This window comes from Chlorocebus sabaeus, chromosome 9 (genome assembly GCF_047675955.1).
Source record: "Chlorocebus sabaeus isolate Y175 chromosome 9, mChlSab1.0.hap1, whole genome shotgun sequence".
In the NCBI taxonomy this organism is placed as follows: domain Eukaryota; kingdom Metazoa; phylum Chordata; class Mammalia; order Primates; family Cercopithecidae; genus Chlorocebus; species Chlorocebus sabaeus.
Window position 1 is genome coordinate 89,719,359 of NC_132912.1, and position 72,089 is coordinate 89,791,447.

At 36.8% G+C, this 72,089-nt stretch overlaps 1 protein-coding gene across 2 annotated transcripts; it reads left to right on the forward strand.

Annotated features, from left to right (window-relative positions):
• The first annotated feature begins 5,609 nt into the window (after positions 1–5,609).
• Positions 5,610–57,756, forward strand: A1CF (APOBEC1 complementation factor). 2 transcript variants are annotated; one of them, XM_007963450.3, is made up of 11 exons: positions 5,610–5,708; positions 22,061–22,195; positions 24,188–24,318; positions 29,458–29,696; positions 37,509–37,673; positions 43,486–43,583; positions 47,839–48,112; positions 50,078–50,283; positions 53,085–53,221; positions 54,213–54,355; positions 57,355–57,756. In XM_007963450.3, the coding sequence occupies exons 1-11, from the start codon at positions 5,610–5,612 to the stop codon at positions 57,504–57,506; spliced, it is 1,779 nt and encodes a 592-aa protein (XP_007961641.1). In that variant the 3' UTR covers positions 57,507–57,756. The 2 variants fall into 2 exon arrangements, with proteins under 2 accessions (XP_007961641.1, XP_037865144.1); XM_038009216.2 differs by having other exon boundaries at positions 50,102–50,283.
• The last annotated feature ends 14,333 nt before the right edge of the window (positions 57,757–72,089 follow it).

Below are 72,089 nucleotides of genomic sequence, written 5' to 3' on the forward strand. Positions count from 1 at the left end.
CTGAGCCTTCTGGGCAAACAAAGATGAAGTACAAGATAGTCCCTGTGCTCAGAAAGCTCACAGTTTAGTGAGAAAGTTAGATGTAAGCCAATAAATGCAGTCATGTGTGAAACAATACAAGGACGTACAGGTTGTTTTGAGTGCACTGAGGAGCTGACACTTAAAGGTTACCTACAGAGGTTGTCAAAGAAAGAAAGCATCACAGAGCAAAGAAGATGTTAATCAAGTCCAGAAGAATCAGTAAGGCCAATGTGGTGAAGTTAGGAGGCATGGGAAGGAAAAGGCATTCCAAGCAGGGAAACTGGAGGTGTAAGAAAGCATGGGAAGACCAAGTGGCAGGGCATGTGAATGACATCAAAAGGGAAGTCTAGGATCTAGTCCTGAAGGGACAACGTGTCATGCTAAGAACCTGGGACTTTATCCTTCTCACAGTTGGTTTTGAAATTCTGCCTATTGGATTTAGAGATTGATAATTATAATAATTAAAATTATATAATAGCTACTTTTTATTGGGTATTTATTAAATGCCAGAAACCATTTTAAGTATTTTAAATGTATATTCATTATTTAGCTCCCAATATTGACTCCTCAAAGAACATTATGATGGATGTATTATTATCCTAATTGTATTAATTTAGTATTAGTAGTAGTATTTTGAGACAGGGTCTCATTCTGTCACCCAGGCTGAAGTGCAGTGCAGCTTATTGTAGGCTCAACCTCCCAGGCTCAAGTGATTCACAGCCCAGGTAGCATGACTATAGGTGCATGCCACTACACCTGGCTAATTTTCTGTATTTTTTGTAGAGGTGAGCTTTTGCCAGGTTACCCAGGCTGGTCTGGAACTCCTGGACCTCCCAAAATGCTGGGATTACAGGCATGAGCCACCACATCCGGCCCCCTCCTAATTTTATGTGTAAAGAAACAGGCTCAGATAGCTTCCTCTAGGACGAAAGTGGAAGAAGAAAAGAAAAGATGGGACCTGCCAGGAAGATTGGCCAGGCGCAGTGGCTCACGTCTATAATCCCAGCACTTTCGGAGGCTGAGGCGGGCAGATCACCTGAGGTCAGGAGTTCGAGACCAGCCTGACCAACATGGAGAAACCCCATTTCTACTAAAAATACAACATTAGCCAGGCGTGGTGGCGCATGCCTGTCATCCCAGCTTCTCAGGAAGCTGGGGGCAGGAGAATTGCTTGAACCCGGGAGGCGGAGGTTGTGGTGAGCCAAGATCATGCCATTGCACTTCAATCTGGACAACAAGAGCAAAACTCCATCTCCAAAAAAAAAAAAAAAAAAAAAGAAAGAAAGAAATAAAGAAAGAAAAGAGGGGACCATTTTTTTTTACATAGCAGGTTTGGTGGTGAGGATACATTTGAACCAAGTGTTCCATTGCTAATAAAAACATACTCTCTGAGAGGACAAGGAGACACTGATCGCCAGTTAATGGAAGCTGTAAGAACTAGAGGAAGCCCTGGCTTTCAATACTTTGTGTCCTTTCCTTATCCCATTGTTAGAAGGGATATAAAGAAGAAGGGAAAGGGGAGGAAATTATACAAGCAGGAGTTGACATTTCATCAGGCCCTTTCTGGAGTCCTTTTGCTGTTCCTCTACTCTGCTTCTCTCCTCCAACATGAGCTATTAGCAAACCTAGGGCAATTCTTCACAGGTGTTTTCTCATTTCATCTTCGCAACAGTATGATGCACAGTCTGCTCATCACTCAGTTCACAAATGAAGAAATTGATGCTTAGAGACAGTATGTGAATACATGATTCTTTCCTGTAATATTGACTGTAGCCTTCCCCTCCATCCAATCTCCATCTTTTTTGACCCTTTCTGCTCTCAGCCATCCTCAACTAGATAACAGTGCTGTGCCAAAAACCTGTGGATTTTCTCCACAGAAATTATATAAGTACACTATATTTTACTTAGTCTGTATTGATATATATTAGTTGTACATATTTTGAGGGTACATGTGATATTATGATACCTCTATACAATGTATAATGATCAAATCAAGGTAATTAGAATATCACATCAAACATTTATTTTCTCTTTATGTTTGCGACATTATGAATTTTCTCTAGTTATTTTAAAATATATAATGAATTATTGTTAACTATAATTTCCCTACTATACTATCAAATATTAGAACTTCTGTCTTGCTGTACCTTGTACCCCTTAACCAACTTCTATTCATCTCCTTCTCCCCATTACCTTTCTCAGCCTCTGGTAACCACCTTTATACTTTTAACCTCCATGAGATCCACTTTTTGTATTCTAGTTATTGATCTTATTTATTATCTCTCTCACCCCCTATAAAACTCCATGACATTTTGGGGGATGAGATGTTTGGCTTTTTTTCTCATCTCCATCCCTATGTCTTGAAAATTCTTAGAAGACAGTAGATACTCAATAAATAATTTCAGAATTAATAGGTAATAAATACTCATGAATGCTTTTCTCTATCTTTCCAAAGTCCTAATGCCTGCCCTGTTTGTTTTAAATTCTATTGCTTCAATAAGACAGTTTGAGAACTATCCTTTCATAAGGATAGTTCTGATCTGAAGAACTGAAGAACTTATAAGGTGCTAAATTAGAAGATGTATTGCAAAGCCTTTATTTCAAATTGGCCAATATGTTTAATGAAAGTTTGACTTGCTTAAAAGAAATATTTATCTGGGATTCAAGTTCACTCCTTAGAATAGGTCAACACTTTGAGAGGGGGTTGTTTTTGCAAAATAAAAATTAAAGATTAAATGTTTCTTGTGGCAAATTTTGAATTTTATTTCCATGCCCTGATTCCCAATGACGTGACACTATAGTTGAGATATTATACCGATTTTCTCAATAACTTCAGAATGAATTTATATGTGATCAAAAGACCTTTCTGATTTCAAGATACCTTTAACAACCTTTACTAATTATTAACCAAAACTAAAGGCAGATTTTGCAAATACAAACTTGTCATTTCACCATGACTGTTATCTTTTTGATGGAAAAGATGAAGTTCAGCAAAGAACAAATCTACAACTTGGCCAGAAGACGGTAGACTTTGCCTTCAAAGAGCTGTAAAACACGTACATAAATAATCTCATCAGACCCCATCCTTGCTGTTGCAGGTTAATTAAGCACAGTGGGAGGGTTTGAGAGTATCCTCATGAAAAGACAATTTTAGTAACATTTGGGAAAAGAGCAAGGGTTAAATTTTATCTGAAAGACAAGTTTCCTTTGTAAGTCTTCAAAATGTTTTGCCTTTTGCAAAGTACAGATGCTGAAGCTGGCATGTTAACTTACTAAGTTAGCAGATTCCCCCTAAAACACGATGCCCTAAAGCCAGGCAGAGGGTAGAATTGGCAAACAGAGAGCATTAACTGTATGCTTCTTGAAACAATCAGTGAATGCGAACTGAATTGCCCTGGGTCAGCAGCAAGCAAGAACAATCAGAAAGGTGAAGGCAAGAATGTCCATGTTTATATAAAGAGGATGACATTATTCTGCCCTAAAAAGAGCTAACTCTGTATAATCTCATGTTTTCCTTTGATATTCTAAATTATACTGAAAATATACTTCCTTTTTTTTTGAGACAGAGTCTCACTCTGTTGCCCAGGCTGCAGTGCAATGGCATGATCTCAGCTTACTGCAACCTTCACCTCCCAGGTTCAAGCAACTCTCATGCTTCAGCTTCCCAAGTACCTGGGATTACAGGCATGCACCACCACTCCTGGCTAATTTTTACATTTTTGATAGAGATGGGGTTTCACCATGTTGGCCAGGCTGATCTGAGACTCCTGACCTCAGGTAATCTACCTGCCTTGGCCTCCCAAAGTGCTGGGATTACAGGGATGAGCCACCGCGCCTGGCAAAAATATTACTTTCTAAATGATACTTACCTGTTAGCTTGGGGACATTTATTTAATTATACTACTTCAGTAGTAGAATACCTATTTCTATTACTAATAGTAGTACTATAGTAATACTAATCATAATGATAGTAGTAATAGTAATAACTAGTAATTATAATACTCTAATGATAGTAGCAATAGTAATATTAATAGTATTAGTAATGCTACTATTAGTATTGCTATTGCTACTAATATTACTATCGCTACTACTATTACTATATTGGTATTGGTATTATTACTGCTATTAGTAATACTAGCACTGTCATTACTAATAGTGCTACAATTAGCAATACTAGTGCTACTAGTAATATTGGTACTAATATTAGTGTTATTAGTAATAGTTGTACTATTAATACTAATATTAGTAGGTAGTCCTAATAATATTGTTATTGTTACTAATAGTAGTATTCTATTACTATTCTGTCATTCAAGTAATAGCAATTTTAGTAATAGAATACCTTAAAGCTGCATTTTTCAGAAATGATCACTTCAGCTTCACTTTTTTCTTTCACCCAATTTTTCACCCAGTTTCTTATATTATAACTGACGTCTTCATTCTGAGTCTTTAAAGGACAATGTGAAGCAGTACATGCATATGACAGAAAATTTTCAAAAGTACCTATATTCAAATACATTCAAGTTGCATTTGATTCAGATCATTGTAAAACATATTTCCTCTGTCCTGGTTGGCAGAGCACATTCAGCAGGGTGAAAACCCAGCATAGAACCGTCCCTGAGCCACTGATAACCGCAACCCAGTGTGGCAGCCTTCACCTCTGTGTATGTGGGAAACTCCAGGGCCTCACACTCCCACAGCTTAGAACCTTCAAAATGGATATTATCTTGTTCTGGGAACCTGTGGATATGAGCAACCATCACATTTGGAATGTGATTCAAATCTTGTTCCCAAAATAGAAAATATAGACAATGAAATGCTGAAATTATATATTTATATCTGTATACACAAACATGAACATATGTAAACTTTCATCACTTTTTAGAATTTACAGAAGTTTCATTGTACTCTACCGAACACGTCTGTGGTATGTGATCTGGATGTTAGCAAACCCTTCCACGTCAACTCAAAAGCATCCATTGTTCTTGCTTTGTTAAAATTAATGTCACATTTTTATTACATAAAGTACTTTGCATGATGACTTCTGTGTATATGATACTGGCACATTTTGTTCTAAACGTTTGTCTTTGGAGAATAAGTAGATAACTATATTGGTGGACACATAGACTAAAGATCAATCTCTGAGAATTCTGATGCCTTATCTTAGTCATTAGAATTAGCGACAGTGCCCTCTTCCTGCATCTGTAAGGAACGTCCTTCATATTATTTTAATAGATGTGAGCTGATCTGTTTTTGAGTATTTGGTGACATACTGAGATAAGTGGATTCAGAATTACTAATCTGCATTATAATTGGAGAATGGGTATTGTTCTTTTTTTTGTTTCTAACTTTCAACTAATATTGTGCATTTTTAAAAGTTTTTTTTTAGAGTACATTTACACAGCCTTGTTTGTAAGCTACTCTTAGTTGCTCTAACTTTAATGACTCATTTACAGAGAATATTTCCTAAAGATGTCCTTCATAAAAAGGAGAAGTTTGGACTTGACAACAGTAATTTACTTAATTTATCTTAAATTTGGTTTCAGTGAGCAACCCTAATTAACCTGATTTTTTGCTGATAATCACTCTCAATGGAATCAAATCACAAATCCGGGGATGGATTGAGCGGCACCCAGAAGGAAGCAGCCCTCCGCGCACTGGTCCAGCGCACAGGATATAGCTTGGTCCAGGTAGGAACTTCTTGTGAAATCTCCTGAGACTCACTACTGAATTTGCACAGTGGTGGGAATATTAGTGGTCCTAAGATGCAAAATGGGAATGGTCAGTTACATTCTAAAAGAGAAGGAAATTGCAACATTTCTGTTTTGTAGATGACCCTGAATGTAACCTTCTTTCTACTCTAAGTTATCAGTTCAACCTTAACTTGTCACAGAATCAGTGTCCACAGTTATAGAGACTATCACAAAAAGGCAGCTAGAATTTGCCACCCAACGCTGTGAAGTAGCACCACATTGGTGTTTCAGGAATCAGCAGAAAATAAACTACAGCAGGAACCAGGCTTAGCTTCCAGAGAGATCACTGCACACATAAGACTTCTACATGTGGGATCCAAGGAATGAACGCTTTGTGTCTAGCTGCTGAAGTTTATTTTCTCAGAACACTTGCTCATCCAATCTAGGATATGTAATACTAACTTCTCTCCACGTTCAGCATTTTGTAAAAGGAAAAAAGAAAACACCACAATCTTAAAACTGTCTATTTATAGACACTGTCTTTTAGAAATTATCTGTATATTATTATCTTTATGATATCTTCTTTTAGAGAACTAAAATGCATTTAAAAATGTAGTGTTAGATACATATATTATCTTATTTAAAGAGAAAAATGGTGCTTTTCTACAGTAGGACAAAATATTTTAATTTCTCAGCTATTTTCTTTCACTCACATATTTTCCCAACTTAACCAAATCTAGATACTACTATGAATTCAAATGTCTTGTGTGATTAGCAATAAAATATACAATAGTGTCTTTTCATTAGATGCTCCTTTGTCAGTTGCAAATTTTACATTTATTTTATTTATTTATTTATTTTTGAGATGGAGTCTCGCTCTGTCACCCAGGTTGGAGTGCAGTGGCACAATCTTGGCTCACTGCAAGCTCTGCCTCCCGGGTTCACACCATTCTCCTGCCTCAGCCTCTGGAGTAACTGGGACTACAGGCGCCCACCACCACGTCTGGCTAATTAGTATATAATGTATATACACACACACACACACATATATATGTATATATACACAAAACAACACACACACATATATATGTGTATATATACACATATATATGTGTGTGTGTGTATATGTATATATATATTTCTTTTAGTAGAGACGGGGTTTCACTGTGTTAGCCAGGATGGTCTCGATCTCCTGACCTCGTGATCCATCCACCTTGGCCTCCCAAAGTGCTGGGATTATAGGCATGAGCCACCGCTCCCGGCCAAAATGTACATTTATTTTTAATTAATTTTTATAAATCATAGCATGCTTTGTTAGACATAATATAATAATAAAGTTATTTTCTTCATCCTAATTAAGAGTGTTAGTCTTCTTTAAGATTTCAAAAAGTTTCTATTATTTCATAGGTGACTTTTTGAAGTTTCATTTAAGTCAATGGAGATACTGACATATTAGTTTTTTTAATACTTAAAAGTCAAATTATTTTAGGCTCATTAATAAACTTTTGAAAAGAGCGTTTTCTTTCTTTTTGCAATCAACACTTTCATAAATGTTATAAAAACAAGAATGTTTTTGAATCTTTTTAAAATTTTGAACTTCTTGATATTAGAAACATTTGTGCAAAGACAGTGGAAATAGAAAACATTTCAACCCTTTCAAACAGCAATCTGTTAATAGTTATATATAAGAGTGTTCCCTTTCTGGAACTGTATTTCTAATGACCCATAATATAAGATAGAAATATGTATAAATCTGTCTAGGGTGAGATTAGCTGTAATGCATATCACAAACTTAAATGTATAAATATAAGAAAATTATTAAGTGAACTATGAAGGTATAATTATTATACTCAACAAGCAGAATTTATGAAAAATAATCCTAAAACAATATAAATTGTCAATTACATTAAATTCAATTCTGGGTACTGGTTCTTCCTTTTCCCCCAGATGAAATTCAGGTTAAGTCTCATAACTTTTCTGGTAACGTCCAGGTAATAAAAGATCCTTCATTAAAAAAATTGATATTTTTTCATATTGATGTTATTCCAAACTAGATCGTTTGGGATAATAGTAAAGACATAAAATCATTCAAAGTTACAGTTATTTCCCTTTCCCAAGTATGTCAGAGTGGAGGATAATTTCTTTTCTGTTTTTCTGCACTGTGTTTTCCTCTTTCAACACCAGTTTGGTAACTACAATTTCTGACTCCTGATGGAAGCAGACGGGAGAAATAAAAGCAAAGGAAATGATGAAGGGAAGCTTTTACTGAGCTACCTTCATTGGGTTCTTGGGCCTAACAGGTACCGAAGCTTGTGAGATTCTTTGTAGGATCCTCAGACACCTAGCCTTCTGCTGGGTTCTCTTTGATATTTGAAGCAGCCCTCATGGAGAGGATGGAAGATAATAATTAATTCCTACATGTGGCCATACTCTGGTCCCCTGGAAACACGCATTCCCTGGAATGTGGAAATACCTAGCAAAATCTGGAAACACCCCTGGAAACACCCAGCAAAATCTGGAAGTTGAGGTGACACAAAGCAACCACTTCTCCTTGCCAACAACAAAGCTGCAGGCCAACCCATTGTTCACAGTGAGAGATTTCAGAACTGAGTTAGACCCACCAGCTTAGTGTGTTCCCCAAACACAAAGGCAGGGAATACACATCAAGCTGTCTAAGTGGTTTCTCCTGCTTTAGGCAAAATGATAGGTGCCTCCCAATCCCTTCCACTTAGGGGGAACTAAGACTCACAACACAACAGCAGTTGTCTCCAAATATCTTTCTGTAAATTCTAAAACTCCTCTCAAACTCTCCAATCTTTTTTCTAAGCTTAGGGTGTAAGGTGACAGTTAACAATAGAAAAATAGTTTCCTGCTACCTTCTCATCCTGCTTGGCACTCTAGTCACTTGGTTTCATACCTAAACCAGAGGCCAGAGTTAATGATAATTTATTACATATTTCAAAATAGCTAGAAGAGAAGATTTGAAATGTTCCTAACACAAATAAATGTTTGAGGTGAAGGATATCCTATACCCTGATTTGATCCTTACCTGATTTGATCATTACATATTGTATGCATGTATTAAAATATCACACATGGACTCCTTAAATGTGTACAATCATTATGCATCCATTTTAAAAGTCTAATTCCATCTTAAAATCTTGTTACAGATGAAATAGTATTCAGTTACTAACAGTAATCATATAAAAAATTCTGAAGGGCAATTGTAACACATTACTGTTAAAGCTATGAAGAAAGCTTGCAAATAATTTTTTTGAGAAGAGACCCAAATAACAATGGAGATAATCTTACTCCATTAAAAAATTTTACTCCATTGTAAGGTCAAATGTTATGATTTAAGGACATTTATCTGATACAGAAAATAATGATATGTATAATTTAAAATATTTACATATAAAATACTCCTAAAATATATGGCCAATCTTTATTTTACATTGATCTTACCTATTCAATAATATTCAGAAAATCTTTATAATAACGACCTAGACCACAAGTTAATTGTAATAATAATAATAATAACAAAAAATATTCTAACTGCTTTGTGTATACTAACTCATCTAGTCCTTACTATACACTGTGTGGTAGCTACTGTGTTTATCCCCAATTTCCTGATGAAGAAAACAAGGCACAAACAATTTAGGTAACTTGTGAGATGAAGATTCTGTTGTTATTGGCCAAAATTTTTGGTTAGACTCAGAAAACTAAGAGTTGTTATAATGTTGTTGCAATGTGACTTTTAAGATTGCAATTTTAGAGATCAGCATGCTAGAGCATATGAAAAACTTTTTTTGGAACCTAAACTTTGTAACATGATTCACTTTAAGTAATATTCATTAGCAGCGTGACTGTTGAATCAGAAGTGCTTCAATAATGTAGAAGCCTAATGTTCCAAAAGCTAGTTATCTATACCTAAGTCCTCTAATAAAAAATGTAAATACCTATATAATTCAATCATTTTGAATGAATTGAAGAATGCCTCCTGATTTTGGCTACAGAGTGTGGAAAATTATCCAAGACTTTAAATCAGAAGGCCTATAATCTAATCTAGTGCCTACCGCATATGAGTTGTACGATCTTGAATAAGTCCCTTAACATCTCCAGGCCATAATCTCCTGGAAGATCAGCTAGGCAATACCCAACTATTTGTCCATGATTTTTGTGATTCTAGTATCTTCTGAATCTAGTCACTGGTTAGCACACTGGACTATTCGGTCGAAAGGGTAGCCTAAATATGTAGAAACACAACTTCAAACTCTTTGTAACTTAAGGAAAATCCTTTAGTCTTACTAATACTTCAGCCTTCCTACTCTGGATTATACAAAAGATTAATACGATTATCCAAAAAGAAAGAAAGAAAGGCAACATTAAGAACATCAAGTTTACTTCTTTAAAAAAGTTTTGTACAAAAATTAAGATAAAGAAACATCTTAATACAGTCCAAGAAGCATACCCATAAAATGATAGTTTAGAATTTTATAAATTAGGGTTTGAAGGATTTACTTTTGCTGTATCTTTGCGGTCTCTGATATTGAATGTTGAATATTTGCAGAACAAGAATTCAAAAAACAGAGGGTGATGAATTTGTGCTCTCTTATCACTAGCAGGACAAATACAGCTATCAAAAATAGAATTTTGTGAGTTACTTAATAACGTGACCCAGGCTTTTATGTAGCAACTGATGCAATAATGCTGGCTTCTAAGGGTTTGGAAATATGCTTTGTGATCTCTTTTTAAAATAATTAAATATCTTTGGATAGTGATGGCTGAAGTTTTTATCAAAGTACTTTAGAGAATAAAAGAGATGTAATGCAGTACCCCGCATATAGTAAGTATTCAATACATACTTTTGATGAAAACTGTGTAATGTTACTAAGTTAAACTTTAAGCTTCATAATTGTATTATGCCTTGTAAAAATATTTTTAAAGAAAGTATGCTACAGTATTAACATGTGAATAGTCTTTGTCTCTGGGTAATGGAATTATGTATGGGAATTCTTTTCTCTACTTTTTTATTCTTAACTGTACTTACAAATTTCAAAAGCTAGTATATACTTCTCTGATAGCTAAAGACAAAAAAAATTCACAATATGATGAGCCTTTCCTCAAGAATGCGTTAATGATGTGGGTCATAAACTATGATATGTGATGCTCCTCCCACATGAAATTTTCTCCTTAGAACTAGAAAAATACATTCTCACAGGTGAGCATATTCAGAAACATATACACTTCCACCCAATGTGGTGTCTGTTGACATCAAGTTTAATTCTACTGCAACTAAACCTAAATGTATATTTAATAAAAATCACCCTCAAGTAGTCTGAATATTTTTAAAAATAGACTCATTATATCTAATATATATAAAATTTAAAATGTGGTGTGTATTAGCTTTGTTTACCCAGTTATCCTATTGGTAATCTATTTTCTAAAAATCATTACAGCACAATTTTTATGAGGTATGATAGTCCCCTTGCTTTCGTAAACCAGTGATCATCCTACATAAACATCAAGATTTTTTGTTTTGTTTTGTCCTTCTCTTTTGCTTCTTTAGTCCCTATTATTGAGAAAAATGTATTAGTGCTGGGTCTTGGGATTATAGAATATAAAAATGCAGTACCTGACCTAAAGTTCATATAAAGTGGGTGAAATGAAAAAGAATGCATCCAAAATTTACAACAACAACATAAGGCAGCCTCAAATGAGCAATACAGCTGTGAGTACCAAAAAGATCAGCATTTTCTGTATAGAGCCTTAAAAGTGACAATGCTCTTTGACCTGAGGAATGAGGACAAACACTTAGGCATAACGATGTTCATCATGCTGAAATTTATAATTTTTTAGAAATTTAAACTTAAACATATCCTAAATATCCAATATAATATTAATGGTCAAATAAACTATGATCATTCTTATATTTTCAAATTATATAGTAATATAAAATTATGATTTCAAATAATTTTCAAAGACATGGAGAAGTATTCAAATTTTAACATTTAGTTAAAAATCTGAAGGCTACATATAAATTTGTGAAGAATATTTTAAGAAATTATTCACATATAATAAAGAATATTGTAAAATAACAAAGTATAATCTCTTAGTTTTTCTTGCCTGATGCTCTTCTTCATTTTCTAAATTTTCTATAATAAATGCAGATCATTTTTATTACAAGGAAAAAATCTCATAAGCCAGAAAAGATTTCTAAGGGTCATTCGGTCAGGAGTAAAAAAAAAAAAAAGAAAAAAATCATGGAAAAAAACTTCATGATTAAATTTGGGTGATAAGTCCCTAGGTTCACTAGACTATTCTTTCTAATTCTACATATACATGAAATTTTTTTAATATTGATATAGTCCAATCCTTTTGTTTTGCAGTTAGAAAATAAGCCCCAGAGGTACACAATTATAAATCAGGGGTCAACAAACTATGCCCCATGAACCAAATGTGGCTACAGCTTGTTTATGTAGTAATTGCAGGCTATGAATTTTGTTTTTTTACATTTTAAGGATTTTTTTTTTAAAAAGCCTAAAATATCAAGTATTTGGCCTTTTACCAAAAAAAAAAAAAAACATTGCTGACTCCAACCTGATTCCTTAACCTAGCGCTCTATATTAGAAGCGAGTCTAGGTTTTAAAGAAAATTATTTAATTTAGTATTTAATCTTCTGTAAAAGAAGTAGGTGCATCCCTTCTTGTGCTGCCTATTCACACCAACTCAAGCGCTGGGCCCTCACTCATTCATTTATTAATTCATTTGTTGATTCCATCACAAAGAGAGACACGTTTCTACCTTTATGAAGATTAGTCTCATAGAAAAGATAGAAAATAAACAGATAAAGAAACAAGCAAAATAATTACAGATCATGGTAAGTGCCAAGAATGTGATAAACCAGGTTGTATAAAACAGAAAGCCAGGTGACCTTCTTTAGGAAAAATGACAGTGGAAGCTAAGACTTATAAGATGAGAGCAAATGTACTTTGCAAGGAGCCAAGTATCCCTGGAAGATGGAACACACAAGCAGTACTCCTTAAAGAAAATATTTATAAAATACAGAACACTTTTGGGTAGTGAAGACATTAATGTGTCTTAATCTCAAAGATCTAGTGAGATTACAGCAGATAAGTAGGTGGCTTTCATCTTTCCCTTCCTCTATTAATCAGCCATGGACCTGGTGTCCTGGGAACAATCTCCTCAACCTAGGAACAAAGTACAGTTTTCAATTCCCACCCCTCACACTTTCCTTTCTATGTATACTCTCTTGTATGGAATTTCAATGAAATCACTTGTTTTGATTCTAATTTGTTCAATTCTTCAGCAAATACAAGCCATCAGGTACAAAGGATGGTGCTAGATCAAGTCTAACTGAATACCGTTCCTCTTCTAAGAGTACCCCAAATTAAGTTAACTCTCCATCTTTCCAGTTTGAGATAATGTATTTAGGTAATTTTAATTGAATGTTTCTCAAATGGCATTTTTTTCCTATAAATAATACAATAAAAATAACCTGAGGGCCTCAGGTTTACTAATTGGCTTCATCTAGACTGGCTCTAAGAGGAGCAGATGGAAAAACACTGTGGCATTGACTTTCTTTTTCAACCACTGCACAAAAAATCCTAGGGACAGAAATAGGAATTTGACTTCATGGCAAAATATAGCTCCTGGGTCCTACTTTTTCCTCTATTGCCTGTTCTCGCCACCTGCTCACATCCCTGCTATCCAAGGACTTAGGTCATTCACCAAGTGCATGGATACCAACTCTTTAAATAGGTAGCAATAAGCATCAGAACAGGATGGGACCAGTAGATCATCACAGGGTCATGCTTCCCTAAGCTTATCACCCCAGCCACCCAGAGGCCAACTTTATTTTAAAGCTCAGTAGCAATCTTTCTTCTACTAGCCAGTGATGCCATAGCATGGTGCAAAAGACTCCAAATGAAGGAGCAGTTCTGCCGAATCCCTTTGTGGAGGGGGTGTGTGCCCAACATTTGTGGGAACTTCATTACCCCAAGGAACACAGATATGTTCCAGAAGCTATTATTTCCAAATAGCAATGAATTTCTCCTCAAATAGCCTCATAGGGTGTTGGCTATATATGAAGTCTTTGATATAAGATTCAAAATCTTCATAAACTACACAAGGTAGTGTTTTCCCTTAAGCTAGAAGCACAGCGTTTTTTCTATTTTATCAGCTTAAAAATTGGTGTGAACCTCATGACCCAAACATGCAGAAGCATGACCAGGTCTTGTGAACTTTGGACTGTGTGTGCTGACAAATTCACAGTTTTTTAAAAGTGCTATTCATTTGTTAGTACTGATTGGCAAATAAAATTAAGTGACTCTTCAACGTCAGAACCTGAAAGCTTACCATTATGAGATGCAAAGACAGCTTTCAAATAAGCTAGGCAAAGAAGAAATTATTGAGATCACAGTTCCTTGCAGTCATGAATTTGTATAGGATTTCAGCAGCTGTGATCCTTTATAACATTGTTAAAGAGGTGCTGAGCAGGGAACCAAGATGGCATTAAATGGTACATTGTCCACATCATTAAATAACATCCAATCCCATATAGAGAGAATTATTCCACTTTCAGTTCTCCTTCAGGCTTTTAGGTGAGGAAAGCTAGTTGTTGGAGGTATGATTTAAACACCTCTCCAGGCCCTGCTAACCTTTTTAAGTCCCGAGAGCAGGACTAGAGTGCAGAGCTTTTAGTAGATGACAGTGTCTAGGTAGAAGTTGATCATGATTTCCCTTGTTTGCAATTGTTTTTATAATTACCGTCCATTTGTGGGAAATGACACTGATATTCCACTTACAAGAACAATATATATTTTCTTTTTGGTATAAGTTTATTTAAGTAACAAAGTGAATCCACGCATAAAGTCATTAGGTAATTAACAGAATAGGTGTCAATTGGACATGGAATTGGAGATACACTGATTTTTAAAATTACAACAACATCCTCTTAAGGCTCCAATTGACTAACTCACAAAACATCCTATGAACATTTTCCTCCATTAAACATGATATCAAATTCAGCCTTCCTTTCACAAGCACCCTCACACTCCCACAGGACTACTGCAATCACCTAGTCAACCCTCCTACTCCTTCATAAATGAAATAAAGTCAGAAAAGATTTAGTGCCTTGCCGAGTCCCTCAGCTTGTCAGAAATTAAAATTCACAAGGGTGTTGTAAGGAGAAGAATGATTGTATAAAATTCCTTACATGCCTCAAACCCGGTGCATTAGATGGGATTATGTTTGGCATATGTTGAACCAGGAAAAGACAGAAGAGCAATTAACCAAACCAAATGTTCTTTATTATGTCTTTATCTGCACATGGGAAGTTTTGCATAACTTAATCAGATCTAGAGGCAATAATAATAATTAATTCTGAAAGGCAGATTGTATCTGAAAGTAAACAAAATGTTATTGGGCCTATTGAATAAATTACACATTCTGTAAGGATAAAAGCCCCAAACGGATTAAGGAATGACTAAAGTTGTCATCTAATTACTTCTTGGAAGGAATTTAGAGGTTCCTATAGATGGAAGCAGTGTGTCTGGGCACGTGCCCAGAGCCAGAAGTAAGAAGTAAGCAGGAATTCTACAGCAATTCCTGACCTCAAAAAAAGGAAATAATGCTTTGCAGTTCATCGTTATGCAAACTTTGCTGGAAAAGGTAAGCAGAGGGTTGTAGAAGTGACTTGGCATTTTACAAATTCTCTTTTATAGAAAAACACACACACAAATGCTTTTTGTTTTCTAATTTTGAAAAACACTCAAAAATATTTTCTGTTTTGTAATTTTGAAAGAAAAAATGTTTTGTTTTCTAATTTTGTCTATTTTCAAATTCAATATTCTCATGAATGACCAAAATCTTACATTATAAGAAGTTTTGCAAAAACACAACATTTTAAAAAGCCTATTTGCTTTTGAATGCTTCAAATGTTGATACTGAATAATCCTTAAAGGGAAATTATTAAAATATGTTATTAAATGCATCAATTTGATAACATAAATTGCTTCTGCTTCCATAAGATAGTTAACAACTTCAAGTGAAATTAGGATTAATTTCCTTGGAAATAGACTTTTAATAGTCAACCTTCCAAAGTGAAACAGGAAGGTGACTCATAATTTACTAATAGTTGTTCCTCAGAAGAACCATATCATATATTTTTTAAAGATAAAATGTCAGGGCTTTGTAAAAAGTGAAACCAATAAATGAATTTTCAAGAGCCAAGAGCCATTTGCATCTTTCTTCATGATTTTTGCCATAGATACATGCCACCAATACTATTTATTTGGAATTCATTCAATCAACTCACTATTTTTAGTCATTTATTTTAAAAGTAAACTTTTTCTCACTTATGTAAGAAACCCACAGGTTTTGTGTGCTAATTATGCTTTTTCCAATGTACATTAAAATAAATGCATAATTATTAAAATAAGAAATATTGACCTATAAACTACCTAATATCATCCTCATATATTTTGAGAAACACTAGGCTGCATGATGATAAAGCTAAATTAATATTTGAATATTATGTTCATATCCTAGCTTTTCCTGTCATTGTTTCTAATTCTACATCTCTACAAAATTTCCACAACTCATTTAGTCTTTATATCACAATTTTTATTACTCTTCGTACTTTAGGAACATTATATCTGGCATTCATGTTGCATACACCTTGTAAAAATTGTAGAAAATAACTAATAGAAATAATGCCAACTTCTACAGTATATTAAGCCAAATAAATTTTGCTTTCTAAATTCCAGTCTAAAAACAGATTTTACCAACATGAAATCACTGATTTTAACAAGATGTGAAGGTGAACAAACTATACAAAATAGTTAATTTTATATACAAGTTAAAAATGAATATTCCTTACAGCACTGTTTGTTGTCCTCAGGCAACAAAAACCTTGGAAGAGACCAAAGGCAAAATCACGTTGAAGAGGGTCCTGTTGGTACATTTTACGGCCCCATAGACTTTCCTTAAACTATCTATCACATAATGAAGGATCTAGTGTATAGGTGGAATACAATAGAAATAGCGTCTAATAAATACTTTTATTCAATTTCACAAATCAATAACTAGGAAAGTACAGTATAGACTCATGAAACACAAGTGACATAGTCAAGAGAGATGTTCTCCATGCCTTGTTGTCAACTTTAACAACCATACACTGGAGTTTGGTCACAGAACCACTGTTCTGGGCATGGTCCTGGTGACTGGCAAGCTGGTAAAGGCTTGAAGTGCTACTAAGCAAGCGTAGATTGGCCAGGACCCAAGGGAACAGGAGCAGGAATAAATACAAACCTGGTCAATTGGAAAATGCATAGGAAAACATCTGAAACAAGTTTAGATATGAAAAATACACAGTTTCTTCCCTCTTACGGAGAGGGGAAAAAAGAAACAAAGAACCAAAGAGAACCACAAAGATGATTACAAACTTGAAATATGAACTTTCCAAAGAGCCATTAAAGAAACTGAAATTACTACTCAGGAAAAAACAGGCTGAATGAGGGTTCATTAATTAATGTCCTTCCAGTTATGAATGAGCTTGTTTATGGGAAACAGTAACCATCTGGTGTCCATGATTGGTGAAGTTGAGCAGGAAAATAAATGTAACACACACCATGAGGATTTAAGAGGCTGGTAAGCCTGAGAAGAATAATCATCACAATTTTTGAATACTATATAGGCCATAAAGTTCACCAAATTGAGAATTGCAAGGAAGCCTGGAAAAATCAATGATAGGACCTTTATTCTAGTGTTTTCTACAATAAATTAAACCAGTGTGATATTAGACAAGTTATGTATCTCTGGCCTTAGTTTCCTCCTCTATAAAATTAGTATATTGTGTTAATGTAAAAATGAAAGAGAGATAATGTAACTACAAGCATCTTCACATTTTGTCTCTGCTGTTTACTGCTTGTATGAATTTGGACATATTTTTTGCCTTGGATTCCTTGCCTATAAAATGAAAATAATAGTAGTAGCATCCTCATAGATTTGTTAAGAAGATTAAATGAATGTAAAACACTCAGCAAAATACCTAATTCAATTGGAGATAGTTGTTTTTGCTGCCATTACTATCATGTGCAACTAACAGAAGCTAACTCTAACTGGCTAAGTAGGAAAGAGTTTATTGAAAGGATACTGGTTCACAGAAACTTTAGATGTGGAGAATCCGATTCAAGGGTAAACTTTTAAGAACAAAACCCAAAACCACATCACATATTTGTCATGATAAGAAAATGTTATCTACCATCACAGAATGCTCAAAATTAACGTTTGCACCATTTGTGACTTTTGCATCAGAACTCAATTTTAGTAAAGAAAACCATGATTGTCCATGGTTTAGTAAAGGAAACCATGGTTTTCCAATAACCATGATGGCCCCAGCTGCAAGGAAGGCTGGAGAAATCAAGTGTCTGTCATTTTTAAGTTCTATAGGAGAAGGCAATTTTTGCCCAGATTCCCCAGGTATATAACAAGTTCAAATGCTCAGTGGCCAAAATTAACTCAGTTCATTCAACCTCCATGCTAAGACTTATGGCTTAGAATGATTTATTGAGGAAGGTTTTGTGGGTTTTATCCAAGGTCAAGAAGATGGTAGACATAATCTCTTGAAGACTCAATGGCTCCATCATGAAAGACTTGAAATATCTGTGATAGGAGGAAATTTCCAAGTAATCTTGACATATAAACTGAGTAATTGGGTAGGCTCAGCATCCAGTATTTAAATTAAAGCCACTAGATTTATAGTTAGAAATTGTGTCCTCAATTGTTAATTTACATAGGTGAAGACTTTCCACCTATTTGTATATGACTCTAGAGAGACAACGGTTTCTAAGTCTTTGATCGGAAAAATAAAAGTTTCCAGAGTTTGATAAACATTCTCTCATGAAAAACAAAAATCTATATTCTTTTAGTCTGACCTATTAATATATTTGTGCTGCTGGGGAGAATGCTTCCCTTGAGGAAGACATCAGCTAGGAGGGAAAAGACCAGTTATAACTGGGCTTTATCTATTTTAAACTCCTCAACTAAGAAAATAGTGCCTGACATATTAGCAACCCAGAACCCAACTGTCCTTTCTGAGTAATGGACATCTATTCTAACCCCATGACTAATGCCCAGTGCCTGTCTTAAATTGATCTGAACTTCCATTACTGGTACATTCCAAGACCAGTGGGTGGCTCACAGAGCAAATCTCCCCCACTGAGTGAACTGCAGGGCATTCCTGAACTGGTCAGACTCTTTACAGTCTCAAAAAATATTCTTTAGATTTTTTTCATGTGTTTATGAAAAACAAAGACAATTAATATTCTTTCTTGCCCAATTATTTCAGACTGTAAGCAGGTAAATCCTGCTATACACATCTTATACATAAATAGTTGGCATTTTCAGCAATTATAGCAATCAAGCAAGTTGAAGATACATTTTAAAAGGTCAATCTGATGGTTGCCTATTTATTTTCAAACTACCAAAGCTTTTCAAAGCAGAATTTCTGGAATTACCACTTTACTATTATGGAATGAAAGTTTGGTTTCCTCAACTTGAAGGGTAAAAATACCACTGAATGTATAGTAAATTTATTTCAATAATCTGTTGAATGTTATAGACATCAAAGATATACAAAAATGGGCTCAGAGGAATCATTGTCACCCAAATGGAGAGAGTTTGTCCAGGAAGGAGGCCGGTAATTTGGCAATTCAGGTTGAGTATCTTTTTTATCCAAAATGCGTAGGACCAGAAGTATTTTGGATTTCAGATTTTTTTTAATTTTAGAATTTTTGCATATGCATAATAAAGATATCTTGGGGATGGGACCTAAAGTATAAACACAAAATTCATTTATGTTTCATATACACCTTACACACATAGCTTGAAGATGATTTCATACAATGCTTTTAATAATTTTGTGTACCCCTCACATGAGGCCAAGTGTAGAATTTTCTACTTGTGGCATGATGTTGACACTGAAAAATTTTGAATTTTGGATTTTGGGGTTAGAAATATGAGACACATTTTTCCAAATATTTTATGTAATAAGATGATTGGAAATTAAAATGATTTTAAATTATAGTAGGGAATTTACTATTTAATGGCATGATATATTTTTTCATAAACAAGGAGTTTTGTTTGTTTGTTTGTTTGTTTGTTTGTTTGTTTGTTTTGAGACAGAGTCTCGCCCTGTCGCCCAGGCTGGAGTGCAGTGGCGCAATCTCGGCTCACAGCAAGCTCTGCCTCCCAGGTTCAGACCATTCTCCTGGCTCAGCCTCCTGAGTAGCTGGGACCACAGGCGCCCGCCATCATGCCTGGCTAATTTTGTGTATTTTTAGTAGAGACAGCGTTTTACCGTGTTAGCCAGGATGGTCTCGATCTTCTGACCTAGTGATCCGCCCGCCTCGGTCTCCCAACGTGTGGGGATTACAGGCATGAGCCACTGTGCCCAGCCCTTTCTTTCTTTCGTTCTTTTTTTTTTTTTTTTTTTTTTTGAGACAGAGTCTTGCTCTGTCACCCAGGCTGGAGTGCAGTGGCACCATCTCAGCTCACTGCAATATCTACTTCCCAGGTTCAAGTGATTCTCATGCCTCAGCCTCCCAAGTAACTGGGATTACAGGCATGTGCCACCATGTCCAGCTAATTTTTGTATTTTTAGTAGAGACAGGGTTTCACCATGTTGGCCAGGATGGTCTCAAACTCCTAGGCTCAAGCCATCCACCCAGCTCGGCCTCCCAAAGTGCTGGGATTACAGGCGTGAGCCACCATGCCACACCAATAGGGAATATTTTAATGTATGTATCTGTTGTAAGTGGCTTCCATACATCAAAGGAGCAAAACGGAGAAATTTAGCTGATGAACTTTGATGCCTGACTGCCTGGGTTCAAATTCTGGCTTCTCCACTTCCCAACCATGTGACTTTGGCAAATTACTTAATTTATCTGGGCTTTGGTACCTTATGTAAATGGGATAATAACAGTCCTTAACCATGGCATTAAGTAATGATAGAGCAGTATCTGACATATAGTAAGTGTTATATAAGTATTTGTTTGAAAATAAGTAAATAAATGTGTCTGAAAATATCAATTGCACATATTTAAGGTGATTATTGGTTGAGATACAAACCACTAAATTACCAAGGTTTGGGTGTTTTTTCTATAAGCATAAAGACTTCCATTTCTCAGGTTTCTCTGTGATATCAAAGTTTTGATATCACTACTGGGCAAGAATATTAGGGTAAGAAAAAAATACAAGAACTCTCTAGGCAAAAATTTAAATATTCAGTTAGATTAAAAACATACTCAGTTGTTTAAAACGAAAAAAAAAAAAGGAATCCTTGTAAAGTAGAAGACTCATATGACATTTTTTAAATTACTATTTTTAAAAACGTTGTAGGAATTATTATAAATAAAAAAGTGGTCATGACCACAGACGTCAATTAAATAATGTGTCCAAAGAACCTTTGTGCTAACACTTACAAAATAATTGAGAAAGACTCAAGTTGGTGTATATGAAGATTTAACAGGGACACCACAAGCTGCTTTACTTCAATTTCAAACAACAAACAACTGTCATACAAAACAGTGTCTTTAAACAACTAACATATGTCTTTTAAAAATCTACATAGAAAAATATTTGAAAAGGCCTATGAAATTTTAAACAGTAACCACTTCTAAGGATGAGTAGAGTGATACATTGGATAATTTTTCTTTTTACTTTACACCTCACCATGTTTTTTCCACAACATGTATTATTTTATAGCATACAACTTCTTGAAATATTAGTTGTAGAAGTTAGTAATGAACTCCTGGGCTCAAGGCATCCTTCCGCCTCAGCCAGAGTAAGTTCTAGTGTTCTATAGCACTGCAGGGTGACTACAGTTAACAATAATATATTCTCAATATGTAGTTGTAAATAGCTAGAAGAAGGCTATTCCTTGCATTCCCAACACAAAGAAATGATAAATGTTTGAGAGGATGGATATACTAATTACCCTGATCTGTTCACTCTTGGATGTGGTAAGAAAATAGATCTCTTAAGTATTCTTACTTAATGAAATTTAAAAAGAAAAAAAAACATATTTGCCTAGCAGTTTACAAGTTTTCACAATGTTTATCTCAAGCAAGCTGCTGAAGCACAGAGTGTGGTATTATAATCCACATAAAAAGCTTTATTTTTTCTCCTTTAACCAGTCCACTATTATTATTTGTCAATGATAAATACATTCCTTATTGTGAAATGATTTTGAAAAATACTCAAGGAAACTGATTTAAAGACTTGATCATTTTCTTCTCTCCTTCACACCTGCCCTGGATTTGCAGGAAAATGGACAAAGAAAATATGGTGGCCCTCCACCTGGCTGGGATGCTGCACCCCCTGAAAGAGGCTGTGAAATTTTTATTGGAAAACTTCCCCGAGACCTTTTTGAGGACGAGCTTATACCATTATGTGAAAAAGTGAGTCCAAGTTTAACGTTTAATTTTTCTTATCTTTCAAGGGAAAAATACTATTCTCTTCACTTTGCTTTCATTCTCAGCCTTTTTGGTCAATGATTGTTTCTATTCAAATTACCATTCGTCGATTATGGAGAAAGTTTCTAGTAATTGTCCCTTTATAATCACTGCCTTGACCTAGCTCTTGTCCTGTTACTGACAGCTTGAATTGCTACTATTTCTAATGACTTTCAAATCTATATCTTGTTCCCCAATCTTTCCACTCTCATGCCATCTAACTACAAACTATCCATCTACAATAATCCTACAACAACCTGTCTACAACTAGATATTGCTCCAACTTGACATTTTACTATGATTTTATAAAGTACATTTTCATTTTAAAAGAATGTATACATTTGACATGGCTCAACATGCACCTATAATCCAGAATGAAATCTTCTCCAAGTCTGAATTTTTCATCTACCTAAATGCATCAAGAAGATTAAGAATATGGCTTTTCAATTAAAGGAAGAATACAAAATTCAATTTCATTTTTAATAATTTACCAAGCAGTTTTTAGCAACAAGCAATTCCTGAAAAATTTAGTAAATATGATAATTTATCTCTCTGCCTAAATGCCAAAATCAAATTTTGTGTGTATGTTAACAGCCTCAGATTCAGAACTGCACACAAGGACAAATGATGAGGACTTAATTCTGCAAGAATCTTATACATTGAATCTGAAAATGAGCATCAAGAAACACCTGAAACATAGAAATGAAACGTGCTCAAACTCTTTCCTAATGAGCCCAGAAGACATAGGTGTATATTACTGAATACATGGGGGTGGGGTAGGGTAAGGCTGAGCTGAGAAGTGGCCAACCACAAAGGTAATGGCATGTGCTTAATGGCACTTCTCTCCAGACATGCCCCATCATATTTATTTGGGCAACCATTCCTACAGCAGCCAGCAATAGTAAATTGCTCAGTCTAGACTGCTGCAGGACAGTTGTGAGGGTAGAAGGGAGTATTATATGGGCAAGTAGAGTCACTATAGCCAGGGGAATAGAGTGTTCCCCTGCTCTGGAGGCCCTGGCCCTGACTTAGTAGCATTTAGGCTAGCAGTTATACTCAGTCAGCAGACTGAGAAAATGACAAGCCTCCCAGATCATACCCTGAAACATACCTGTGTTCATTTTGATGTCATGGCTGAGGAAAAAGACAGCTAAGAAGTTAGTTTGGCGAATGACCATTCTTGTATTTTGTTTTAAAGATCAATGATAGAATAGGACCAACTGGAAATAAAACTATGGAGATTTCAGAGGACAATTTAGAGGGAATAGACATATACATCGAAAAAGTGCTTTTTTTTTTTTTTTTTTTTTTTTTTTTTGAGACAGTGTCTTGCTCTGTTTTCCAGGCTGGAGTGCAGTGGCACAATTATGGCTCATTACAGCCTCGATCACCTGGGCTCAAGCAATTCTCCCACCTCTGCCTTCCAAGTAGCTGGGACTACAAGCACGTGCCACCATGCTCAGCTAATTTTTGTATTTTTTGTAGACTCAGGGTGTCACCATCTTGCCCAAACTGGTTTCAAATTCCCAGGGTCAAGCAATTCACCTGCCCTGGCCTCCCAAAATGCTGGAATTACAGGTGTAAGAAACTATACTTACGATAAAATGTGTTTTCATGTCTCTAAGATGTTCCAGATAATTATGTGATGAAAGGTAATTTGCTCTACTAAAAACACATTCTGTTAACTCAGGCTGAAATGTCACTTGTACACATTTTATTTAACTTAAGTTCTCTCACAAATCAGATAACTGATCTGAACCCACATGAAAATATGCAAGCCATTCCACATGGGATGCAAATGCCAAATAGCACTGGCAGGAGGCAAACTTCAGAAAACATTGTGTGTGTATGTGTGTGTGTGTGTGTGTGTGTATCAGCACATGCACACATACGTTCAGAAGTACAAACATATAAATTTTCTATTTCTATTACTTGCAGATCGGTAAAATTTATGAAATGAGAATGATGATGGATTTTAATGGCAACAATAGAGGATATGCATTTGTAACATTCTCAAATAAACTGGAAGCCAAGAATGCAATCAAGCAACTTAATAATTATGAAATTAGGTAAGCTCTGCCTCTTCTAGATTAAAAGTGAAACAGACAATGCACCTGTATCTGTTTTTCTATCAAGTTTATCTAATATGGTACATGCCAAAAAAAAGCCAAGCCAGAAATGAAACAGATTAATAATTTTCCTTGGCAAAAATAAATTTGATTAAATATTTGTTTAATATCAATACTATATGAAGTACCAAACTAAGTTCTATGAGTGTTCAAAGAAACAAAACTTAATAATTTGCCTGTTTCATAAATATATTTTGGGCAGTGTTCAAAATATTGGGAATATATCAAGGTATAATTTCCTACTCACACAGCAAATATATAAGATCACTCAAAATAGTATGAAAAAATCAAACAGGGATGGGATAAATTTGTGTGAGAAGGTGGCTACTCTAATATTGTGTATTTAAGGAAATACTCTCTGGCAGAGTGAAACTCAATCTGAGATTTGAATGAAAAGAGCCAGTCATGACAGTCAGACCTTGGGAAGGTTATTTCAGGAAAGGAGAGAACATCAAATGTAAAGTTCCCAAGGTGAAAACAAGCGTGATATGTTTGAGGGGCGGAAAGCAAGCCCATGTGGCCAGAGAGGGTAGAGAGGAGAACTGAAAGCAATACAGTTGGAGAGCTGTGTGCTCAGTGGGGAAGTATAGATGAAGTACAGAAGTCTCTGTGGTAAAGAATTTGAATTTTCTTCTAATAGAAGGGAGGAAAGAGTTTTGATTACATTTACAGTTTTTTAAACATTCTTCTGCTGTTTGGTTGAGAATGTACTATGGCAAGTGAGATTTGAAAGAGGACACCAATTAGAAGGCTGCTGCAGTTGTCCAGATCTGGACAAGAGATGGTGGTATTTGGATGAGGGGGTCAGTGGTGGACAAGATAAGAAAGGGTGAGATCTGGAATATATTTTAGATCAAGTACACAAAACTGGCTAGATGTTGGATTTAGACTGTGAGAGAATTCAGAATTTTGGGAGGAAACCTAGGATTTTTGTCCAAGTATCTGTGAACTTGCTAGTGCCAATGCAATGGAAAAGACTGGAAGGATAGCACAGGAAGGACTCTTTGGGGCACTTTACATTTGAGATACACATTGAACATCCTAGGGGAGGTGTTGAGAAGGTGACTGTCTGCATTGTAGTGGAGTCAGGAGACAGGTCACAGTTGGAATATAAATTTGGGGGTCAGCTAAATATAGATAGCAATTAAGACCATGGGACTAGGGGAGAGTCCCATGTAATTGACTTTGTGCAACCAATAACCAGTTTTGATAAACTGGAAATAAAACTGATATCATGAAATTGTCTGATTTCTAAAACCTTCACTTGGAGAGGAAACTGTCATAAATTCTTTCTTAAATGAAGCCCTGAGCCATGTGAGAGGAAGATTAGTACAGCAGTTACAGATCAATAGTTTTGGAGTCAGCCATGCTTCGTTTGAGTGCCACCAAGTAACTTCACCATTCTAAGCCTCAATTTCCTCATCTATAAAATGGGGATACTATCTATTTCATAGGTTTATTGCAGTGATATTATAACAACTTTTCAGTGCTTAACCCAGTGTTTGGAACACAGTAATAGGTTGACAAATGATTTTTAAAAATTATATTTTCGCACAGTTCATCAATTCTAGATGCAGTTTTTTTAATATCTAATCCCTTTCTGAAACAGAGCTGCACCTTAAAATGGGTAGATCTTAAATCTGATGAATGCAGAAAGAGCAGATTTACCACAATTATTTTTCTCTCACTTTCTATAAGATGAAAAGAAGTCATACATTATCCTCACAGTCTGTAAATCAATTAACTACTGGCTCATTTTATTAAAAACTCCTAGGCTGGACACAGTGGCTCACGCCTGTAATCCTAGCACTTTGGGAGGCTGAAGCGGGTGGGTCTCCTGAGGTTGGGAGTTTGAGACCAGTCTGACCAACATGGAGAAACCTCATCTCTACTAAAAATACAAAATTAGCAGGGTGTGGTGGCGTGTGCCTATAGTCCCAGCTACTCGGGAGGCTGAGGCAGGAGAATCGCTTGAACCTGGCGGGGCGGAGGTTGCAGTGAGCCGAGATCACACCACTGCACTCCAGCCTGGGCAACAAGAGCGAAACTCTGTCTCAAAAAACAAGCAAACAACTCCTTAGCCACAGGAAGATCAGCTAGATTCAGCAACTACTTGTAGTCTAACCATTCAGTTCCAAGGTTGGATTCTAGAAGAGAGTCTTGGAGAAAACATAAAGGAGGTTCCCCTCCCACAGGTGCTTCCATAGACCCGAAAGAGCTTTGTGTAGTATGTGGAGGATTGTTTGCAGTAGGAATCAGGAGAACTGGGATCCAGCCCAGGTACCTTTGGACAAATGCTTTAACCTCTTTGAGCATCACTTTTATTATTGGCACCTGAACACAGAGATGTTCTGAGCATTCACTATATGAAAGAATATATACTAAAGTGCTTTGAAAGGGCTAAAAATGCTACATTATAGTTTTACGATTTCCAGAATTGGAAGGTTCCCCCATTCCTTGGTCTTTCATGGAACCTGGACATCGTAACAGTAATACCCAAAATGGTATCTGAGTTGAGATGGATATGGAATTGGCTCTGTAGGGAATCAAGTGGATTTGCTGTATCTACTTAACATATTGTTACCCAATAGGGCCTGTAAATATTCATAGGATATGAATAATGAATACAATCAATCCACCATCGCCACTGATAATTAACAGTATCCTCTGTGAATTTTAGTGACTTCGTCTGTAAAATAGAGATAAAAATATACCTACCTCATGAGGTGTTTTGAAAAATAAATGAGATAATGTACATACATCTCAGTGCTGACACATACTAGGTGCTCTGTGAATGTTTGCAGAAGGTTATGGTGGTGATGATGGAGGAGGAGAAGGGAAAAAGAAAGGAAAAATATGACAGAAATTAGGAAGGGAAAGTTACTGGCCAGGATTCCAGTCAAAGCACAGGTTGGATGCCAGAAGCAAGGTAAAGGCAGAGTGTTGTCTTAAAAATTAGGGGGTAGAATAAATGGAATAAGACAAACCAGAATAAACACCCCATAGACAACCTCACCTACTTCCACTCTGCCTTGGGTCAGTCCTGCCAGGGAGAGAACTTTTGTTGCAGAGAAGAAAACTTCAATTTGCTTTTATCCACCATTTCTCACCCACATATCATTACATGAGCTTCTACTTCATCAAATATTCACTGATCATCATCTAAATGTCTGGCTTCTAGAGACATTAAAGTTGTGGCCTCAGCTTTTGAGAGGAGATGGCTCTTTGACTCCAAATAATTCCGGCAAAGGCTCCGACAAACCACAACAGTTTAAAAATAAAATATGGAATTCTAGGCTCCCCCTGCTGGTAACTGATATATGACCAGCCCCCTAACTATCAAAAATAATATAATTTCTAAATACATTAATACTGTGGAAAAGGTTTTGGTGTTTTCTTTTTTAAATGAAGTTAAAAAAAAAAAAAAACTTGGAAGATTATTTTATCAACCTTTCCCTCCCCTTGAGAACCACGCTCCTGGCACAATTCTTACTAGACTGAGATGGACCTGTCACAGATCTGACACACAGTCCTTGCTTCTTCAGCAAAGCATAGGAGACAGCTAGGATAGTGGCCTAACCCTGGTCAGAAAACCTGCCACACAACCAAGAGCCTTTCTCTCCATGGATAGCAGACAAATCGCCCGCCCACTCAGCTGGCTGAGAGCTTGTGTTCACTGCAAATGGGTCATTTCTGCTAAGCATACTTTACCCATTTTTAATAACTTAGTGTTATTACAAAAGTCATACAGCCTAATATGTAACACATGGAAAACATAAAAAAGCATAAAGTAATAAAAGTTAAAACCATTTCTCCGTAACTCCATTGCCCCAAAATAACCACTATGTTGACATTTTATTGTCTTTCCAGATTTTTCTATACATTTTTAATCAAAATGGTCTTCACATATACTTATTTTATAGCTTTTTAAAGCCAACAGCCTATTGTGAACTGGTTTTTTTAAACCAATAAATATTCTTCTATGTTATTCTTTTTCATGACTGCAGAGCATGCAATGGTATGAATGCCTGTCTTTTGTTTATCAGTGATTCTCAACCAGGAGAATACTGTCCACCCAAGGGGGCATTTAGAAAGCTGGGGAGGCATTTTTGAATGATCTGATTGGTCACGTAGTAGGCATGTAGTAGGAAAGAACTAGAGATGATAAACATACTATGATATGCAATGAGAAAATCTCCAGTTCAAATCCAGTAACATCTCAGGTGAGAGACAATAAACCCGTTCTTTACCGTGAAGTATTTTGCTCATTTCCAATTTGGGGGAGATTTTAAGAGCAGTAATAAATATCCTTAAACATAAATTCTAGGGCTGATTTTTATTTTCCAGGGACATATTCCCAGAAGATACTTTATTTGGTCAAAGGTTGTGCACACTTAAGACTTTTGATAAATTTTGCCAAACGTTCTCCATAACAGTTTAATCAATGTATACTCTGCCAGTGCAGGTGTATATACCTCAACTTGCTAAGAAGCAACTCTGAACAGTGGAAGAAACAGGAACTAAGATCCCAGAGCTAGGTTTCATTCCTTAAATTCTATAACATTTTAAGCAAGTCTTTTAATTTCTTGGCATTTCAAGTTCATCTGTAAATGGAAATAACATCTACTCTGCCCATCCCACAGTCTTTTTGTGTGGGCCCGATAAGATCATATGTGAAAATGTGTTCAAGTATAAGAGACTGTTTTTAACAGAGGTTTGTTGCAAACTCAAGTGACTGCAGGGCCAGGCAGGTGGCTTCAGTAACCTGGGTTAGGTGTAGGGGTCTCAGTGTTAGAGTTGCTTCAGGGAGTGGCAAGGATTCACAACTCTTGAATCCACATCTAGCCCAAAGAAAGCAGATGCTACTCAGCTTCAAATAGCTTTTTTCTTTGAAAATGTAGAGCACATATTGACACATCTAATAATCTTGCAAAAGAAGCCACAACTCTACAAAAATGGTTTCAACACTATGAATCCAAACATCCCACATCTTCAGGCAACATCTGGCCCAGGGCCATACATTTTCAACCTGAATCCTACAAGGATTCTCATCAATCAAAATCCCTGCTCTTTTTGCAGAAATGGGCGCCTCTTAGGGGTTTGTGCCAGTGTGGACAACTGCCGATTATTTGTTGGGGGCATCCCAAAAACCAAAAAGAGAGAAGAAATCTTATCGGAGATGAAAAAGGTTACTGAAGGTGTTGTCGATGTCATCGTCTACCCAAGCGCTGCAGATAAAACCAAAAACCGAGGCTTTGCCTTTGTGGAGTATGAGAGTCATCGAGCGGCTGCCATGGCAAGGAGGAAACTGCTACCAGGTTAGCAATACCCTCCTCAAAGATGAGATTTCTCTGCTCTATCCTGCCTGCCTCCACAAAGAAAATAAGCATTTTTAATTTTTTTGGCTATCTTTCATTATGTTGCATTTTAAATTTTTTTATCCTTCTTCACTATCTCACAGTCGATTCCATTCCCTGAAGTTTTCACAGACTCAGTTTTGAAAACTATTCATTCTGTGCATTGAGGGTAATTTACATGCACTAAAGAAACCCAGAACTTTAAGTGACAGCAATCCTATGATGAATAGAGTCTTCTTAAAATTAAGTATATCAATCACAGTTACTTTTGTGTATAGATTTTGTTATCAGGCTTATTAGAATTAGGGTGTATTCTCCATTACAATGTAGAAATAAAAACCTCAAGTGATACATTATTCCAATGACAACTAGGTGACATACTTTCATTATGACTCCCTGTTGTCTAATAATTTCTGTCTAATTTGAGAGAAGAGAGATAAAAGCTCTCCTTAGAAAGTCACCTTTATTTGTTAGTTATTACAACCACAGGATAGATCCCATTTGGTGAATAACTATCAAATTCTCTATCCACCCCAGCACTGCCTCGGTCAGATCAACTTAGGAAAGTTGTTTAGGATTCTTGACTCATTCTACAACATTCACTACAACTTACACAGGTTTTTAAATGAATACTAAAATAAGAAGATTTCAAGAATGACAGACTGGACATATTGGAACAAACTTTTCTCATGAAAATTACGAGAGAGCCACCAGAATTCAAAACAAAACAACCACAACAAAGATGTCTACATTTATGTTGCCTTTGTATACACTCTTCAAAACAAACCAATACTAGATCAGCCCCCTAGATATCTTCAAAACTAGGAGACAGCTTCTAGCTTGGGGAAGATCTTTCAATAATATCTTCATGAAGGCAACTTAAAGTGAAAAACAAAAGGAGACAGTTCCAAAGATTGCTGAATCTTTTACAGAAGTAGATATTTTTAATGTTGAATCTTTCATTCACAACTTCTTCCCTCTTCACTGGCCAGCAGTCAAGTCATCAAAATCACAGGTCCATAGATTGACTGACTAAGACTCCTCATGGGGGCATACTTTTTGGTGACCTGAACATAGTATTTTGCTATCTGCTTCAATTCTTCTTTCTTCTTCAACATCGACAACTCTACCATTGAAAAGTCTTTTGTATCCATCCTGTTCTCAGGCCACCACTGAAGTATAAACACACATATTCTAAACTTTATGTAATTTTTTTCAAGATCTAATTATTCTCCCAGCTCTGCTTTCTCTTCCATGTGTCCCACCCTCCGACTTCTCCATCCTGAACATTACCACCAGATTAATGTTTCCAAAATATCCTATTATCCTTTCAATACCTTCTTGCAAACAGTAGGAATTCAATCTCAGGAATTCAATCTCTATCTATAGGCTGAATGATGTCTGTCACTAACTGGCCAGTTCAAAAATATTCATAACTCCTTGTTGTGTATAAGAACTAAGTATGTGATTTCATTATTCAAGACCTTTTATTCATTTCCTGTCTTTTATGACCATATTTGCTACCTTCTATTTCCCAATAAAAACTCTTCCTTCTATCAGGACAGACAACGCAATGACCTAGACAATTCCATGCTTATGTCTGTCTCCTTTATTTCTAATGCTATATCCTCTACTAGGAATACCTGCCCCTCCTTCACTTGTGACAGTCACCCCAGTTCAGCCAGTACCTTCTTGAGAAACCTGCCTCCAGTATTCCAGCCCGAATTAGTCACTTTCCTCCCTCAATGTAGGAAGCCATTCATTATCTGTAAAAACAGATATGTGAAATAATTTTGGGTGTGGGGGAGTAGGAGAGTGAAAGAGGGTCCAAAACAGGTGAAAGACAGTTTCCAGGGTCAAGACAATCCAGTAATCCCGGAGAAGCTCAACCTCCTGAAAGCTTTCCCATCTCTTCAAAGAGAATGGCACATTGGCCCACTAAGGAACTTCTTTATGTAAGTCAAGCTGACTAGGCTGGCCAGGGCCTGTCGGATAAGCTTAGAAATTCTTAAGCACAGTCCTGACTTTTCCTTGTGGATTCTCTGTCCAGGATACACCATAGGGAGGCTACCTCCCCTCCCCATCCACTACTCATATTCACCATGATCCAATGCAACCCCCTTACCTATGGCACTTTGAGCCAGTCTCAGGTGGATTTCATTCAGCTGGATTTTAGTCAGCAACTAACTCATCAGCAAACTAACAAGATGAGGCACAGTGGTGAGTAAGCCAGCCAGAGCAAACTCCTTCGCCTCTAATGAGATCTCAGAACAAAACCTATCACTCATTTGGATCATTCTACCAGTTACCCCGTTGCAGACTCACCCACGACAAAGGAATTCTGTAATTGCCAACCCTTTGAGAAGCTAGTTTAAAAGAACAAGGAGACTGTTGAGAAAAAATGATAAGTGAAGACAAGAAGAAACTTTTTCTTAATTGACCCAGACTTGGAGACAGAGACAATGGTTGTCTAAAGGGATGTAACTGCTCCTCAGCCAGTTACCTCCTCTCTAAACAGTGGCAGTTCCCCCTTGACAAATCTCACCTTTACTGAGCTCTTTACAGGACGAAGTTGCTGCATCCCACTCCGAAACTAGAAAGGCATTCTAAGAATGCTCTGAAGAAAAGTCCTGGCAGTGATTCTCAACATCAGGCTGCATCAGCATCACCTGGGGGGGCTTGTTCTAGCACAGATTGCTAGATCCCACCACCAGAGTTCTTGATTCAGTAGGTCTAGTGTCAGGCCAGGTAATTGCATTTACAACAAGCTCCCAGGATGCTACTGCTCCCAGGACTGCACATTTGAAAACCCATGATTTGAATCAATGATTTTCCATCCTAGGCTGCACATTGGAATTACCTGATGTTTTCTCTTTTTTTTTAATAATTTATTTATTATTATTATACTTTAAGTTGTAGGGTACATGTGCATAAGTACCCATGTCAGCCTCTAATCAATTGAATCTGCATCACTGGAATATAAAGTTAGGAAAATGGTGTTTTAAGTTTTCCAGATGATTCTATTCTTCAGTCAAATTGTGTGATTCACGGCTAAATCTATTAGCTAATGATACTGGGTATTCATCTTCATGGCATGTAAATAGGAATACCTGGGAATCGCTCAGTCAGTAAATATTTATTAAGCATCTAGAACATATATTGCTCCCTTCTGAATGACATGAGAGATTCTAAAAAAAAAAAAAAAAAAAGGAGTACCTAACCATTGCACTCGAAGAGTGCATATTCTGAGAAAACTATACATACACAAAAACAGGAAAAATTATTAAGAGGAGAGTGTATTGTTGAATCATCGTTTAAAAGTTATTAAGTCTTATCTGCATCATCTTTTCTTGACCTCACAACAATAGTAGTTTGTATATAAGGAAACTGATGTTAGAAAGGATATGTTTTCTAGCCAGGATCATTGTTCTGACATTTGAACTTGTCTTACTTCAAGTTCATGTTCTCAAATCACTCTGTAACACTCACTTTCACCAGAGGCCTTCAAAAGGATATTGGTGGAAATCACTGCTTCCTGTATTTACTCTCATATCTGTTCTCTTAGCCTTATGCAGCAGTTCATGGTCCTAGGCTGAGAAGACTAAAGCTAAAGCAGTAGTACTCAACTGTAGCTGCATTTTAGAATTAACTAAGCTACTTGTAAAACTCCTGAGATCCAGCCCACTTATATCAGAATTGGGAAGGGCAGTCCGGAGGTCAGTAATGAGCTGGTAAATCTTTAATAGCCAGCTCCTAGAGAAAAAAACAAAAGCCCTGATTTGTAGCATTTGCCAATTTCCATGGTATTAACACTCCCGCTGTGGCTGATTTCAGGTTACCAATGTGGCTTTAACTGGCTCACAAAATCCTGATACTTTCTTTGTCTATTTATCTGTTGATGAACATTTAGGTTGATTCCATACCATGGTAATTGTGAATAATGCTTCCATAAACATGGGAATGCAGGTATCTCTTTAACATAATGATTTAATTTGGGGAGAATATATACCCAGTATGGTGACTGCGGGATCATATGGTAGCTCTATTTTTATTTTTTTTGAGGAACCTGCATATTATTTTCCATAATGGCTGTACCAACTTACATTCCCATCAACAGTATGCAAGTATTCTCGTTTCTCCAAATCCTTGAAAACATTATCTTTGATCTTTTCCATAATGGCCATTCTACCAGGTGTGAGGTGATAACTCATTTTAGTTTTGATTTATATTTTCCTGATTAGGGATGTTGAGCATTTTTTCATATACCTGTTAGCCATTTATATTTCTTCTTTTGAGATATGTCTATTCAAATCCATTGACCTTTTTTTTATTTTATTTTTGAGACGGAGTTTCACTCTTACTGCCCAGGCTAGAGTGCAATGGCATGATCTTGGCTCACTGCAACCTCTGCCTCCCAGGTTCAAGTGATTTTCCTGCCTCAGCCTTCTGAGTAGCTGGGATTACAGGCATGTGCCACCACACCTGGCTAATTTTGTGTTTTTAGTAGAGATGGGGTTTCTCCGTGTTGGCCAGGCTGGTGTCAAACTCCTGACCTCAGATGATCCACTGGCCTTGACCTCCCAAAGTGGTAGGATTACAGGCATGAGCCACCACACCTGGCCTTTTGCCCATTTTTAATTGGGTTATTTGTTTTCCTACTATTGATTGTTTGAGTTATTTATATATTTGGGATATTAACTCCTTATCGAATGTATGCTTTGTAAATATTTTTTCCCGTTCCTTAGGTTATCTCTTTCCTCCATTGATTGTTTCCTTTGCTGTGCAGAAACTTTAGTTTGATGCAATCCCATTCATCTATTTTTGCTTTTGTTGCCTGTGCTTTGGGGGTTATAGCTGAGAAACAATTTTCCAAACCAATGTCAAGACATTTTCCCTTATTATTTCTTTCTAGTAGTTTTACTGTTTCAGGTCTTACATTTAAATCTTTATTCCATTTTAACTAGGCTTATGTGTATGTTGTAAAATAAGGGTCCCATTTCATTCTTCCGCATATGGATAACCAATTTTCCTTACATCATTTGTTGAAGAGGCTGTTCCTTCCCCATTGTGTGTTCTTGGCATCTTTGCAAAGATCAGTTGACCTTAAGTGTGTGGATTTATTTCTGGACTCTATTTTGTTTCACTGGCCTAAATGTCTGTTTTTATGCCAGTATCATACTGTTTCGATTACTATAGCTTTGTAGTATATTTTGAAATCAAGTAGTGTGATGACCCCAACTTTGTTCTTTTGGTTCAGATTTCTTTGGCTAAGGTCTTTTGTGGCCCCATACAAATTTTAGAATTGTATTTTCTGTTTCTGTGAAAAACATCATTGGATTTTTGATAGAGATTGCATGGAATCTGTAGATTGCTCTGGGTAGCATGGACCTTTTAACAATAATAATGCCTCCAATCCATGAACATAGGCTATTTTTCCATTTATTTGTTTCTTCTTTAATTTTTTATCAGTATTTTATAGTTTTAAGTATACAGATCTTTCATCTTGTTGGTTAAATTTATTTCTAAGTATTTTTGTGGGGGGATGGTATTATAAATGAGATTGTTTTCTTGATTTTTTTTTCAGTTTCCTTGATTTCTTGTTGTTAGTGTATAGAAAGGCTACTTATTTATGTATGTTAGTTTTGTATTTTACAGCTGTACTAAGCTTGTTAGTTACAATGGAATATTATTCAGTCTTTACAAAGAAGGAAATTCTGTCATTTGCAACAACGTGGGTGAACCTGGAGCACATTATATTAAGTGAAATAAGCCAGGCACAGAAAGACAAATATTGCATAATCTCACTTATCTGGAATCTAAAAAGTTGAATTCATATAAGCACAGTGTTGAATGGTGGTTACCAGGGCTGGAGGCAGAGGTATGGAGAGATATGGGTCAAATGATACAAAGTTTCCATTAAAATGAATAATTTCTGGAAATCTATTGTATAATATGACTATAGTTAATGTATTCGTATACTCGAAAATTGCTAAGGGAGTAGATCTTAAATGTTATCACCACAAAAAAAAAGTATATGAGGTGATGGATATGTTAATTAACTTCATTTAATCATTTTACAATGTATACATGTATCAAAACATCATGTTGCATACCATAAATAGATGCAATTTTGATTAATCATACCTTTAAAAAGCTTGGAAGGAAAAATGCAAAAATAATTTTTGCAAGTAGACAAGAACTGGCTCTAGTACATCATTGGGTGGAATCCAGGTTTCATTATTTTTTAAACCTCACCCAATATGGGGCCAAGGATGAGCTTGGCCAAAACCAGAGCTACCAAAACCAGAGTTACATGGGAGCCTTGGGGATCTTGGGGATCTGGGATAATACAAACAAAAAAAGTCTAATGTAAAGCATAAAAGGGGAAGGGAAGAGAGTAATGAAGAAAACTATCCCCTGGAATGCAATACAGAACAAGACGGTCACAGCTAGGGTAACAAGAGCCAGCTTCTCTAAGGTCAGTTATCTCTTAAGACATGCCTATTCTTCATTTGGGTTTTAGAATGCCAGTGCCGCAGACACTTTTACTGACTGCTTTTCAAGGAATATAAAGATACATTCTTATTGAAAATAATTGCTTCCCATGTGTAGTAATTAAACAAATAAACCCTTACCAATACTGAGAATTCCTGACTTTGTTCTCTCAAGCTTTGTATTGCTTACGGGATAAAGTTTATTCCCAAACAATGAATAAAAAACAAACTAGATTTCCAATCAAATTTAGAACTTGGGTTGACTCTCACTGCCCTCTCGTCACTTCAACAAGATCTGCACTGTGTAGGGGTACAGGAGCAGAGTCACCAAAAAACCAAACCAAACCAACAACAAAAAAGGGGGAGGCGGTTAAGTAGAACAGGTCTGGGAAAGCTATCCTCTCTAAAGCTCATTTCCCATTCTGTAAAATTGGGAGTCATTCACTTCCCCACAGGGTTATTGCGAGAAGGAACTGAGATAGCACATGAAAAACAGATGGTACAGTACAAGACACTCAATAAAATGTGTTTATAGTAATACAAAAATATATGTAGCCATGGAGAACAACTACCCTTTTCAGAAGAGTTAAATTTTTCATCATAGACTCTTCCATTGCTTGTCATCTGTCTTCTTAATTAGGATTTTTTTTTAATGTCTCCAGATTCCAGATTTATTCATGTTGTGAAAGAGAATTAAGAGGGAACACAGCTGGTCTAAGCCTTGACCAAGTGTGAGGGACAGAAAACAAACTAAGGATGCCTAAGCCCCACCCACCTTTGCCGAAACACCATTTTTTGAACATCTCAATTGTGGTACCTAGCCTAATTAACAACACAGATTCAAACAGCAGTAAATACTCTTCCTACTAACCTTCTTAATGTTCTGTGGAGTCAGAGTCTATATCTGGGCCCTAAATCCATACTTTTCCTTTTTCCCTTTTGCTATCTTACCTTAAGTGACTACCTTCATCCAATGAGTGTTGTTGTAAGAGCCAAATGTGCCCTCTGCTGCCTCATTTCTGTTCAACCTCAAACCGCATCCTGGTTCCCTTTATAATTAATAGTTATAACAAGTCACTTGTCACACAGAACTCCCTTCTAGTCAGTTACTCCATTTATTTGGAATGTCTCTTAAGATCAATACTCACCCATTTTAATGGTCTTGTTGTTCATTCAAGACCTCAAGGGTCAGGCCAATTTAAAAGACCATCGGTATAAACTGAGATGATGTTGTCCTGATTTGTACATAATTAATCATAATTGTGATCATTTTTAACAGGAAGAATTCAGTTATGGGGACATCCTATTGCAGTAGACTGGGCAGAGCCAGAAGTAGAAGTTGATGAAGATACAATGTCTTCAGTGAAAATCCTATATGTAAGAAATCTTATGCTGTCTACCTCTGAAGAGATGATTGAAAAGGAATTCAACAATATCAAACCAGGTAGGACATATATACAAGATTAGTTTTTCAAAACATTCTTTAAAAGCACCTATGCTTGAGATGACTTCCCATAACTTTAAGTAGAAATGCTTTTATTTAGCTCATCTCTTAATTGCATGCAAACCTCTCAAACTATGTTCCTAACTTTGGATTAGAAAATCAAGCCATATGGTCCTATAATATTTATCAATATTATAATTTTATATTTATCTATGTGATTATTTAATGAATACCCATTTTCTTCACTAAACTATAAATTTCATGAGTTTTTTTCCCCTCTTATTGTTTCCTCCTTCCTCAGACATTTAAGCTCTGGGGTACAATGATTGCTCAATAAATATTTACTGTAATAAAGAATGCATGCCATAACTATATGTCTGATGCAGGGTTTCTCAGCCTCACCACTATTGATATTTTGGAACAGATCATTCTTGGCCGTAGGGGTCTGTCCAGTGGATTGTAGGATGTTTAGCAGCATCCCAGACCTGTCCCTGTTAGAAAGCAGTAGCAACCTCCAAAATGTAATAATCAAAAGTGCCTTCAGACATTGCAAAATATACTCTATGGGTGGGCAAAATTGCCCCAGTTTAGAACCACTGGCCTAATGGAATACACTTGTGACATAAGTAAAAAGATGACAATCCTAGGAACCTCATTTAAATGAAGAGGAAGGGAAAGGAATAGAGGGAAGGTGGAAGGGGATAGTTAGTTGCTAGTCATCTTGCCAATATTTTTCAGTATCAATTCTAAGCCATCGGATTGATTTCCCATCTCTTTCTTCTCCATATAGGAGCTACAACACTGAGAGAGGTAGAGCATTTCAAGAAACAATGTGCAAATTACCATTTCCCAAAAACAGTTCAGAATCATTAATTCTATAATCTTTTGGTAGATGTTACTGATAAAAGGGATCCATGGTCAAATAAGCTTATAAATATCAGATTCTGCAAAATTAAATTAATTTTTTCATTATGGAACTTATCAAAGTCTTTAGCCTTCTGACATGCTTTGAAATTCTCTGAGATACAGAAAGCTTCATTTTTCAAATTTCTGAAATATAACTGCTTTTTTTTTGGCATATCATCTTGTGGGATTACTGTGTCTTTAAACACACTCTGGTCAGCAGTGGCTTAGGGTTATCATAGTAGTAATATCCTTTCATAACTGAGAATGTCCAAGCCTCCTGGCAAATTCTCTAGGTTGTTAACAAGCATAGGCCATGGTACTGTCATGTTAAAGCTTCCTGAGAATATTCACTTGCACATACTCACATTGTCTGTTTCTAACTCTGGGTGCTATTTCAGATAGAACAGAATGATAAGCTGATGATTCGCTCTGAAGCATATTCAGTAAGGATGTCACTGCTCCATTTTGAAAGACTCACCAAGGATCTTTCTCCAGCCTCAAGAACTCTGCCTTCCCTGAAATATTAGTGTGATGGTGTGGCTCCACACCAACAGCTGTGAATCCATGACTAAGCTAGAAACTGCAAACGATGGACTACCTTACTGTGTGCCAAGCATTGCAGTGGGCCCTTTCACAGCATGTGTCATTTATTCATCACAACTCTATAATACAGGTTGCTTTATTCATTCCATTACTTTATAGATAAGAAAACCAGGACCCAGAGTAGTTAAGTCGTTTGCCCAGGGTCACACAGCTAGCAGGTGGCAGATCCTGGATTTGAACTCGAATCTGGTAAAGGACATGTTCTTAAAAACTTTAATACTCTCATGCCCAATCTATATTCCATTCACTCACTCATTCATTCAACTATCTTTCCTTCAGTAGCTCCTATGTGCGAGGCACTGGGAAAGGAACCAACAAGTATGATGTGTGCGTGGAAAAAGTTTAAGAAATTCCAGAAAAAATACATCTTAGACAGACTACTCTTGGAGTGAAGAGAAGATTTGTGTTTTGAAGTGACATCTAAGCTGAGATCTGAATGTTGATGCAGTTGTAGGCATAGGAACCATAATGTGTGTGTATAAATATTGACCACTATTCTCCCCTCATTGCATGTTGACTTTCTACCTTCCCAGAGTGAATAATACTTCTTATTTTTATCTAATTAAAACAGCACCCTTTTTTTTTGCCAAGGGTTAGAATGAGAAACTACTAAAAGGCTGCTTCCTTTCCTAGTCCCTGGTCATTAGCTTTCCCAGTCTGTGTATTGGCATATACTGAAGAGACATGTGTGCCCGGATCTTACTAATTATCATGAAAATAATGAACATCACATATCTCTCTGTTGCTTGCTCTCTCACTTTCTCTTTCTTTTTGGGACTAAAGTGTGTCCAGAGATTTCAGGTCATAGTCTGCAGCTGGTGGCACAACTCTTAGGGCTATATAATGATGTGTGGCTTGTTCTTCATGGCCCTCTGCAAAAAAAAATATGAATTGCTGAAGGTGAACAACTAGCAGACATCTGCTGCATTGAGAGGGAAAAGTCAGAGATAACTCGTTTGTTTTATCTTGGAAAGTATGTACTGTGCCAAGGCTATACTTATCTAGAAGAATTTATGGAAAGAAACAGGAAAATGACTCTTTAAAAATTCCATTTAAAGTTTAGGTCCCTCAGAGGAACCTACATACTACCTCAAAATATTTGACCATGTATCATTTTAACCATGATGAACTTGAATAATACTATATTGCCACTCAGAGACATAAATGATAATTAGAACAAAAATTGGGATCTGAAGATAGTTTGTTCTTCCCCACTGTAGCCTAAGGGTATCTGCTGAATTTCCAATTATAGTCATTCTACAAAATGTGATCTTCCTACAAGAGTTTAGCAGTATTAGAATCACCTGAAGGGCATGTTAAATCGCTGATTGCATGGCCCATCATGGGTGGGCTCAAGGATTTCCATTTCTATTAAGCTTCCAGACAAAGCTGATTCTGCTGGTCAGGGGACCACACTTGGGGAACCACGATCCTCTGATAACCTTTCCTTTGGCATACAGGTGTATTTCTCCTCAGGTTTATGTGTTGCTGACAAGTTGATAATAAACACAGCAATAATTTTCCAATTCCTTGCATCATGATTTCAGAGGATCTTTTTCTTCTTTGCTAATGGATGTTTGGGTAATAATGATCATTCATATTCTGTGGACTCACCCTCTGCCAAATGAGGATCAATTACTAAACAAACTCCTATGCACTGAAGAAGAAACATATTAAAATAAGCCACGTGGTGAATACTATTGTAGAGAAAACCAACTTCTATGACACAAACTCTAACTTTTTAACTTGTCTGTTTTATAAGACTAAATTTTTAAATATCAGATTTTCCAAAACCAGATGCATCTGGAAATTATCCAACAATGTAAGATAATTTGAAATATCTGCAAACAGAATTTCAGAAAATCTAAATTCATTATCATCTGAAATGCCACCTAACTGGTTTAGATGACAGAAGTTGGGGTATGAATTAACTGATAATATTCCCTTATTCCACGTGTATTTATAGAGTAACTCCTGTGTCCAAGGCAGTAGGCAGGAACCAGGTGAGGATGATACCACAAAGTCTCTGAAGCAGGTCCTTGTCTCAGGGAGATAACAGACCAGGGAGTCTAGGTGGAGAATGACATTGAAATATGAACTGAGCAAAGACTGGACAGGTGAAGGTCATCATTGGCCAATGTCTTTCTTCTCAATTACAAAAACGAGTCATGGGATTGAGTCATGATCATCACCCCGTGTGACACTGAAAGGAGTGAAGAGACTATGTTGGATATTCAGTTAATTATATGTCCCATGCTTCATGGTCTCAGAGAGCTTTATTTATCCTTAGCCTGGCCAGATGATTTTGCTCTGTATAACCATTGTCATAAGAAGTCAAGGGTCGAATGTTGAAGGGAGTATAAAGAGAAGTATCACAATGCCTTTAAATTGTCCTTATGTTACAGGTCCACTATTATTCCAAAGGAAGATAATTCTTAGTCATTGAACCATGTGGGAGAGTAAAAACTCTAATTACCTTTGTTACCTTGAATCTAAGAGGATAATGAAACTTTGATAGGGACAGAAAGGACTTCCCCCTCTTATTTTCCCTGGAATAACGTCTCATCCTATGTTGTCTCCCTAGACTCTCAAGGTACACCCAAGTGAGTGTAGGGTAAAAGAAGATAATTGGCATGCTAAACTAACAGTGGTTAAACAAATTTCCACCTTACCTTCACTCTAAGCAAAAGGTCTATTTTTAAAATTGAGTAAGCAACAACATTTTAAAAATACAACATCCAACTATCTTGGTACAACTATCTTTTTCATTTTTATATGTTGCTATCATGTTCAGCAGTTCCTTTACATAAAAATAGATGGTTTGTTTGGGTTTTCTACACAAATAATATAAATAAATTTTGCAAATATTTGTAAAATGCCAAATATATCAATTACAATATGAAAATCGCCTTCATTCTTCCCAACTTTTCTCCCCATTCCCGAAGTAACCCCTGTTAAGAGTTTGGTCTCTATCTTTTCAGTTTGCTTTCTGTATGAGTGTATTTAAACTTTGTGCATACATATACAGTTTTGGATTATTAAAAACACAAATGCTATAATATTGTACTATTTTATAACTTTTTAAAACTTAACAATAGATCTTGGGCCAAGCATAGTGGCTCATGCCTGTAATCCCAATACTTTGGGAGGCCGAGGTGGGCAGATTACCTGAGGTCCAGAGTTCGAGACCAGCCTGATCAACATGGTGAAACTCCTTCTCTACTAAAAATACAAAATTATCCAGGCACATGGTGGCACATGCCTGTAATCCCAGCTACTCAGGAGGCTGAGGCAGAAGAATCGCTTGAACCAGGGAGGCGGAGGTTGCAGTGAGCTGAGATCGCGCCATTGCACTCTAGCCTGGGCAACAAGAGCAAAACTCTGTCTGAAAAAATATATATATATAGGTCTTTAATCTTTCCGTGTAATCACATACAGGTCTATTTTCTGTATAGACTCCTTGGTGTTGATATAAATGTAGCAGATTTAATCACTCATGAAAATAGACATTAAATTGTTTTATTTTTGCTCTTTCAACAGTAGTGTAATTGATATCCTTATGCATGATTCTTGTACATGTGTGTGAGTGTTTCTGTATGAGACATTCCTCAAAGTAGAATAGTAGATATTTACATTGTTTCCAGTCTTTAGCTATCCTGACAGCAAGGCAGGCAACTTATCTTGGTTCCCAGATGTTCTTGTGGAAACAACTTTCTTTTTCTTCTTTTTGCTTTTCTATTTAAAGATTAACGGATAAGGATATAGGGAATACAGTTGTAGTTCCTCTCTGTGTGGACTCTAAATCTCAGTTACCTTGTCAGAACTGTAGTTACCTAATATTTAAGTTTTAAAAAGTAAATTAAAGTTAATTATATAAGACAAAAGAGATAAAGACATTTTGCTGGGATGAAAAGCATAAAACTTAAAAAAGTAATCACCTAAATATACATTTGTAAAATGATCAATAATTGAGTTCAACTCAACAAATATTTTACCATGCAAAAGGTACTATCTTTTACATTACATAAGATGCAAAGGAAGATGGAATTCCTACCCTTAGAGACCTTATAATCTAGGAAGTGGAAAACACAAATCCATAACAAATTATAATAAGTCAGAATATAAATTTTATTTTTAAAACTGCAAAAAAAAATCTTCAGTTGAATGCTCTTGATGAGATCCTTTCTTAAATATGAGATATCCATGAAAAAATCCAATATTCTTTGCAGCTAGGTGCTAAAATATATCACTTTCAGGGCTCTCTTAAGTTTGTTAATGGGGCAACCTTCACTCTATTTTACAGGTGCTGTGGAGAGGGTGAAGAAAATTCGAGACTATGCTTTTGTGCACTTCAGTAACCGAGAAGATGCAGTTGAGGCTATGAAAGCTTTAAATGGCAAGGTAAGGTAGAACAAAGAAAAAAATATGCAGATTCCATCCAAGTTTGGTGTGGACATTACATTCAAAAGCACAGTCCTGCAAGTCCAGCCTTCTCTGACATGGCTGCCTCAGTCCATTTAAGATGTACTAAAGAGAAATGATGAAAAATACAATGGAAATTGGAGATGTACCTAATATATCCAACTTCAGCTCTATTTTTTTTCTAATTTGGACAAGGCACTGACACTCAATTTCCATGGAAAGAGGAGATTGAAGTAGATTATTTCAAGGTGTTTTTCACAATTCCAGTTTTTTCTCATTACTTCAAAGAGATTATCATCATTTTATTGCAGTATTTTAGAAGCTGATGAATTAAAAACATGTCAAGATAGCTGTTATTCTGCCTTCATAGTTTGATCTTCCACTTGGAAAGCTTAGAGTCTCTCACCTTGCCAAAAGTAGGGGCTGGGGAAGCTTCTATATCCTCACTACTGAGTTGTATACAGAAACCAATATAATATTTATGCATCAAGCCAATAAACATTTAAAACCTTCTGTAGACTACTTATCATGCTAGGATACAAAAAGGATCAGAGATGTTTGACAAACAGTTAAAAGTTGGTTAGAGGAATAAAACAACTACACAAACACGTGCAAAGTACAGTCAAGTAAATATCATAAAAAGAGATCAACGTGGTGAACAAGTTCAAAGGAAGAAGTGGGTCATAAAGAATAAAACATCTTCATGGATATGAGAAGATAATATTTCAAAGAAGCCATGAAAAGTGGGTATAATTTCAAAAATCAAAATATGGAAAGACAGGCAGTCTTAGACAGAGGCACAGAATTTGAGAAGAGCAAGACAAGATTGGAGAACAGGAAAATGTGGAGTAACTTGGTTGGAACATAACGCACATGGGACTGTTTTACCTATCGGTTCTGGCATCAGCCAGGGTCCCAAAAGAAAACAAATAGCAAAGGAATTAATTACAAAAGTGTGAGTTGGGACTAGGGAAATCAAAAAAGAGTGTCAGAATTTGGGGCTCACAGCATTCTGGAGTCAAAGGTACAAGGGGCTGGAGAATTAATAGAAATCCTGAAAGGGGAGAGAATTGTGTAGAGCAGATCTCTTTGCAAGAAGTAGCTGGGTGCAGTGGCTCACACCTGTAATCTCAGCACTTTGGGAGGCTGAGATGGAAGGATTGCTTGAGCCCAGGACTCCGAGACCAGCCTGGACAAGATGGCAAGACCTCATCTCTACAAAAAGTTAGCCAAGCATGGTGGCATGGACTACTACGGTAGTCCCAGCTACTCCAGAGGCTGAGGTGGGAGGATCTCTTGATCCCAGAAGGCTGAGACTGCAGTGATCTATGATTGTGCCATTGCATTGCAACCTGGACAATAGAGTGAAACCCCATCATTAAGGAAAAAAAGAAAAGAGAACAGAAAGAAGTAGTGATTTTGGTCAAAGGACACAGTCAGCCCAAGGTGACCTTTCAAAGAGGGATCCAGCAGAATAAATGCCCCAAATTCACTGTTGTCTCTTTCTCCAACCTCCTACCAGCATTCCGCATTGGCTAAATCCAATCACAATCTAGAAGGCTAAAGAGGACCCCATGTAGAATGTCTCCCAGAGCAGAGAGCAGGCTGGAGCTGGTAGGTGGTGAATTCCATAGGGAGTGGATCCAGATGGCAAAGGGAGGATCTCTTAGCCTAGACCCTTCAGACACTGTGGAGCCTCTTGCATATTAGCTCCTCAGGGTCCCACTCAAACTCAAAAATGTTTGAGTGCTGGAGGGTGGGGTGGAGAATGTATTCACTCTGAAATACAAAAACGACAACTGCAAAGCAAAAACTAATCCATAAATACATGTCTATAAAGAAAAGCATTATTTCATCTTCATTGATTATCACATTTAATATCATAAAAGTATTATTACTTGGAAAACAATCTATAAGTTAGATTTTCTCTATATGGAAACATTCCTGAGTATACACGATGATTGCTGGGAAGGAACAGCCATCAAAAATTTAATGCCAATAATTATATTGGAATAATTACAATGGAAACATTTTCAAATTATTCCCAATTTTTGCAGCTAGATATTTTTATACTAATATTTACACATATTATTTAGTTAAATATATATTTAATATTATATTTGACTATAATGTGGTATGGAAAAATCTAAAGTAAGTTTTCCTAGGAACTATGGTTTTTGAGCATATATATAGAAATTTATATTTAATTTATTAGATGAGGTGAGATCTTGAATTTTTTTGTGCAGTAATTATCACATTTAAAATTTAGGAAAATTAGCCTAGTAAGAATTGACTTTTTAATACAGGTGAGAGAAACATGTCATAGAAACTAGTTATAAAGCTATTATAGTCACCCAAATGGGACAAAATAAGGTCTTGAACTTAGGTAGGAATGGAATGCAGAAGACAACCATGTACAGAACAGTAGGGGTAAATTCAAAGGACCCAGGAACTGATTGGAGATGGGGTGAAAAAGAAGGAGAAGTCATTATAAGCTTCCAATATGGTAGGTTGTTATGAAAGTCAGGAAGGGAAGCCTATTCAGAGAGAAAAATAATGAATTGAACTTCAGAATGATTATTCATTTATTCCAAGTCTGTGAAGTGAAAGAAATTTTACTAAGCTAGGGCTATACAGATTAATAAGATGTTGTCCTAGCTCTTGAAATATCTAAACTAAATAACTAAAATACAATATTGAGTTTAAAATGCTTTTGAATGGGACAGAGGAAGGCAGAACAAAATTTATTACAACAAGAAATCTGAATTTGCAGCAAAGAATAATTCCATGCAAAATGTATCTTGATATGGAAGTGCCTATAAGCAGAGACCTATTTGAGTCTCTCATCTTCCTCAAGACCAGACTGAAGATATAAATAATCTTACACCCAAGGTCCTCCCCTATTTTCAGTATGCTATTTCTATTTTTTCTAATTACATCAACATCAATATAAGATTGTTGAATATCAGCTGGATTCTATTAGAGTATTCCATCTAACTTATTTGACACTGGCTCCTGCTACTAAAAAGTAAGGTAAATACATAATACTGGAGACAAACCGACCCATAAGCTGAACAAAATGGTCAGGATGACCATGAAGCACAAGCTTTGTCCAGCAGACTTCAATAATCCAGGAACCACTGAGTCACTGTTGAAATCAGAGGGTAAGAGTGCACACTCAGCTGCTGTGAATGTGAATTTCTGTAGAAACACTTTAAATAAAAGTGTTCTGTATATAAAACAAAGGATCATCACATTCTTATTTTTTAAAAAAGCCACAAATGCTTTCTGACAATACTTTGTTCCTTTGATAATAAATACATCAATCTATCAAGAATTTGTTGGAAGCCATGTTTGTTTCTTGTGTAGGTAAGCAATACATAGAAGTTAGTAGCACATGTAGATCTACATACATTCATTATCTTCGACATCTGGAGCTGTTCACACTCTCAAAATTTGTGTCAATAATTTTTGAGGAAAAGTTTTAAGCGGTGCATGATCTGAGAACCTCAATACTACTCTCACTCCCAACTACTCCTGACCACTGTCATCCCTGTTTATTAGTTCCCAACTGTTCAGCAGATCAAAAGGTGGCTTCACAAGGAAGAACCTGTGGCAGGCAATGCAACAGCCTCCCAGATTCCTCTTCCTTTGGTAGAACCACAGTGTGCCTCTCTTCTCCAGTGAAAACTTACTTGTGCGGCTGATCTAAGGAGCAAGGCAGTTAGTAGGCTATCAGCTGGAAGGGCCTGATTTGGCTCCCCATGCTAAATGCTAATAATTGGTAAGATTTTGTTATTGGTTTCCTTTTACCTTCATCTGATTGTGCTAGGTAATGGAGATTTTATACAATCCATGACAAAACTAAATTTTATTGTAGTTATATAATTATATAGATATGTAATTTAAAACACATATATGACCTAATAAAAATATTACATAAGTTTCTGTCTCAGTGACTGCAACCAGATTATAAACTTATAATGAATATGTCAATGGACACTGGCCAACATGTCACTGTCAAACCTGTTGGCATCTTATGCATCTTACCAACAAAATGGCTCAGAAAAAATTCAACTGGCATATAAACACAAACCTATAAAATGACAAGATACAATCAATAAACCTACAGCAAGTAGTCTAACACTTAGAAGGAATCATGTTATTAGGGCTCAGCCACACTTGGTTATCTTCGTATCATCTCATGTTGATTTTTCTTTGCTCTCTACAACAGGTGCTGGACGGTTCCCCCATTGAAGTCACCCTAGCAAAACCAGTGGATAAGGACAGTTATGTTAGGTACACCCGAGGCACAGGTGGAAGGGGCACCATGCTGCAAGGAGAGTACACCTACTCTTTGGGCCAAGTTTATGATCCCACCACAACCTACCTTGGAGCTCCTGTCTTCTATGCCCCTCAGGCTTATGCAGCAATTCCCAGTCTTCATTTCCCAGCCACCAAAGGACACCTCAGCAACAGAGCCATTATCCGAGCCCCTTCTATTAGAGGTAACTCCAGTCAGATCTTGCTTTAGAGTAATCCTAAAATTTCAAATGACTCAAATTGCAGTAGCCTTAGATACATTGGATGGGTCCACTGGGAGAAAAGCACTGAAAATTTTTTTTATTAAAAATCAAGTATTATATCAATAGTTTTCCTTTGATAGGAGTCTTTTTTCACATTACAACTGGTTATTGAAAAAACGTGGTCAGAACATTGTGCAAATGAGCCTAGTGCACAGATTCAAACTTTACATGGGTCCATAAAATTTGCACAAACTAAAACCTAGTTCTATAATTGTTAACTTCTTCTGTAACACTTGTCCACCATTGTGCAGTCATCTGTGACTCATTACAACACTTCTGGAAGAGACTAGTATAGTCCAGTGGAAACCAATTACCTCAAATAGCAAAACCCTTTCAAGGCATGTGTGTATTTGATGGTGACTCAGTGGCATTGTCTTAATATACAAATCACAAATTATTATAAATATAATCTAACAGACACATGAGAGGTTCTCATCTGATGTCCTCCAAGAAATATGTGTTATACTTTCTTAAAAACCAAATTATTAAGGAAATTACTGTATTTCTTTAGTACATGGAGAACTAAATAAACACGAAATAGAAAAAACCCTCAATCAGACTGCTAATAGAACAATAAACATTTCACATTTGAATCCTGTAAGAATTCTAAATGTTTGAGTAGTTTTCCAAGCTCCATTTCTTCAAGGAAGCTAGAAGATAAAGAAAGACTTTATTTTATTTCCAAGAAACTAGCTTGTCCCTGCCTTTTTGGCTCCTTCAGATTAGTTTTTCTAGGATATGGCTAATGCTAACTGAATCCCAGTTCTGTCCTCTAAATACGACATGAATCTGGGCAATTTGATAAATAAACTGTGTATTTAAGTCTATTCTTGGGTTTGACTTAGAAGCAAAGAGGCACATCTAGATTACTGTGGAAACAATTATCTTACTATGTTTTACTATTTTTCAGTATAACTGAATTGATCATGCTAGGAGCTCTAGTCTTCAACGGCCTTAAAAGTTTCATACTCATAGTTACTTGCCCCAAAATTTTAATGCAAATTAAATAATCAGGATTTCCTTTAGGATAACTTGTCTATGTGACAATAAATTATATCATTGTAACATTATGCATTTATAATGAAAAATCACATCATTAACCAATCCATACATTAAATACAAATTGTCAACCAGTTATGATGTAGAAAAAAACAAACTCCACTAAAACGGAAAAAAATGCCTATCTTATAACAAGAAAGGAATCAATGAATGATATTCATGGATGAAGGGTAATCAATTTAATTTTGTATCTCTATGCCACCAACATAAAATCAAAGTAGCAACATGGCAAAACAAAAATCAAAAGGAATCTATGCATGAAACTCAATGGAAACTTAAGCCTCACATTGACCGAACATCAGAGAGAGGATGGTGAACCTAAAAGCATGCTTTCTAAATGCTTGTTTTCCAATAAGTCACTGGAGGTGGGATAATTAGAGAAGCCAGAATTTATTTCTAATATGCTGATCAGTGACAGTCTCTATGTAAGACTGATTTCAAAACAAGTGGTCACATTATGTTGGAATGTTGTAATAAATACATTCCCAGTCTTTATTAGTCTATATTAGAAAATATCAAGAAAAGGTAACCTAAAGACAAAAATTGCAAAATTTCTCTCCCAACATTTTTAAGTTGCTTATGTACTTATCAACAGTATTGTACTTATCAATGGCATCGCTATCTTCTGAAGGTAGTTTTTCAAAAAAGAGAAAGACACCTATGTTAAACCTTACCTTATGTTGAGTTTCATTACATTAGAATCCTAGAGTTTCCCACCCATCTTCAGGGCAATAATCAACGTGAATTGGGCTAACTTTTCCATTACAGTAAGATTCAGGGTGATTTTCTGGTGGTTTGATTCAGTTTAATGCCTTCTTACATTCCTAGAAATTTACATGAATGTACCTGTAGGGGCTGCGGGAGTGAGAGGACTGGGCGGCCGTGGCTATTTGGCATACACAGGCCTGGGTCGAGGATACCAGGCCAAAGGAGACAAAAGAGAAGACAAACTCTATGACATTTTACCTGGGATGGAGCTCACCCCAATGAATCCTGTCACGTTGAAACCCCAAGGAATTAAACTCGCTCCCCAGGTAGGTAATGTTATTCCAGAAATAGTTTCTTTGAGTTGTGCCAATGAGCATCATTCACTTTTACCAAATGATTTGACTTGATCCCTACTCAAGCTATGGGTTTTTTTTTTCTTTTAATATATAAAGCATTCAATCAATGTCACACCCTTTGAGGGAATGCTGGGCATCAGGTGTCGTTATTCTATTATAGGTCCTTTCTCTTTTTAAAAAAATATTAAAGCTTAACACCTTGAACAATATTCCACTGAAATGCAAAGAATCTGAGAGCTGTTAAGAATTGTCAACCCATACCCTAAATGAAAATAAAATGAGGCAAAGACCCCATCTCAGAATAAATGCCTATTGTATGTGAGCCAGGTTGGTTGGCAAATGAAGGGCATTATGGCAGAGCCCTGAATAGACCATTTAGGACATCTTTTCTTGGAAATACTGTATCTAAGAGAAAACTCCTCCATGATATCTAGGTGAATTATTAACTATGAGATGTCGTCAGTCATACCAAATTAACTCTTCCTCCATAGTTATATTGCGGCAGTGGCATTACAGAGAGGGGTTTTCTTGTGTTCATTTAAGAGTTCTAAGTTTCCATACTTCAACATTAACCTGTGTTTTTTATTATTGGAAAATTAAAAGTTATACAAGTTTCAATATGGAAACTGACTCCCAGGGTTAAAAATGAAACAAAACAGGGTCTATGCTAACCCTGAGACTGTTCCCTGTGGGAGTGTGATAGGTACTGATCTCTCTGAAATATATTTTGGCTGAATAAACAGTTACAGTTTATGTATCTTGAAGGAAACTTCCCTATTCCCATGACAAAGGTGGGCTTATAGCCCCACATTTATGGAAGTAGCCCTTATAATTTCAATCCAGAAGAAAACTTGGTTTTCTAAAAGCTCATCTTCGGTAATTTTTTAATGGGATTTCTGACTTTCTTTTATGCACAAATTAGCTTATCTAAGGTTTCTGCTAGCCCCACCCAGGAAATTAAAAAAAAAGAAAGCCTACCAGAGTGCTAAACAGCAATCATTTGTTTGTTCACAAAAGATACAGTAAACTTCTCTTATGCACCATGTAGTGCACTAGGTGCTGGAGATGCAGAAGTGAATATAAAAAAAATCCTTACCACCAAAAATTAGATGGCAATCCAGTGGGGAAAAAACTGACACATAAACATATAACCATAATGAAATCTGGAAGTGATATGATGAAGTTTGTTCAGAAAATATAAAAGCCAGTCACCCAGTTTCTCTTGGGTTAAAACCCAGAACCAAGAACCTGATTAAAGTACTGGAATCCTTAGAAATCTTTTAAGAAAATAAAAAATAATAGTCACAAATTCTGTATAATAGTAGTTCTGATAGCTGTGATAGTATGAAAAGAGATCTCTTCGTTTCACATCAAACTCAAGTTAGAAATTCATCATGTCTTATATTAATATGTCAGTAATAATCTCTATCAGTTAATAAAAGTGTCTCTGTCCCCAGAAAAATAACTGGGGACAGCCAGTGTACCCACTGCACTCTGCTATTGGACAAGACCAAAGACAACTATTCTTATACAAAAGACAAATTAATAATATTGTTCTCTGACCTTCTACGACTATGGCTTAGAAATGAAGACCATGCCACCACCAACCAATATAGATGGGGCCTAAACAACCCCAAAGTAGAGTTATGAACTTCCAGCCAGAAGCAGAGACAAATACTGCCCTGCAAAGTCAGCAGTGAGAGCTGGTGTTCCTTCCACCCGGGTTTGCTCACCTAGCGTAAACAGGCAGGCATCCTATCTACCAGCAAAAGCTCCATTATTATTGCCCAAGAACTGTAGAGAATGCTCTGAGGATGACAAGAGATCCTACACAACAAGAGCATTAAAAAGAAAATGTCAATAGAGAAAATAGGAACAATCTACAAATTAATAAACTGGAAAAGATCACGCTATTGCAGCTGGTTTAGTTAGCATAAATGAGGTAAGAAACCCCAGAGACACATCCTGAGGCACTGTTCTGTCTTCCAGAGTTCTTTTCTCAGCCTTATGCCCTGCTTTCCACAGTCTACTAAATCTGCTGACTAACGAGAGCATCAGGACCTCTGGACAACCAAAAATGGCTTCTGAATAAAGAAACTATGAATCTTTAGAAAATATTCAGTTTGGAGTAATTACAGAAGAAAACAACGTACAGGAGGATGCTAAAAAGCATATTGTCATTAAGCAAAAGAAAAAAAAAAAAGCCAGAAATAGTGTCTTACCAAACAAATAAAAACATTGCAACTGTCAACACCCGTCTAGGAATGCTCAATAAATACCAATCCATTAAACTTTTTAATTCTATTTTTATGAAATTGTGACATTAAAACCCTATGGCAAATGACATGAAATAAAAACATATTCTTAGGTTATCATCTCTAAACCATTATAAACACAGGGACTGAGGGTAATAATGAGTAAATCTATACAAATGTATGCACACAGTGTTGGAGCAACAGTTTTTACAAAAACAAATATTCCAAACAAATCATAAAATTAAGCTTTTGGTAAAAAGTTACAGCTAATGGACTAAACTAAAAACATATTACAGTAAATGGTGTGAAAGTGATTTTATGAACTAATAGACCTAACATTTTAAATGGAGTTCAAATTGAGTTCATCTTAAATTTTATGAGTCATTAAACCATGTGGCATTTTATATCTTCTGATATTAGCTTGAACTCTGAAAATTAGAGTTTAAAAATCTGAAAACTTGGGATATAATGTGAATGTGTCATTTGAGGGGGAAATAACTTTTTTTATTCTTGTAGATATTAGAAGAGATTTGCCAGAAAAATAACTGGGGACAGCCAGTGTACCAGCTGCACTCTGCCATTGGACAAGACCAAAGACAACTATTCTTATACAAAATAACTATTCCTGCTCTAGCCAGCCAGAATCCTGCAATGTGGGTAACTTCTCCAAATTCCTTACCATTTTAGAGCAGGATACGCTTGTAAATTAAATGCACTTAGTCACCATCTAAACAAGATACTGAGGTCTACTACCTACTCATTTATCATTAAATGTAAGCATTGAGATGTATAGTTGGGATGTACCAGCCATGAAGCTGGCATATAAAGGCCCCCAAATTTCATATACACAATGAAGGTTGTGTAGTATCATCAACCATTGGAAAACAGTCAGTAGTGTAAAATGTAATAGAAATAAAAACTATAGCCCATTCTTGGCTGGGCGTGGTGGCTCATGTCTATAATCCCAGCACTTTGGGAGGCTGAGGCAGGTAGATCACTTGAGGTCAGGAGTTTGAGACCAGCCTGGCCAACATGGTGAAACCCCATCTCTACTAAAAATACAAAAATTAGCCGGGTGTGGTGGCAGGCGCCTGTAGTCGTAGTTACTCGGGAGGCTGATGAGATCGTGGTTGCTGAGATCGTGCCACTGCACTCCAACCTGGGCAATAGGGTGAGACTCCATTTCAAACAAACAAAGCTATAGCCCATTATTTCATCTGTGCAATGTTTAAGTTGAAGCATATGAAATTACCATTTTCATACATAATAAGACAATGGCCCATCATTTAATTTTGGACCAAAGATATGACCTCTCTGTTAGTGGATATCACCTCCTGAATTTTACCATGAGCCTGCATTTCTACATCTTCTAGAAACAATTTGTTTCACTTGTGCTTTAGAAAAGGCATGTAGTGAATTATTTGTATGTCCCAGGAATGTCATAAACCACTGATATTCTAGATCAATTTGTAAATATTCCTACATGCAACCTATGTTTAGAAGCTTTAATAGCAAACAGAATGTAAAACACCCACTCAAAAAACCACCATCCAGTCATTTTACAAAACTGATAGTACCTTAGGTTTTCACCTGACTCAGTTGTACCAGTTTAAAAATGCCTACCCTGACTGACTTGCTTTCCAGCCACCCTTTCACACCTCCGAAGCTGAGTGCCTATGTGGATGAAGCAAAGACATACGCAGCCGAATACACCCTGCAGACCCTGGGCATCCCCACTGATGGAGGTGATGCTGGCACCATGGCTACTGCTGCTACTGCTTTCCCAGGTATGTGAAAATTTGGCCAGAAATGGCGCCCTGCAGAGAGTATTTGGGAAACCCTTTTTTGGTACCACTGAATCATAGAAATGTTTGTGTACCCCACTTACAGCAATCTGACTTGCACCACCTTGGGACCAAAAAGAGTTTCCCAAATGAGTGACTCATTAAAACACAAGGCAAGAAAATCAAGCTGGGCAACAGAGTGGGTTCTGGTCTCGGCTCAGCTTTAAACTGCTGTGTGATCTTGAATGAGTCAGTCTCTCTGAGTCTCGTTTGTTTTGGTTTTTACTTTTAGTAAGAGACGTTGAAACTACCTATAGATATATGATGTTTATTGGAGCTCTTACTGTGTGCTAGGCACTCACCTAAATGGTCAGGAAGCATTATAATATCTTAGTAATGCTCATGATACCACCAAGAGTTAGGTTCCATCAGAAAGTCCAGTACACAAATGAAGAGCCCATGTATGAAAAGATTAAGTAATTTGGCCAATGGCAATTAGCTTTTCAGCAATTTTTTTCTCCCTCTCCAATCTTCAATCTGCTTTTATTAATTGGATTCCAAAAAAAGATTGTTTAAAGTCAAAAATTGTGTATATGAGAGTGAGAGACAGAGATCCTTTCAATATGCAAATGATCAGGACTCAACTTATTTGTTCTATAATTTTGGTCTGGGGCATATGCTGATTGCTTAAAGCAAAGCCTATCTGTGGATCAACAATGCGTTCAGAGGTCACATGTTAAAAGATTTGTCCCCATTTATTCTGTACCCACAACAAATGGTCATAATTAAAAATGAATCCTTTAGAGACTGAAGGGGACCAGGAAGAAAGTTGTTTAGGAAATTTTTTCTCAGATGAAAATTTTTATCCTTTTTTTTTTTTAGTAAAAGATTATTTCTATTGAAGAAATCTATCATTTTGACTTGTCATTGTGTCAGCATGTTCCACATAAGTCCAAATTAGAGCTCTAAGTATACCTAGAAACATGACATTCTTATCGATTAATTGATTCATATACTGGTCATGTGTAGGTGTGAGAAATTTTATATTCCTCACACCCACTGCACCTGGGGCTCATTCTCAGCATTTTGTTTTGTTTTGTTTTCTCAAAAGTTGTGAATATATCCTCCATTCTGGTCAGTGAGGCTAATATTAATGATGTTTCACATCTGAAAGTGACCTCAATTCTGGCTTTGTTTCTCTGTAAGAACATGGAGACGCTCTGTGGTGAGTCCCTCGGAGGTTACCAAGGTAACAGCTGACACTGCAGAGGGCAAGGTCCTTCCTGGGCAGTGCGGGGCCAGCAGCCGGTGCTTGCTTTCCATATTACAGGGTGTTTACATGTCCATGTACTCAGGACGCCTGCTAGGGCTTCTCAGTTCTTAGAGATAGTTGAGCCCCTGTCTTGCAGAAAGCTGCACCCCAAAGACACCTAACAAATGTACTATTAAACTAATGAGCCACTGTCAGAAGAATTTCAAAGTTTGCTTTCATTGGAAAGGATTTGCTTTTACCCAAGAATGTTTTATCTTATTCTCACCCCTATTGGCTTCTGTGAAAAGTTAAAAATATTTGGGGTATGAGTGTTGTCTGGGGAATGCCTAAGAATCTGAGAGCCTCTCATAACTTTGCTGTGGAGTCAAGCAAAGAATAATAGGCTCCAAGGGAAGAATCGGTTTGAAACCCAAACACCCTGGCACTTAACAAATTGACCAAGTTGAAAAAGAAAATTCAAAATCCCTAAAGGTAAAATCTGTGCCACAAACACATGCATGCACGTGTGCACACGCTCACACAATTATATTACTCACTTAGTTTAGAAATACTGTTTCCAAAATTATGAAAGTAACTGTTAACACATGTCTCCTATCCTTGGAAAATGGACCAAACTTCTCTAGTGCATTAATCAGCATTACTGACCAAAGTGAATGCGCCAAGAGTGGATTCAATTTTTGTTCAAAATAATCCAACCAGCTTCCTGCCACCACTTTCTGAGAAGCCACCAGAAAAAAATCAATGTGTCTGGGGTTGGCCAGGCTTCTACCGCACATAAACCAAATGAGGTTTAAAACAACAACGAAAAACAGGTGTCCATTTGTACTTAAGTATACTTCTCTCTTTCTCTTGTTATCTTTTACAATTTCTGGATCATCTCAGAAATACTCAGGTTTCTAGACTAAAACAATACAGAGAAATAATGCTTTAGATAGTAGCTAATATGCTCTCTTCTTCAAAAGTGAATGCTCATCCACTAGACACAATGCTAACATGAAAGCGCATAGATTCTTTTTTTAATTCTTGGATACTTTGGTTCTCTGAGGGGGAGAACCAGCATCAAGGCCTCTGAATACACCAAGCACAGGCTTGATGAGGGACTTGGGAGGTAGGAAGGTGCTTCTGCCATTCATAGTTAGATCTAAATATGGACAGGTTAGGCATTTGCTTTTAAGGTATTATGGAGAACTACATTTAACCTTTACAGTATTTCTCCTACTGATCTCCCAGTCTTTACACATCTTCTCGGGTAAAGGAAAATGTTTTAAATGTTTCATTTAGGCAGGTGTGGGGTTGCAGGAGAACCGGTCCCACAGAGCCCCACCTCCCCACATACCATGCCCAGCCAGCCCCTCAGTCACCTTTTCTCATTTATAAATTTGGAAACCTTCAAAACGTTATAAATCACAAGCTTTAATCAACTCAGCATCCTATTAAGTTTCTCTTTCTTGGGCCCTACCCCAAGCATCTTTAATTCTCTTAAGTATGAAGTGATTCTGACACAGGTGGTTGACCCCACTTTCGGGAACATTGTCCTAGAACTTTTTGAATGTGATTGAAAATCACTGAGTCCACATATTGGTCCTTAAGGGCACTTTTTAAAACATACATATTAACTTTTAGCTTTAAGTAATATGTTAGAAGTTCATATGTCTAAAAGAAGACAAATAAGCCAAAAGGGAGCAAATGTAAATTCCTTTCATGAAGTTTTCTCTGCCTCTTCCTCCAGGATATACTGTCCCTAATGCAACTGCACCTGTGTCTGCTGCCCAACTCAAGCAAGCGGTAACCCTTGGACAAGACTTAGCAGCATATACAACCTATGAGGTCTACCCAACTTTTGCAGTGACTGCTCGAGGGGATGGATATGGCACCTTCTGAAGATACTTTTTTAAGTTTAAGAATAAGACACACAAAACTCTATTAAAAAAAAAAAAAAAACTCTAACTCGGTCCCCCAATGATCATAAATAATATCTTTCCTAAAGAAATGCCTTTCCAGAGACAGTATAGCTTATATCAATTGTAGAATCGTGAAGAACATTCGTCACTGTAGAATCAAAAGAACACAAGAACGTTATTTTGAAATGAAATCAAATGTTAAAGAGCATTTTGTTTAACAGAAAGCTGGAGAGCCACTGCCCCAAAAGTTGTTCTTCCAATGTTCCTGAGTGTTTGGGGAGCATGTTTACAAATCCTGCCAGGCTGGAGAGAGATCTTTTAGCTGGCAAGAGTTGGGAGGGACGGAGCAGACCTGGGCAGTCAGTAACAATCAAGGGAAGCCAAGTAAACTCCAGAGTCTTACCTCTGGCTCACAGCTGCTTTTGTGATACACAAAGTCACAAAGAGGAAAAGGGAAGGGAGGAGGCTGCTTTTCAAAATGCATGCAGCATGGCTCACTGTATGGGGCATGATTGCAGGGCTGAGCTCATGAAAGACTATCCAAGATTTTGTGGGTTCAACTTCTCTTCAGCCTGAAAATTCCATCCAGTCCATTTGTCACAGATCAGGATCTTCCTGTCCCCTGCAGCCCATGGGGACTTCCTAGAAATAGATATGATATGTTGTAGATATGGTCGAAACAAATACAGGCCCTATTGTTTATTCAGCTCATTAGTCCACACCTATTTTTCCCTAGAACTCCTACCTTTTCCAATAATCATGCCAACATGAAATGACCTTTTCTAATTTAAAATTTTTTGACTTGCTCATAGTGATTGATTTTCATCATCTCAGACTCATTTTTCTCCTACCTAATATCATAAATCATAAAAAAGTAAATCAGATATACAGAATATAATTTATGATACTTCTTCCTTTCAGCAAATTGACTGAAAAGTCATTTTAAAGAGAGAAGTGCAGATTTGCTCTCATTTCTTTGATATTGTTGCAGTATCCACCCTACCAACTAGCAGAGACAGTTATATTAACTTGGGGTTAGCTTTGAATTATCTAACCCATTTATTTTAAATCTGCCAGGAAATCCTCTAACTTTCCTTCCTTTTTGTTTCAATAAGTATCAGGCAGCTTCACCATACCTGAGTCCTTTTGTCTTGAAGCTGCCACAGAAAAATCTTACATCAATCATTGCTGATTAGAAACTGTTTCAGACGATCAGCATGGGTGTTATTTACGAAATTCACTCTAGAGTCCTGGACCTCTTCTCCAGGAACATCTGATGATGAAGTTGGGGAGGGCAACGGCGCTTCAAAACCCGGAACTGAGGTAAAGAGAAGGCACTACTTTCTTGCCATACTTGTAAATATTGCTTTGTTCAAACATAAATAATCTAAGTCCAACACCAAATACCTGTTACTCCTACATCAGTTTCATTAGTGGTTTAAGACACAGTACTAGAATTTTCATTTTTAAAATCCCTTGGCGGCCGGGCGCGGTGGCTCACGCCTGTAATCCCAGCACTTTGGGAGGCCGAGGTGGGCGGATCACGAGGTCAGGAGATCCAGACCATCCTTGCTAACACGGTGAAACCCGTCTCTACCAAAACTACAAAAATTAGCAGGGCGCGGTGGCGGGCACCTGTAGTCTCAGCTACACGGGAGGCTGAGGCAGGAGAATGGCGTGAACCCGGGAGGCGGAGCTTGCAGCGAGTGGAGATAGCGCCACTGCACTCCAGCCTGGGCGACAGAGCGAGACTCCGTCTCAACAAACAAACAAACAAAAAAATCCCTTGCCTTTACAAAAATTTACAGAACACAAAGGAAAACATAAACACAAAGATATGGAAAATTTTGTCAACTCCTTAATAGAATTCTGTGATCCAAACGCAGGCAAGATTCTAATCAAAATCAGGTAAATTTCAATCACAATCAGAAGTACTTGTAACATTTCAGTTGTCCTAACTCCAGTGAGATAACAAAGCCTCCAAGTCTACAGCTGAAACTCTGAAAGGCCCTGTGCTTTCTATTTTACATTTAGCTTCTAATATTTCCTAGGACAGTAGTTCCCAAAGTAGGCTGTACATTAGAATCTCCTGGAGAGCTTTTAAAAATGCTAATGCCAATATCATATCTCATAACATTTACACTAGAATTTCTTTGGATGGGTGCCTGGCATCAGTATTTTTTAATGATCCCTAGGTGATTTCAATGTGCACCTAGGTTCGGGAATTGCTATATTCTTGTATTTATACTCTATCTCTTAATTTCTTTTCCTTTTTATTTCACTTTTAAGTGCAAATAAAAAATCATCTAAGTTAAGACAAATAGCCAAATCATATTTGTCCCTTAAATAGTATGAATTTAAATATAACTTATGTAGGCTTCAAACTAACACTAAAAATGAGAAAGTAAAACAACCTTGTCCTAAAACAATCCTTAGATCCAAATTTACACTCCCCTATAGATCTGCTTTTATTCTCAAGACAGTAATTACATTGACATAACAAATGCCCATTGGAGCAGGAAAATTTCTACTCCGTCTAAAAAGCATTCCAAATTGTAGGAGCAAAAGTTCTGATTTTCCTTAAAATCTTTGCAAATAAATAGCAAACGTTTTTTGTCTTGTCAATGCAAATTAGGTTTGATTTAAAGAAGTTTTAAATTTAATCAAAATAAAAAGATTAGTTAATACAGGAATCTCTTTATGAGAAAAAAATCATTATTTTGGATAAAGTCATAATTGCTTTTTTACAAGATTAAGAGCAGACACCTAAACATACAATAATACCAAAATATTGAGAAAATTACCACTGGAACACCATCTCAAGTTATCACACCATTTACCTCTTTGGAGTCAGTTTTCTACAAGTAGGTAGATGTGGTTTTGGTTTTTTTGCTAAAATTTTACCTTGTTTTAGTAATATCTAGGGAATACTTTGAATTCCATTAAAATAAATTCATAGAAAGTGTTAATGTGTCTACCATGCCATATGTTTATTTTTATTTTCCCCAAGTTAAGTAGATAAAGCAAGTCCTGCTACCGTAAGTTTAAAATTGTTAAGACAACGGGTTTTTTAAAATTGCTGGTAGAACCAAAGACTAATTCTGCATAAGGTTTATATTTTTAGACTTAAGATAGTAGCACCTATTTAATACCTTCATACCTTCTGCATCACTATCAATTTTTCTATAATTTCTTATTTGAATGCTTCCTAATTCCTTACAGAAAAAATTAAAACTAGTCAGCCAACCAGGTGATAATAACAAAACAATAATTTAGGAACATCCAGTAAATTTGAATTGGTTCTGTAAATTTTGGTAATTAATAGCTTATCGATAAAATCACCCTAATGTTGCTTAAGTATGAGGAAATCGATCAGCAATGAGATTAGGTATCTATTTTCTTTCCTATAAAAATCTGCCCCTTTTCAAATTGCTTTACTTCTCTCCTACTGCATTAGTAACAGCACCTTCAACTGCAACAACATATAATTCTCCTAGTTGACTAGGATATCCTCCAATCTGGTATCATGCCAAACAACACTGTGTTTGGGGAACAGCACCCAAAATGCTGCTAAAAAGCTACCTCATGTCAAGAAAATATGGATTTCAAAAAATACCTGGCACAGTGGCCCATGCCTATAACCCCAGTAGTTTGGGAGGCCAAGGCAGGAGGATTGCTGGAGGCCAGGAGTTCAAGACCAGCCTGAGCAACATGGAAAGACGCCTACCCCTCCAAAAAAAAATTTAATTGGCCAGGTGTGGTGTGGGCCTGTGGTCCCAGCTACTTGGGAAGCTGAGGCAGGAGGATTGCTGGAGTCCCGGAGGACAAGGCTGCAGTGAGCCATGTTCACATCGCTGCACTCCAGCCTGGGTGACAGAGCAAGACTCTGCCTTCAAAACAAGCAAAAATAAATATCTAACAAAAAGGGACCTGTTTCCAAATCACAGTTTCTTAACTTTTTCAAGGTGGAATAGAAATTAAACTATAAGTATATACTGATAACAGCTGTGCAGGAAATTGGTTTTTATTTTACTTAAAAGTTTTTTTTTAGAAAATAATATTATTCTGATTGCATAGATTAGCAAAATATTGCATCAATATAATTTTCCATTTTCATTAATTTTTGTTATATTCTAATGACTGTTTTTTTTGTTATTTTGTTGTTGTTGTTGTTGTTGTTGTTGTTGTTGTTGTTTTGAGACGGAGTCTTGCTCTGTCGCCCAGGCTGGAGTGCAGTGGCCGGATCTCAGCTCACTGCAAGCTCCGCCTCCCGGGTTTTCGCCATTCTCCTGCCTCAGCCTCCGGAGTAGCTGGGACTACAGGCGTCTGCCACCTCGCCCGGCTAGTTTTTTTTTTTTTTGTATTTTTTAGTAGAGACGGGGTTTCACTGTGTTAGCCAGGATGGTCTCAATCTCCTGACCTCGTGATCCGCCCGTCTCGGCCTCCCAAAGTGCTGGGATTACAGGCTTGAGCCACCGCGCCCGGCCTAATGACTGTTTTATAATTCTGTCTTGGACAACTGGGCCACAATTCGAATGCACATAGATAGGGATGTTCTTAGGTGTGCCATTTGTAGAATAAAGAGCAATCAAGTTAATATTTGGGGTAAATTTTCATTGCACTTTAACCTATGAAGTTTGATAAAGTATATTATCATTGAACTACTCCAATACTAAGATTTCCTAAAAGTAAAAACTTACAAAAAAAAAAAAAAATGAACAATGTGCTCAATAGTCACATGAAGTCATGATTATTCTCTTCTTGCATTCATATAAAAGTTCCCAGGGGGATGAAAATGTATCTAAAAATTATACTAGAAACTTGGCACTTTTATATATTGTAGATACACTTTCATATATTGTAAATACATCTGTTAAAGATAAAACTAAGTTTCTAACATAGGACTACAAGGAAACTTTGGATAAATATTTTTTAAAAAAGAATATTAATAGGATAACTTAACATTTTGTGTATACTCATTGGAAGACAGAAAGAAACTAGGCAGTAAATATTCCTACCTGACATGCAACCATTGTCAAATAGGTTTTGTTAAATTGTCAAATTTGATTTTGAAATTTTAGTTTACTCGAATAATATCTTGAAAATGCTCTGAATTTTGCTAGAACATATTCATAGAAAATGTAATGTATCTACCAGGCTCTATGTTTGTGTCTGCCAACATTAGAAAAACAAAGTAAGTTGAGCTATAATGAGTGAAACTAAGGAAAATGAGATTTTTCTGACTCCCATTCCTTCTCTTTATTTAAGCAGTAAAATATTTAAACTTTTTTTATTTAATGAAAAATTGGTACAGAATACTCTATTGCCCTCCAAATGTCCAATATTTTTAAAGCCATGTTGTCTAACAAAGTTAATACAGAAAATAGAATGTATAGGTTTAATATAGATAGCAATGTATATGTAGGCTCATTTGTGGGAGATTGCAAACTTTATGTGCCTCCAGTTCTCCTTGGTTTTGTAGGAAAGCTAAAAGAAAAACTTGTACTCTCACTAATAATGAAATTCATAACCAATTTAGAAAGGGAAAATAACCTGAAAAGCAAAAGACCTCATTCATTTAAACATGCCTGGAATAAAATATGGAATACTTCTGTACCTACCTCCCGCTTACAGACTTTTCTCCTATTTTGAGAGAGAAATTCAAGAAGAATAATACAGCTTTTTCTCTCTCCACAAATAATACTTTGTCTAAGGGAATAGGAGATACCAAGAAACAGTACCTTAAATAAAGTAAGCTACCCACAGGCCTTCTTGGAGACTGAAAAATAATCAGCCCCGTTCAGGGCTTAGCAATGTCTCTCTGAGGTGATAATACATCCTGGTTTTCCAGGACGGTCCTGACTTAGGTCTGCTGTCCTTCTATAAATATTAACAATGGGCCCTCTTATTTCCAAATGTGTCTCAGTTTAGACCACAAATTATACAGTGTTCGACCCCCAACACACATGCGCGCGCGCACACACACACACACACCCCACCATCTTTATGGGTTGTTGTTGTTTTCTTGTTTTTAATTTTGTAGAATTGGCTTTGCCCTCTCCAAAGCAGACAACAGCTTAAACTAAAGAGCCCCGCTACTTCTTTCTGACTGAGCAGGGTCATAGTAAACAGAGAAGAATGGATCACCTCCTCCTCTGAAATCTCCATCAATCCACTTTCTGTCTAACTCTCTCTCCACCCAGTCCATTTTTGGTCCTAGTTTTCCTCTCATTACTCCTGGGCTGTGAGTCCTGAGTTCTGCCTTCATGTGGCAGAGCAAGGTAGCCATTATTATGCCAGGTTAGGCGGTGGGGCAAGATAAAAGATAGCTCTTGGGAACACTTCCTTGATCTGTAGAGACCCACAGGGCACTAGTAGGGTATTAGAGCATTTACTGGTTTCTTTCTTCCTTGAGTCAAGTTACTTCTATCCCAAAACAGACAGGTCTTATGTAAATCTTCACCTTAAAAAGCATATTGCCTTTTTTCCTTCTGCTTCACAAATTTGCTCCAACGCTAATTCCCTTGCATTTGATTTCATCATTATGATTGTTCATCAGCCATTCTTCACGAAAAATTCTCACATCATTTCACATAAAGGTTTTATTATTTTTAATGGAAAATAACATTGACAGATTATTTTCCTTTTTCATAAAATTTCCCTTTTCCCCTCCCTCTATTCTCTTTACTAACATTGGAAATTAAACAAATTTTACAGGCACTAATGTTATTAACCCACAAATCTATTCTTCAGAGAATATATGATCAGCCTGTGTTTACTATGCATCTACTCTTATACCAGAAACTGTGAATACAAATACATATATTTCCTACTTCTCTCTTTAATGGGACACACAGTCTCATGGACCCATTCTGCATTTTTCAAAATTTAATATAATTGCATCACCTGATAGGTTTGCCATTTAGAATTCTGAAAATAAATCAACTCTGTTCTAAACCTTAAGTTTCCACTATTATTGCCAAGCTCTGGACTGATACAATAAGCCTTTTAAAAGGTGAATTTAACACTTGACCTATTATAGTTATTTAAGTAAAATGAGTTTTCAAAGACTTCCCCCAGGAGAAATATAAAGGACTATGCAAAAAATAGAAGAAGGAGAAAAAGGTTAGTTAGAGGTCTAGAAGGAGAATTAAAACATGGAATTGAAAATTCACATACTGATTTGTGATGTTAATGAGCAGGTACCTATACATTTTATTTACTTGAAAACATTTTGGCCGTTAACTATTTCTGTTTTCTAAATATACTTGTGTTTATAAAATTTTCAAATCTATATCACAAGCCTTAGTCATGCCTTTCTTTGCAATAAATGATTTGCAATGAAGTATATATACCTTTTTACAAATGTAAATTTTATTTTGAAACTTGGCATTTTCTTTATAATTCCTAAGATATCTTTGGGCACACAGACTACAGATAAATCTATTTAAATCAATTCATCATTATCACTGGTTTAAATATTTAATGTAACCATTGGAATTTTTATTCTTATTCCTTCACAGAATTCTCCTTTTCTTCTGTTTCTGACTGCAATACAGCCCAATATTGTTATTCCCTATATCTTAATGAAAAGCAAGCTGTCAGCAAAATGCATTTATAGTTTCCAGATGTTAAACAATCTCTTTCTTCTTTTCTTTTTTGTTATTATTTTTATTTATGTGAAGTTAGTTAGCTGAGGTACCAAAAAAGAGATAAAGACAGTATTAAAAAGTGTGCATAAAGCACTTATTTTTGTACTTTAGTACAATGTTTTATAGAACTTTGTGATCTATCTAAATATATTAAGTAAAATTACACCATTCACTTGTTGGGAAAATAATCTTTGGTTTGGAAGATATGAGCATAATGGGCATTTTAGAGTCATAAATCGCATGAAATGAGAGACAATGCAATATTGTATAACTCCTGGATGATGCAATTGTTTTCACTGAATTTTCAAGTGCCATTATAAAGTTGTAAAAATTATCAATATGAGTTGTTGGCTAATTTTTTCTTTCCTGAAAATAAAAGTTTTTCTTTTTGTGAGTAAATACCTGAATATTAATAATCCATAACTGCAATGTAGTTTTGACAACTTCTTTACATGATTCACATCTTCTATATAAGTTCACTCTTCTGAGATTAAATGCAACTTTTAATAATTAAATGCATTATTTTTAAATCCATAAAAAAACAAGAGAAATACTTAGCAACTAAAAATATTGAGGAAACATGACTCCAGAAAGGTAAGTGGGCCCCGAAGTTAACATTTGCCTGGGGGCATCTGCTGATCCCTAAGAACTAGAGCTAACACAGCAAACTATTCCTCCAGGACCAAATCCAGCTTTCTGATACTTGTTGGTCCTTGAGCTAAAAATGACTGTTATGTTTTTAAAAGGTTGAGCTGAGAATGTTTTTCACATTTTTGAAAGGTTCGTTTAAAGAAAAAAAAAAAAAAAAAGGAAGAACAAGACCATATACGGCCCACAAAGCCTAAAATATTTACTCTCTGGTCCTTGACAGTGAAAGTTTGCCAAGCTTGCCCTAAGCTAACACCACATATTTTAATTTATGTTACCTGTAGCACCCCACTTCTTGATGCCAAATTCTGAATTAGCTAGGATTAGGTTTGACTGGCAGTGACAGTGTTCCCAAACAGCAATAGTTTAAATAAAATAGCAATTTATTGTCTCTTACCCAAAAGTCCCAAAGGGCAGTACAATGCTGGTACTGTGCTTCACAGGTTCATGAACATAGGCTTCTTTTTGTTGCTTTTGTTGCTTCCTTTTGTTGCCTTTTGTTGTTTTAATCTCATCGTCCAAGATTTACATCCAAGTAGAAAGATAGAGACAGGACAAAAAAAGGGAAGGACACCCACGAGCTATCCCTTTAGGAGAGCTACTGGAAGCTGCCACAGGACACTGTAATTTACATCACATTGGCCAAAATTTAAGCATGTGGCCACACCTAGCTGCAAGAGAAGATGGGAAATGTAGTCTTTATCTAGGCAGGAAAAAAATTATTTTACTATGAAAGAACAGAAGAATGAATACAAAGAGAAAACTAGCAAAGTCTGCTACAAATTCCTACATCACAGGAAGGATGTGATGTTTAAATTAAGTAGGCATATGAGAACATCTGGCACTGGCCTTTCATGATGGGTACTTATGAATCTTGGCTCTGTAACCAACCACCTGACGGGTTCTTCCTGCCCACTGCACAGACAAAACCAATTCACTAAGACCATGACATTGCAATAAAGAGTTTAACAGACATGTGGCCATCCATACCACATGGGAGACAGAGTTATTACTCAACTCAATCTCCCTGAAAATTCAGAGACTAGGGTTTCTCAAGGATAGTGTGGTTGGCTAGGGAGTCTCCTCCTGAGTGGGGCCATGGGACCAATGACTCAGAGGGAGTCAGTGGGCTTAGGTGAAGCCACAGGTGGTCAGAAATGCAAAATCTTGAAAAGACACCTCAAAAGGCCAATCTGAGGTTCTACTATAGTGATATTACTTGCAAGAGTAATTGGGGGAGTTACAAATCTTGTGACCTACAGAATAATGGCTGGTTATCCTTTAGGTGGACACCTTAGAAGAATTCAGGCTCTTCATCCTCCTAACCTGGTAGTGTTTCATGAGCTTTCCAAGGCAGTTAGTTTGAGGGAAGGACCATTATTTGAACTATAAACTAAATGTCTCTCAAAGTTAGCTTGGCCAAGCCCAGGAATAATTAAGGGCAGCTTGGAGCTTAAAGGCAAGATGGGGTTTGGTTACATTAGATCCCTTTCACTGTCAAAATTTTCTCAAAGTTGTAATTTTTGCAAAGGCAATTTCTGCTCTTTTACCCTGCCTTTACCAACTAAAAGGAAACTGCCAACTTACCTTAGAGTTTCTCGAAGCATTATCACCCATTGAAAGTATAACTGTGTAGGGAGGATCCCATTGACCCCACTTCCTGGTATTCACACAATCGTATAATCTCCTTCCTTTGTGTACATGGTGGACCTAGTAACTCCATTCTAATGAACAGAATATGGCAAAAGTGATTGGATATCACTTCCAAGGTTATGTTATGAAAAATTATGATTTCTATCTTGCTGGCTCTTTTTGCCTGTTCACTGTGATGAAGCTGGCTGCCACATCGTAAGCTAGGCTGTGTAAAGAGTCACATGGCAAGGAACTGAAGGTAGCTTGCATCCAACAGCCTGTGGGGAACTGAGTCCTGCCATCAACCACATGATTGCACTTGGAAGTGGGTCACTCCTCAGCCGAGCTTTGAGAGGACTGCAGTCCCCCCGGCTAATACATTGAGTGGACTTTATGATAAACTTCAAAGCAGAGGACCAAGCCAGCTGCACCTGGCTCCTGCCCCACAGAAACAGCGATATAATAAATGTTATTTTAATGTGTTAAGCTTCAGGATAACTTTTTGTGAAGGAACTGATAACCAATACAACAGTGAAAAGCTACAAAATTACAGTGAATGTAAATGTGTTTATCATCTGAGAGTCACAGCCATCAATGAATAACATAACAGTGAGAAGTTCTAAAGGTACAGGGAATTCAAATGTGTTTACACCTGAGAGTCACTGAAGCTGTTGTGCAAAATCAGAGAAACCAACTCAGGTTTTGAGTTTATGGATAACTGTTGCTGATGTCAGTATCCAGGAGCATACGCCCAATGTTGGAGAGGATAAGAAGCTAAAGAAATGATATATATCTGACACAAAGTAGGTGCTCAAAAATGCTGGTTGAGTGGAAAGAAAAAAGAGAGGAAGGGATAGATAAAAGAGAGTATGGGATAGAGTGGAGGAAAATGAGAGGAAGGGAGGAAGAGAGAAATGGAGGAAAGGGAAGTGAAAGAAAAATGGAAGGGAGAGGAGAAGAGAGAGGAGAATCTGGACGTCTGAGAACCAGGAACGGTATTAAGTAATGGCAAGTGGGTGGTATCTTTTGCTCCCATATTTCAAGCAATTCAGAGTAAAATTTCCTTTTGATGAGCAATGTCATGATATGAACAACTTTAGATCCAAAAATGTTTCACTAAGAAAAAAAAATCCTCTAAGTCTAATGTTCACAAGGACACCTGATATAGTTGCCATGAGAAGAGTGAACTCTGAAGCAAGAATCCAGAATTCTGGCCCAAGTTCTGCCACTGTTTTATAAATACCTGACTCAGACTCTCAGACTCTATAGTAGAGACTATCAGTTGAAACATGTGGCTAACAGTGGTTGGCAGACTGTATTAGTCTGTTTTCACGCTGCTGATAAAGACATACCTGAGACTGGGAAGAAAAAGAGGTTTAATTGGACTTATAGTTCCACATGGCTGGGGAGGCTTTAGAATCATGGTGGGAGGTGAAAGGCACTTCTTACATGGCAGCAGCAAGAGAAAATGAGGAAGAAGCAAAAGCGGAAATCCCTGATAAACCCATCAGATCTCATGAGACTTCTTAACTATCACAAGAATAGCATGGAAACGACCAGTCCCCATGATTCAAATTCCTCTCCGTGGGTCCCTCTCACAACACATGGGAATTCTGGGAGATACAATTCAAGTTAAGATTTGGGTGGGGACACAGCCAAACCATATCATTCTGCCCCTGGCCCCTCCAAATCCTATGGCCTCTCATTTCAAAACCAACCATGCTTTCCCAACAGTCCCCCAAAGTCTTAACTCTTTTAAGCATTAACCCAAAAGTCCACAGTCCAAAGTCTCATCTGAGACAAGGTAAGTCCCTTCCACCTATAAGCTTATAAAGTCGAAAGCAAGCTAGTTATTTCCTAGATACAATGGGAGTACAAGTATTGGTTAAATACAGCTGTTCCAAATGGGAGAAACTGACCGAAACAAAGGGGCTACAGGGCCCATGCAAGTCCAAAATCCAGTGGGGCAGTCATATTTTAAAACTCCAAAATGATCTCCTTTGACTCTAGGTCCCACATCCAGGTCATGCTGATGCAAGAGGTTGGTTCCTATGGTCTTGAACAGTTCCACCCCTGTGGCTTTGCAGGGTACAGCCTCTCTCCCAGTTGCTTCCACAGGCTGGCATTAAGTGTCTGAGGCTTTTTCAGGCACACAGTGCAAGCTGTCAGTGGATCTACCATTCCGGGATCTGAAGAACAGTTGCCCTCTTCTCACAGCTCCACTAGGCAGTGCCCCAGTAGGGACTCTGTGTGGGGGCTCCGACCCCACATTTCCCTTCCACACTGCCCTAGCAGAGGTTCTCCATGAGGGCCCCACCCCTGCAGCAAACTTTTGCCTGAGAATCCAGGCATTTCTGCATATCCTCTGAAATCTAGGCAGAGGTTCCCAAACCTCAATTCTTGACGTCTGTACATCTGCAGGCACAACACCACATGGAAGCTGCTAAGGTTTGAGGCTTGCACCCTCTGAAGCCACAGCCTGAGCTGTATGTTGGCCACTCTCACCCATGGCTAGAACAGCTGGGACACAGGGAATGAGAACAGCATGGGAAAGACCAGCTCCCGTGATTCAATAACCTCCCCCGTGTCCCTCCCACAACACATGGGAATTCTGGGAGATACAATTTAAGTTGAGATTTGGGCAGGGACATAGCCAAACCATATCACAGACCAATACTGTTTCAGTAGCACACAGAGCTAACATATTACTACCACAAGACCTACTTCCTTGCCACTTGCCAAATTTTCTACCCCCTCTGTATGCTCCTAACAATAATAAATATGATAAAACTCCCCAGGGAAAGCAAATATCTGGCATATAGGCAGACACTCTCCTCTCCCACCCTTGGTAGACATTGAGGAATGACTCATTGATCTCCTATTGGTCTAAGTCACAGCCTCAGAATCCTTTTCAGCATAGGGCTCCAGGTAGTTATTACCCATCAATCAGCATACCAATGAATGATACCACTGTAAATTTCCACTTTCCTCATCATTACATATTCAAAAAACTGAAGGTGTATTAACAAAACCACTTCATAAACAACTTATTTTAAAAAGCAAAAGCTTTCCACAACCAGTACTTGAAATGTTGATCTATGGAATTAACTACAGATTTCTTAGCTTACATGGCTACGTAAATATTTTCTATATTAACTTTCTTCTATTCTCACCGTATTCTTCCCCTTTCTCAGCAGGTCTAGCTGTCTATTGCTTCAGTAAAGGTATCTGGCTAAACATCAAACAGAGATTTCCTGCAAGGCTTTCTGGCTGTGGTTTTTCAAAAGCTTTAGGGACTAGAAGAATTTGTAGGGTTTTTGGAGGAACTGAAAGGGTGGCAGGAAGTGACAAAAGCAGAGACAAACTATCATGGAGAAGCAAAGGGAGAAATGTGTATCCTCATGCACAAAACACCATGGGGATGGGAAGAGAGAGAAGGAAGAGACCTCAAGAACTAAGAACATATGGAATTTAGTTCCCGCTTCCAAGTAGCACCATCCAGAAGTAACAAAATCTCAAAGAATGGCTACAGAGCAAGTTCAAGCAGCCTTGACTATATATCCATGACTCAAACATGGCAAGGGCTTCTCTAAGGGAATGAAAGGCACTGTAGGGACAGAGACATTGGCCTTCTCGTAAATCATCTCTATGACTCAATGATTAAGATCAAACTCTCCAATTCTTTGGCTACATTCTGGCACTATACAGGATACTAAGGATTGCAGCAGAGTCTCAGGAATGGGAAGATGAGTCTTGGCAAGTTTTTATTTTTACCTGTCCGGTAAAATGTGAGCTCAGTGAAAAATCAAGTTGAGTTGCAGAAAAATAAAGTAATGTTTTCTTTCATGTTGTGTTTATGCACTGAGACCTGCTACTTTAACACTCAAGGTCCACCTCAACATGGCTCCCATTGGGCTTTTTAATCCCATGCTACCTTGCAGAGTGGCATGAGCACTGGCTTGGGAGTACGCACTATTTGATCTTAGAAAATCACTTAAACTCCCTGATTTTCTTTCTTCATCAGTCAAAGAGAAATCATAATGTTTCCTTCACAGGGTTACTGTGAGGAGTCATTGAGATTATGTACATTAAAATACCTATCACAGTGCCTGACATGGTAAGCATCATATAAATAACAGTCATCATTATCACAAAAATCTGCAAAGGTAGCCTAGTAGGGTTTTCACAGAAATTTCCAGGTTCTTTTCTCTATGGAACAAGTAAAAATTAAAATTCCAGATTGGAAAGAAAGAAGTAACATTGTCTTTATTTAAATACAACATAATAGTCTGAGTAGAAAATTCAGTGGACTCTACAATAAAGCTACTTGTATCTTATTTCTTCTTTAAGAAATAAGAATAAATTTGTTCTTAAAGAAGAAATAAAATACAAGTAGCTTTACTGTCAAATTATTTGTTTTATTTGTCCTATTATTTATTATTTGTTTGTTTATTTGTTCTAGTTTTTCTTAATAAAGAACCAATAAGTGAGTTTAGCAAGGTTTCAGGGTATAAGATTAATATACAAAAATCAATTGTATTTATATATACTAGCAACAAGCTACCCAAAGTTGAAATTTAAAAATACAACTTGCAATACTGTCAAAAAATATGAAATAGGGATAAATATTT

Excerpts from the sequence above, each read along its gene's own strand:
- A1CF (XM_007963450.3), top strand. The coding sequence starts at position 5,610 with ATGGAATCAAATCACAAATCCGGGGATGGATTGAGCGGCACCCAGAAG. Across the intron at positions 48,113-50,077 it reads CCGAGCCCCTTCTATTAGAG|AAATTTACATGAATGTACCT; the intron begins GTAACTCCAGTC and ends TTACATTCCTAG. Across the intron at positions 54,356-57,354 it reads TGCTGCTACTGCTTTCCCAG|GATATACTGTCCCTAATGCA; the intron begins GTATGTGAAAAT and ends CTCTTCCTCCAG.